The 70,525-nt window shown below is 50.0% G+C and overlaps 1 protein-coding gene across 2 annotated transcripts; it reads left to right on the top strand.

The window, feature by feature from the left end:
- The first annotated feature begins 16,471 nt into the window (after nucleotides 1-16,471).
- On the top strand, nucleotides 16,472-41,805 carry CEP43 (centrosomal protein 43). Of its 2 annotated transcripts, XM_047769749.1 has the most exons (13): nucleotides 16,472-16,626; nucleotides 17,289-17,342; nucleotides 19,376-19,430; nucleotides 19,904-19,992; nucleotides 20,433-20,570; nucleotides 23,358-23,438; nucleotides 25,829-25,888; nucleotides 31,432-31,655; nucleotides 33,372-33,484; nucleotides 35,002-35,070; nucleotides 37,907-37,946; nucleotides 38,934-39,030; nucleotides 40,602-41,805. In XM_047769749.1, the coding sequence occupies exons 1-13, from the start codon at nucleotides 16,525-16,527 to the stop codon at nucleotides 40,674-40,676; spliced, it is 1,197 nt and encodes a 398-aa protein (XP_047625705.1). In that variant the 5' UTR covers nucleotides 16,472-16,524; the 3' UTR covers nucleotides 40,677-41,805. The 2 variants fall into 2 exon arrangements, with proteins under 2 accessions (XP_047625705.1, XP_047625706.1); XM_047769750.1 differs by lacking the exon at nucleotides 25,829-25,888.
- Nucleotides 41,806-70,525: the final 28,720 nt, after the last annotated feature.

Below are 70,525 nucleotides of genomic sequence, written 5' to 3'. Positions count from 1 at the left end.
ATTCTCATGAGAGGCAGAGCTCCTCCGTGGGGGAGTCGAGGGCGGAGCCACGGAGGCTTCTTCCTCCTGTACCCTCACATTCCTAGAGAATATGTAAGAAGTCTTACCTAAAATGTGGCAAAAATGCAAAAAGATGATTCCCGTTCTTCCCGTGTCATCCAGGGCATCACCTCCCAGGCCCCCCAGGAAGCTTTACTCTGCAATTGCAACAGCAGTTCTCCAACATTTTGGTCTCAGAAGCCCTTAGACCCTTCAGAATTACTGAGGGCTCCAAGGAACTTTGGTAAATATGTGCTCTATTTAACAATATTTACCTTACTTGCAATTAAAACTGAGGACATGTAAAACATCTACGAATTAATTTATAACCAATGGCAAGCCCGTTACATACCAACATAAATAATATTTTTAATAAAAATTACCACCTTATTATATGAAACAAAGACATCTGAGTGAGAGGAGAGACATTGTTTTTTTACATTTTTGCACATCTCCTTAACATCTGGCTTAATGGAAGAAAACTTGAATTCCCATATTCTCAAGTGGCTTGGTGCAAGTACATCCAGGCCCACACAGATATATAGTCAGAAACAGGAGGTGTATTTTAATAGCCTTTTATAAACTGGACAGAAACTCTCAAATATGAAAGGTTAGCTTCAGTGTGGAATCGGAAACTATTTTTGCATTCTGCTACCTTGGAATCCAAGGAACTTGGAAGGCATCTTTTGTGCATGTGTGGTAGGCAAAATAATGTCCCCAAAACATCCCTGTCCTGCTTCCCTGAACCTGGGAGACATGGCAAAAGGGACATTTGCTGATGTGATTGTGAGCGACATTGAGAGGGAGACGGAATGACAGAACACAGACGGAGATGCCACAGAAAAGGACTCAACCCAACGCTGCTGACTTCAAAGATGAGAGAAGAAGAGTCCGTCACGGCTCAGCAGGTTAAGACTCCAACTAACATTCATGAGGAGGCAGGTTCGATCCCTGGCCTCGCTCAGTGGGTTAAGGATCCAGCATTGCCATGAGCTGTGGTGTAGGACACAGATAGGGCTCAGATCTGGCATTGCTGTGGCTGTGGTGTAGGCCGGCAGCTGCAGCTCTGATTCGATCCCTAGCCTGGGAACCTCCTTTGCCACAGGTGTGGCCATAATAAGAAACCAAAAAACCCCCCAAAACAAACAAAAAATAAAGATGGAAGAAGAGTCCCTGAACCCAGGAATGTGAGGCCTTAAGAAACTGGAAAGACAAGGAAGCAGATGCTGCAGGAAGATCCCACAGCACATAGATGTCAGAGCCTCCTGCACCAGTCATTTGTGTGCTTCAAAGCCTCTCCAAGAAGGTAAAACTCAAAAGACTCTGGCCAAGATACAAATGATCAGACCTGTGGCTGAAACTCAGTCTCTGTCTGCTGTTGTGGAACGGAAATGTGGAGACAGTTTTGGGTGAAGGAGAAAAAGAGCTTTGCCAGGGAGATGGGGCCACAGCAGGCTCATGCCTGAAAGACTGCGCCCCTGCGGAAAGGTTAGGAGGTGGTTTTGTAGTTTGGGGAGTGGAAATAGAGTCGTAGATAAGGATCAGGGTAGAGGCAGGCCTGCCTTGTCTTTCAAAGCTGGTGTTCCTGGTCCCAGGACTGAGTCAGGGGCCCTCCTCCTTCTGGGAATGAAGACGCTTCGCCAGGTAGTTCTTAGATTCCTTGGGGGTTTTTGTTGCAGACAGGCTCAAAGATATTGTTACGTATATTCCTTGAGGAGGAACCAGGACCTGCCCCCAGGCGCACTATTGTCTCTGCACCCCCTCCCTTCCCTGAGGAGCAACTACACTTTGGAACTTCGGGAAGGTCACGGAGGCTGAGAGTTATCCCCCAAAAACAAGAAATGGAGGACACAAAAAAGCTCGTGTCCCCAGGGGCCCCACAGGGCCCTGCTGGGTCACAGACCCTTGCACCCCTTCTGTCCCACTGCAGTTGTTGAGTTCTCAAGCCCCTCCTGAGCAACCTGGCCTGCTCCTTCCTGCCCCCCTACTAGGAGAGGTATGTGGCCGACTCCTAACCCGCCCCATGCAGCCCCCAAGCAACCAGCAAGTGCATCGCAAGACCTCTCCTCTCTCCTTTGTCCCTGGGCTGTGAGAACAGATCCTGATTATCGGGAGGGCATCCTGCTGCACCAGCAGGGTTTCTGGTCTCACTCAACTCTTCTCTTTACCTCACTATGCTCGAAATTCTTTTTCCAAACTGTGTGCATGGACGGACCACAGTAATTTGGAGAATAATGGCCCACTGGGTTAAGCGTGATTTTCGTAATACTGACATGACCCATTACACAATATCAAAGAGTCATCTTCATTAATCTCACCCTGACTTTGTCAGGAAACTCTTTAAAGATTAGGAAGCTTTCCAGTCCTCAAACCAGCTATCCCAAATTTCCCTTGAAAAACTGATTTTATCACTGGCAAACAAATATTGTCAGCTATTTTCCTTGAAGTGACAGACCAACTTCACTCACTTTTGAAAAGTGTCTTCTAAGTGCTGAAGTCTGAACAACCAGCTTATCTGTGGTTGTTCTTGCAGATAGAAATGGGGCTCCAGCTGGATTAACTGAAGTGAACAAAGGAAGGATAAAACAGGCCCTGAGGTCTCAGGCTCCCGCTCCAGGGCCATCTTCCGCCTTTCCTTCTAAGGTCCCTTGGCCTTCACTACACCCTCCACCCTCCAAACTTTCTCTTTTCTCACTCCTTTTTCCTCTGAATCTTGCCAAAACTCAGCCTCTGTCCACCAGTGCCAAAAAGAAGTGAAGAGACAGAGTTTTGGGTGAAGGAGAAAAAAATAGTTTTATTGCTTTGCTAGGCAAAGGGGGCCATAGCAGACTAATGCCCTAAAGACTCTGCCCTCCCTTGAGAGAGATGAGGAGGTGGTTTCATAGTTTGGGAGTAGAAAACAGAGCCCCAGACAAGGATCAGTGTAGAAGCCAGCTTTCATTCTTCTTTACTTGGTGTTTAGTGGCCCCAAGACTGTTCCTTGTGGTACTCCTCTCTGGCTTTCATTTATTTTAGCTCTGCAGAAGAACCCAAAGATTTTTTTTTTCTTTCTTTTGCCCATTTAGGGCTGCACCTGGGGCATATGGAGGTTCCCAGGCTAGGGGTCTAATCAGAGCGGTAGCTGCCAGCCTATGCCAGAGCCATAGCAATGCAGGATCTGAGCCATGTCTGCAACCTACACCACAGCTCACGGCAACGCCGGATCCTTAACCTACCGAGCAAGGCCAGGGATCGAACCCGCAACCTCATGGTTCCTAGTTGGATTCGTTAACCACTGCGCCACGATGGGAACTCCCCAGGTAGCTTTTAATTCTGTTTATTAACAGGCCAAACCGGGACCTTTGCCTTCTTGTACTTTTACCAAACACAAATCCGTGTGCCTGATGCATCGTGAAGCCAAACAATACTGAAACGTTGGCATGTGGAGCAGGGAAGGGTTTACAGCTTGGCCAAGCAAGGAGAAGGGGTGGTTCGTGCCCCTCAAAGTCCCAAGCCCCCCAAGGCTTTCAGCAAAGCCCTTTTAAGGGCACCTTGAGGGAGGGCATGGTTAGTTGTGGCAGACCTCCTGGTGTCTGGTCCTTTGTTCTGGTGGCTGCCCACGTAGGTTAGGTCATGGTCAAGTCATGATGTCCTCGTCACTCTCTCTTCAGGTCAAGTCACAGCAGGATATCCTGTGCATTTCAAGCTGCTGGTGACATGCTGCTACAGAAGGTACAGCGCATGAGTAAGCACAGGCAGCAGAGCACAAAGGTTAAAGTAAGGTCAAAGAAAAGGAAGAGATCTAGGAGCCCACGGTGGCTCGGTGGGTTAAGACCCCAACACAGTGTCTGTGAGAATCTGGGTTTGATCCCTGACCTTGCTCATTGGGTTAAGGATCTGGCGTTGCTGTGGCTGTGGCATGGGCTTGCAGCTCCGCTTCGACCCCTAGCCTGGGAAATTCCGTATGTCGCAGGTGCAGCCACAAAAAGAAAAAATTTTTTAAAAAGGAACAGGTCTAATACGGAGTCAGATTTCGGAGTCAGATTTGTTCTTCCTTATTACAGCGAAAGGGACCAGCATGGAACTCAAAGCTATGTTCCCTCCAGATTTAGCTGACTTGGCAAGTCCGCTCTCTCACACTCTAGAGGAGTCACCTTCAAGGAAGACCACTGCAGAACGATTTCTTTTTTTGGCCAAAGCCACAGCATGTGGGAGTTCCTGGGCCAGGGCTCAAACCTGAGCCAAGAAGCGACCCAAGCCACTGCAGTGACACCACCAGACCCTTAACCTGCTGGGCCACAAGGGAACTCCAGGAGTGCCAAAATTCTTAATCTTCAACTCCAGCAAACGAAGTCTCCTAAATGACCCTCCCCACCCTGCCCAGTCTCCACTATTCTTGCAAAGACCCAGGCATTGGACAAGAGATGCTTACAAGTTGAAGTGCCTTTGGCACACTAATCAGTCTTTCCAGCATCCTCCTACCTCCCTCCGTGTAACTGCAGGGCTCTTCCCATTTCTCCTGCTTAACTGGCTTGGAGAAAAATCTCTCCAGATAAGTGGTGAACCTTTTCCAGCCTAACAGATGCTGGAGCTGCAGCGTCCGTGCTCAGTCCTACTGCTATAAAACAGCCCCTGCCTTGGAGACGCATAGTGGGAACTCTAATAAACCCCACATGATTCCGTCTCCGAACCTGTTCCCTTCTGTTTAGGCCCTTTGAGAAATACTCACCTTTTTCTTTGTGGTTTTTTTCACCCACCCCCCTTTACTGGGCTGAGGCTCCTTAGAGAAGTATCAGGCTACAATTTCTCTCTCCTCAAATGGGGAAATAATCCTAGAATCTGCCAGGAGTTGGCGGAGTAACCTGCCATGTGAATTAAATGACCCTTTGACCTCTCTTATTTCCTCTGCCTCTCATGGTACCAGAGGTGATTCTGTAACACTGACCACGGCCCCTAGTCGATCAGCAGCCATCTGCTAAGGGGCAAAATCTCTAACTGGCAAAACTGACAGCACACTTCCCACCAAGGTTCGAACACACCCCTCAATCTCTCTCCCCCAAATGAATCAATACCCTTAAGAGGCCCTTCGCGGCACACAGCCCTCCCAGAAGATTACAAGCCTCGAGATCTCCTTATCCTTTGTACGAGGCCCCTGCCACACGCCCTCGCTGCCCGTGAGAAAGCCTCAGGGCCAAGGGTGGAAGTGTGTCCCTCGACACCCCGCTATTTCTAGCCCTGGCCTGTTAACACCCATTCCCAGTAGCAGCAAATTATTTACTCTAGTTGGTTGTGCAGTGCATTCTCTGGTTTCCAGTTGATGAAGCTGGTTCACACCTTTTTGTCTTCAGTCGGGAAGGAGAGTAATTAACATGAACAATAATGCCTCAGGGTTTTACTCAGAGTCCTTCTTATTTCTCATGAATCCTTCAGCTGCGCTGCAAGACAGGAGTTCCCCAGGGCTCCACTGTCTTCCCATAGGCCGATGATTTTCTCTTTTAAGCTCTTTTGAAAGCCTCCTCACAAAAAGACAGCATCCACCTGCTAAAGCTTTTAGCCTTAATCACATCTATTCGCTAGCTGTATGTCAGAGTCGCTTCGTGTCTCTCTGCAAAAGGATGAAGACTTGAATTTTGGACTAGAAGACACCAAAACTAATAGAAACACAGCAATGCTGAAAATATCTTGTGACCGTTCAACTATATCCAGTAACTTTTGGACATTGACAACAAGAACAGAATAGAAGCAATGTATATTGAATCAGCTTCACACTGTGAACACTTCCTGTATGGTGCAATAAGCTGTGTCAGAGCTAAATGGCTCAGTTCTAAAAACAGCAATTGAACAAATTAGAAACTATTAAATTGGGGGGGTGAAAAGACTCAATCATTTCCACAAAATGTTCTCTGACAACTGACTTATGAATATGTACAATCTTGCCTTAGAATGTTTTAATTTTGCTCAATGCCACTAACTACAGAGGTGGATCACTAAACAGGACACACCTGTCCCTCCACGTTTTTAGCACACTTTTTGGTTAAATTTCAAGAAGTTACAATTGCATAGTTTACAAGTACGAATAGCTGGACGTAATGTCCGTCTTCATGAGAGGCTGTGCGCGTGCATGTACATTATTCTACATTTTTGTACATTACCCACAATAATGTCTTTTGACAGCACCCAAATTCGTCTGTCCATATCTGCTTCTAAATTTAGGAGGCAATTCTTTCAAAAGAGCAGCCTTATAGAAGCTTTTAAAACCCTAATTATGATCTGAGAAATTCAGCTTTGAATTACTTAAATTACATAAAATTAATGCAGAGATCTCAAATTTTCTGTCTGTTGGTCAAGGCAACTATCCTAAAAGCCACTGAAATGTCTAAGCAAAGTGGAATAGAAATAGAAATGAAGGCTATAAAAATGATATGGATAAAAAATTCACAGGTTTATCATTCATCACCCAGTTTTTCTTTCAGAACATGCCTGTGAGATACATACCGGTGTGTATAACACACGTGCACACACATAGAGGTACATGCACCACCGTGTGTGTGCATGTGTGTTGCTTGAAAAATATCTTTTCCTTTTTTAAAAATTTTAACGATTTTTTTGCCCATTGTGGTTGGTTTACAGTGTTCTGTCAACTTTCTCCTGTACAGCCAGGTGACCCAGTCACACATGAAAAATAGCTTTTCTAAACATCATGACACTGCAGTCATTTCACTTACCTATTCATTCAACAAATTTATCTCCTATTTTGGGGAAACAAATACAAAAAGAAAATGGACTCGTCCCTAAAAGGGTCCCTGATTTACTAAGAGACCAACATTTGTAAATCATTTATGATTAATAAGTAATTGTAGAAATGTAGTGTTATAATAAAAGTATAGATTAAGTGCTACGTGGATGCAGAAAAAGAAATGGCTGAGTTGCCTATGACACACAGAAGGCTTCTTAGAGCAGACGGCATCTGAGCTGAACCTTAAAGGATGAGGAGTTGTTTTAGGTAGGCGACAAAAGGAAGCATGTTCTAGGAAGAGGGAGCAGAGAACACTGAAAGATCACCCTGTGTTCAGGGCACGTGAATAATAGCTCAGCATGGTGGAGAGCAGAATTCATTCAGGGAGTGAGGAGAAATTAGGATGAGTGGAGCTGTTGCTCTGAAACAAATAGACTGCCAGATATTTCACCAGCAAAGATGGGTTTAGTTGAGATCAGCAGAGAATTACATTTCAGGATCTGCAACCTTGGCAAGCCACATGCAAGCCCCCACACAGCAAGGGAGGAACGCTTTTATGGAGAGGAAAAGGAAGGTGGGAGGCTCCAGTAAACAAAGAGCCCATGGCGTTTCATTGGCCGAGTCCTTGCAGGGACGAAGAGGAGTCTTTCTCTCCCTGTTGGACTCTGCTATCATCATCACAGGGCATGAGAGCGCCTCCTTCTGGTTCTGATTTCCCAACTCTATTTAAATGAAGTTTCTGTTTATTAATTTGCTACATTTCCCCCTTTTGATCAAGATATTTCTCTGAAAGCATCAGTGATTGAGAGTCAGGTTTTCTAGTTTCAGTGGGTATTTGCTGCTTCCACAGATACTTACCTTCCTCATTGTACCTATGGGATTTGTTTTTGTTGTTTTTGCTTTTTTGGTGGGGGGGGGGGCTTAAAGACAGTCTCTGCAGTCATCCAATAATGGAGGATAAAGATTTGATTTAAGGCCTTATTGAATCATCTTCCCAAGGTCTCTTTCCTTCTATGCAGCAAGAAATAAGTGTTTTGTGTGTGTGTGTGTGAGTGTGCTTTTTAGGGCTGCACCTGCAGCACATGGAAGTTCCCAGGCTAGGGGTCAAATCGGAGCTACAGCTACTGGCCTACACCACAGCAACACCAGATGCAAGCCACATCTGTGATCTACACCACAGTGGGGCAACACTAGATCCTTAACCCACCGATTGAGGCCAAGGATCAAACCCATATCCTCATGAATACAAATTGGGTTCTTAACACGCTGAGCCACCAGAGGGAACTCTGAGAAGTAAAAGAGTATTAATTTACCTTATATGAAGATGTAAGAAGTTTTTCCTATGAGGCAAGTTGTATTCCATGATTCTATTTCTTCTTATTTTTTAAACAAATTTTTATTATAGTTGACTTACAATGTTGTTATTCCTTATATAATGTTTTCTTTTCATAGAGTTAGGAATTCAGCAGTCTTTTATCATTTCTTCCTAGGCTCTCCAAAATAATTACGTTAAAAAACAAAACTAATTGCTATTTCCAAATGGCCAGGCATATCAGTATATAGGGAGTTATTATTATTATTCTAGACTCTCTTTGGGATCATCATTCTATTTCAGCTGAAACAGGTTTCTTTTTTTTTTCTTTTTAGGACTGCACCTGTGACATATGGAGGTTCCCGGGCTAGGGGTCGAATCGGAGCTACAGCTGCTGACCTACGCCACAGCCACAGCAACACAGAATCTGAGCCTCATCTGTGACCTACACCACAGCTCTCTGCAATGCTGGATCCTTCCTTGACCCACAGTGAGGCCAGGGATTGAATCTGCATCCTCACGGATCCTAATCAGGTTCGTTAACAGCTGATCCATGAAGGGAAAGGTTTCTTTCTTTTTTTTTGGTCTTTTTTTTTTTGCTATTTCTTGGGCCGCTCCCAAGGCATATGGAGATTCCCAGGCTAGGGGTCCAACTGGAGCTGTAGCCACCGGCCTACGCCAGAGCCACAGCAACATGGGATCCGAGCCGCGTCTGCAACCTACACCACAGCTCACGGCAACGCTGGATCGTTAACCCACTGAGCAAGGGCAGGGACCGAACCCGCAACCTCATGGTTCCTAGTCGGATTCGTTCACCACTGCGCCACGACGGGAACTCCCTGGAATAGGTTTCTTCCTAACACTTATATACACCTGGCCTCTTCAGACTTCACATCACAGCCAGAAACAATTCTTTACTTTTAAGGATCTGCGTGACTAGATTAATCCCACCCAGATGATCTAGGATAATCTCCCTGTTTTGAGATCCTTAATTTAACCACACCTGCAAAGTCTCTTTTGCTGTGTAAGAAAACATGCACACAGGTTCTGGGGATTAGTATGTGGATATCTTTGAGTACCCATTATTATGGCCCCAATAATATCCTTTAATATCTTCCTACTTCTTTCCTTTATTTCTCTTAACACATAATCAGAGCTACGGCTGCCTGTCTACGCCACAGCCACAGGAACACTGGACGCAAGCTGCCTCTGTGACCTACAGTTTTGTTAATTTGTTCTTGGATTACTTTGACACATACAACTTTAAATCCTTTCCTGAGTTTTTCACCTCCTGAGCTTTTCTAAATCTGACATATATTGCTTTCCATATCTTATGTTACTTTTTATGTCTGCTTTAAACCTAAAACAATAAAACAGCTGGTTATTTTTTACCAGCAAAACAGATTTATCCAAGAGAACCACATAATCACCTTTTGGCACAGGCGACGATGGTGAACCACAGACATGTGCAGTAGAAGAAAGGAGAGAAAATGCTTTTCTAGAGGAAAAGGGGAAGTTGGGAGGCTGTAAGAAACAAAAAGTCCCTTCTAGGAAATTAGTACTTAGATGTATAGTGGCTTTTCATTGGCTGAGTTGTGACAGTCAAAAAACCTTTCTTCCTCCTGCTGGTGATACTCAAACAGCAATCCCTGAGGGAGATGCAAGGAACAGCTCTTCCTGTTGGGCTCTGCCCTGATCTTGAGAGGCACGTCTATGAGAGCGCCCCCTTCTGGCCTCCCCATTCTATTTTGGTGAGGTTTCCCTTTAATTTAATTTTCGCCCTGATTTATTTTAATATCTTAGATTACAGTTCTCATCTATTTTGAAGGCATGACTTTCTGGCTTCTCTAGAGCCTGTGATCCCAGAGAGTAAGGCAGGAGACAGTGCTCTCCTTGGGAACCAGCCTCCCAAGGCAAACTTCACCATTTCCCCAACGCCTCACTGGTTGCACCGTGCTCCCGGTTCAGCGTGGGTGGGGACCACACTGGATGCAAGTGCCACTGAGAGAGAAGACATCTCCACTATGTCATCTCATAGAATGCTTATTAGGTACAAGAGGAAAACAATAATTTTACAATGGAGAAACCTGACCAACGGCCTTAACCAAGCATCCCGGTCAGTTCAGGCTGCTGGAACAAAGTCCTATAGATTGGGTGGCTTGTGAACAACGGACACTGACTTTCTCACAGCTCAGGTGGCTGGACATCCAAGATGAGGGTGGCTGCATGGTCAGGACCTGGGGAGGACCCTCTTCAGGGGGTGCCAACTGCAGACTTCTCCCTGTGTCCCCGCAGGGGGTCAAGAGAGCTGGAGAGCTCAGCTAGGACTCTTACAAAGATCCCATCACAAGGGCACCACCTCTCGGCCTAATCACCTGCCAAAGGCCCACCTCCTACAACCATCACACTGGACGTGAGGATTGCAACCTATGAATTTTGTGGGAAAGACAAATATTCAGACCGCTGCATCAAGTGAGCGGAATTTGCACCTCCAATATTGGAACAAACCGACACCTGTGCACTTTGAAGAGCTGAGGACCTGTCACTCATGTGTATTCCTGCCCAAATGGCATGATCTAAATCTAACCCTGGGAGTTCCCGTCCTGGCTCAGTGGTTAATGAATCCGACTAGGAACGATGAGGTTGCGGGTTCGATCCCTGGCCTCGCTCAGTGAGTTAAGGATCCGGCGTTGCCGTGAGCTGTGGTGTAGGTTGCAGACGCGGCTCGGATCCTGAATTGCTGTGGCTCTGGCGTAGGTCAGCGGCTGCAGCTCTGGTTAGACCCCTAGCCTGGGAACTTCCATATGAAAAGACAATAAATAAATAAATAAATAAATAAATAAATAAATAAATTTAATCCTGAAAAGGCTCAGAGGGACCCTAGCTCAAGGACACCCGACAAACGCCTCCCGGGTACTCTGGTTGTCCTGGTGCGCGCTGCCCCCTGCTGGCTCTGCATGTGCCTTCGGGAAGCAGAATGAACTCTCCCGTGCCCTGCTCGCCTTCAATCACTTTTTTCAATTTCTTTCATGCTATTTGACTGACTTAAGCTACATTATAGAAACACCAGCAGGAGCATCACCACAAAATATGGTGCAAACCAAGTAGACTTGGATGGTTCACCTTAGCTGCTGTGTGACGGTGGGGAAGCCACCTAACTTTTCTGAGCATTAGTTGTCTTATCTGTAAAATGGAGTTTAAAAAAAAAAACAACACAAAAACTAGCTCAGAGTATCACGAAGAAAATGTGGTGAGGCTCTATAGAAAGAACATTAATAATATTAAGTTAATAATACTTAATAGATTGATATATTAATGACAGTATAACATTACTATTATAGTAATTATTGTATACTGATAATAGTTAATATTCTTGCACTGTGTTTCAGACATTCACTATTATCTAACAATCCTTCTGACTACACATATCCACACACACACAGACACTTTTGCCCGTTTACAATGTGGGAAATTGAGGCACAAAGACATTAAGGAACTTGATACAATCAACGCAGCTAGTAAGAGGATTTGAACTCATGTAAGGCAGCGCAAATGTCCAAACGTTTTAGGAGTTCCCGCTGTGATGCAGTGGGTGAAGAATCTGACTGCAGCAGCTCTGGTCACTGTGGGGGCTCGGGTTCAATCCCCGACCTGGCGAAGTTGAGTAAAGGATCAGGCGTTGCTGCCGCTGTGGCTTAGGTCGCAGCTGGGGCTTGGATTCAATCCCTGGCCAGGGGACCCTCCATATGCTGTGGGAATGGCCATTAAAAAAACAAAAAGTCCACCCTTTAAGCCACTAACCTGTTATCAGCAAATCCTTGCTTAAATAATGAAGTTAACTTCAGCGTGTGAGGACGATTCCAACGGGGGAAGCAGAGACTTCTCCTTCCCGGCACATCAGTGTCTCTTGCACAATCTCTCAGGTCACGAAGGCCTTATCCATCCTCCGCCTGTCTCAACTATCCCGCTCCTTCCGAGACCTTGGGAGAGAGAGCTTTAAAACATTCCCGTGTGCAGCTGGAAAGAGTATCCCCACGACTCAAGACACATCTTCAGTTTTTTAACTTTAAAGAAACAGGGACTGTCCATGCCAGGAATATGCAAGTGGAAGGTCAGAGGTCACTTCCCGGGAGTTCCCGGTGTGGCTCAGCCGGCTGAGAACCCGACGCCGTCTCTCTGAGCATATGGGCTTGATCCCTGGTGTCGCTCAAGTGGCTTAAGATGTGGCATTGCTGCAAGCTGTGGTGTAGGTCGCAGACTCGGCTTGAATCCTGTGTTGTGGCTGTGGTGTAGACTGGCAGCTGCAGCTCTGATTCGAGCCCTGGCCGGGGAAATTCCATATGCTGTAGGTGTGGGCTTAAAGAAGAAAAAAAGCACTTCCACTATTCCAGCCTCCTGACTTTATCGTCAGAATCTAGTTAAAGGGTTTGTTTCTGTACATGTTCACATCTCTCAGTCCACCTTCTTCTCTGCACACTCACGGGTGCAGCTTCCCTTAAATAAAACGCGGAGGCTAAAGCAGTAAATACAGGAACAAGCTAAACGTGAGCATGGAGCTGCGGCCACATCCAAGGGCATCTTTTTCACTGCTTCGTTTTAAATGCTTTTAACCTTTAATCTGTCAATTTTGGTGAGACAGGAAAATTAATAAATAGCACTCTTACCTCCCACGTCAAACGATAATGCATTTCCTGTTTCTCCCACCTTTATTTGAGGCTTATTTGGGGTATTCTTTAAATTGACTAGTATGCGTCCTTCATTTAATAGAATAAGCTTTTCATATTAAACATCTCATGTGTACTAATGTATGAAGAGCGACACCTTCAGCCTTAAGGTGCTCGAGGAAGTGAATGCTTTTGGACAGAGCTTCCACTTTATTATTTTTATGATAGGAAAAACACATATTTCAGGGCAAACTACTCGCTGAGAGGAAGGAGGTACATTAACCTTCCTGAAAGAGCAGTAATTGAAAGCGTGCCTTAGTTTTTTCTTTTTCCTTTGTCTTTTGCCCCGTCTAGGGCCGCACCCATGGCACATGGAGGTTCCCAGGCTAGGGGTCTGATCGGAGCTGTTGCCACCGGCCTACGCCACAGCCACAGCAATGCCAGATCCGAGCCTTGCCTGCGACCAACACCGCAGCTCATGGCAACGCTGGATCCTCAACCCACTGAGCAAGGCCAGGGAACAAACCCCAACCTCAGGGTTAACTAGTCGGATTTGTTTCTGCTGCGCCACGACGGGAACCCCTGAAAGGGTACCTTAGTGACTTAGAAATGAGGCGGAGAGCCGTAGTTGAGCTGAAAGAGGAACTCTAGGTGCAGATCTAGAAAAGGCTACAGATTTCTGCTCTGTGACTGACTGCCCCCGAGTTCCCTTGGCCCTCAGCCCTGAGATCAGATCCCCGCGTGTGTTATTTTAAATCACAAGACTCTGTGTAAGAGGTAAATCCTCACAGCTGAGGAGACGGGGGCTCAGAAAAGTCAGTGGCCTGAGAATGAATAAATACTGTAATTCCTCAGTCTCAGGAAACCCACCCAAGGCGAATGTGGTGGTAAATGTTTCACGACTGGCTCTCTGTTTTTTGTTTTTTTAAAGCCCTAATTTATAGTAATTGGCCATCTCCTAGCATTTCCTCCCGCAGTCGACTTCAAGCTACCAATGGGATAGCATGGAATGTGATAGCTGGTGGTCATATGCTCCCTGCAGCATTTTATATCATTAAAAGAAAGGGGGAGAGTTCCCGCTGTGGCACAGCAGGTTAAGGATCTGGCATTGTCTCTTCAGCAGCTCGGTCACTGCTGAGGATGTGTGTTTGATCGCTGGCCCAGCGCAGTGGGTTAAGGAGCTGGCATTGCTGCTGCTGTGGTGTAAGTCACAGCTGCAGCTTGGATTCGGTCCCTGGCCCGGAAACTTCCATATGCTCTGGTGCGGCCATAAAACACCACCACCAACACCCACAAAAAACAAAAGAACTCCACAGTCTTCACAATTACCTCGGCCCCATCTCCCGCAGTGCTAGAGAGACGGCACAAGCCCGTGACAACCCCCCCCACGAGTGCCCCTCCCGCTTGGCTACAATCACAAAGCCGTGGCGCCATTCCATTCCGGGTTACTGCCCCCTGCCCACTGCCTAGGGTGGGTCCCTGCTGCCACCTGGCTGGTGAGTGACCCGGTTCCAGAACTCCACGCCTGGGTCGGCTTCATAGATCCAATCTGGGGCGACTGCCTCAGTCTGTGTGTTGCAGACGCACAGCCCAAGGTAAGGGCTGGAATGCAGCTTACTGGGGAGGGGATTCTGGAAAATGCCAGCCGGGGAAAGTGACCACGCCGGGAGGGGAACTAATGAAGACTGGGTTCCCAAGCAGGTTCCTCTTTAACTGGCGCTCAAACCAGAAGCACTAAAAGCTAGTGGAGAACACACCTTGGACGCACGTCCTGTCCCAGGGGTTCCCACGCATCGTTGCAGGTGCTCTGGGGAGATACACATTCCGGGGCACTTCAGGTCCTCCCCAAACGCAGGCAGAGCGGCCCTGGTGGTCGGAAAACGCCATGGCAGGCAAATCATCTCGGGTGCCGACAGCTGCAGGCTGGCCCAGTTGCAGCAATGGTTCTGTTTGAAGGGCATGGGGGCTCTGCTGACAGAGCTGTTACAGAGGGTCTCCTAATATTGTGAATGCTGCTGATTGCTTTTCAATCAACTACAACGTTTGCAAGGTGCAATTATACTTGCAGAGGAGATTTTCACAGTATAAAGATAGAACCCTAACAACATGGGGGAGTGAGAGAATGTAAGTACACCAGTTTCCTCATCGCTCATTGCGGGGAGCCAGCAGGTAAGAGGTACTTCTATAAGTAATGATTCAGGTAAAGTCACAAAACCTTCCCCCATTGGAACTAAAAGTAGTGTAATTTTTAAAATTAGGAGTTGAAAGAGAAAATATATTCTTACCCTTTGAAAAGATACTGTTCGTGGTTGACGGCTCAGGATGTACATCATTTACAGTTATAGTGAAAAGAACCAGAAGACCTCAAGAGAAAATTGTAGTTGGGTCTACAACACGCAGGTGATAGGTGAGTAGGGCGGACACAGAGACTTTTAATATTTCTCCCTTCTGTTTGGATTTTTTTTTTGTCTTTTTGTTGTTATTGTTGTTATTATTGTTGTTGTTGTTGTTGCTATTTCTTGGGCCGCTCCCGCGGCATATGGAGGTTCCCAGGCTAGGGGTCGAATCAGAGCTGTAGCCACCGGCCTACGCCAGAGCCACAGCAACGCGGGATCCGAGCCGCGTCTGCAACCTACACCACAGCTCACAGCAACGCCGGATCGTCAACCCACTGAGCAAGGGCAGGGACCGAACCCGCAACCGCATGGTTCCTAGTCGGATTCGTTAACCACTGCGCCACGACGGGAACTCCCTGTTTGGGTTTTTAACCATTGGTATGAGTTACTTCCACAACAAACAAAACAAAGGCAAATGAGACATGGCCTAATTACAAAAAAAAAAACAACAAAAAATAAACTTTCAAACACCCTTTAATGGAATATTACCCGGAAGTTAAAAAGAATGAGGCTAAATCTATAAATATATACATCAAGAGACGTTATAGAAACTCAGTAAGCATAAGCTCCAAATTAGGAGAGTGGAAAAAGTACTTGCGTGTATGTAACGTATCTATGTATAAGGTTGTCTGGAAAGACCTATACCGATTTGAACAGATGCTGCCTGTGGAGGAGGAGATGGGCTGGTCAGGATACCTCGACTTTTGCTTTCTTACTTGACAAATAGCATTTGTATCTCACGAGAATCTGCAGACCACCCGTATTCCCTGAGAAAATGATTCCTTAAGACCCGCTACAGACCCACGGAGTGAGAGTCCCGGGGAATTCTATTTTTTCCTTTAAGGTAGTTGTGAAACCCCTCACCTTCCCCGTTATTGCAAAACTGTGCGAGCACACAGAGTGTGAAGAACAGCACAACGGCATACTGCATATACCCGTCACTGCGCCGCACCGTGTGGATGTGCCCTCTCGATGAGCGTGCACACCTGCACGTACACGCACGTAAGCACATGCCTCTCAGTAAGCGTGCACACCTGTACTCACACATTTCGGCCGCACCTTGGAAAGCAGTAGCAGACTCAGGACTTTGCCCCGGATTCCAGCACGCGCGTCCACAGCAGCAGCCTGCAGGCACACCTGAAACACTTCAAACACCTCTCTTTACCCTCGGCGGCCCGGCCCCGCGCGGCTCTCCAGAACCGCAGGTTCACCGCCCACGCCTCTGAAGCTTTCCACCCCCGAGAACCCGCCCACCTGGCGGTGTCCCGAGGCCCCGCCCCGACGGGGGCGGGCCGCGCGCCAGCGTCGGGGGCGTGGTTTCGGCTGCGTGCCTACGCGCCGTGCGGGCTGCGGCGTCGGCCGTTGGCGCGGCTTGGGCGGTTGTCTTGGAGAAGCAAGATGGCGGCGACGGCGGCCGCGGTGGTGGCGGAGGAGGACACCGAGCTGCGGGACCTGCTGGTGCAGACGCTGGAGAACAGCGGGGTCCTGAACCGCATCAAGGTAGGGCGGGAGACCGGGGCCCGGCGGAGGGGAGGCCGGCCGCGCTTGCGGGCCGCGGGGCCTTTGTGGACGGCGAGCATCACAAAGGGGCGCGGGGCGCGTCGGCAGTACCGCCGGGGCTGAGGTCCGAGCCCGCGGGCTCCCTCGGAGCGGTCCACGCGGGGTCAAGGGTCACTCCCGGGGAGCCTCATGGCCCGGCCACCCTTAGTCGGAGGAGGCCGACCCCGGCGTCCAGTCCCCGGCTGCCTCCCACCCCGTCCCCACCCGGCGTGCGGGGGTCCAGTCCCCGGCTGCCCCCCGCCCCCGGCGTCCGGGGGTCCAGACGCCCCATGCTCCCTGGTTCTTCCCCGCCTTTGGTCTCAGCTGTTGGGCGGGAGCGTGTCCACCTCCACCTGTAAATGGACTTACAGGGCGTAAACCAGAGAGGTGGGTGCTGAGAGACACCCAAGGGCAGGATGGTGGACTTGGGAACCACAGGTCCTTTTCTTCAAGGCGTCTCAGGACGCTTTCCGACGTGTCTGTGCACCTGCCTACTAAGCACTATCAACCTGCCCCTTTTCGTTTTGAGTTTTGAAATTGCCGCGTGTGCGCTTCTTGTTATGAAAATTGCCTTGAGATAATTTTTGTTCCTTTCCTCACCGCACCCCCCTCCCTTTTTAAAGGCCGAACTCCGAGCTGCTGTGTTTTTAGCACTAGAGGAGCAGGAAAAAGTAGAGGTATGAAATCGACAAATCGTGATGACTGTGTTCGTTTATGGTTAATTTCTAATTACCCAAAAACCATTCTAAATGCTGTGTATAGTGGGGCATAGCCAAGGATGATTTTGAACTTTAGTGTTGGGAGAGAGTCAAGATTATTCTCTTTTCGTGTATATTTTAGAGTTTGGGGGTAAAGAAAGTTAAGCCCGGTGCTAAATCTCATAGGTCCCTCTCCGCCGGGGACATCTGAAACACAGGTTAAAGCAGGAAGAAAAGGTTTCATTGTCAGCAAGTTTACCGCAGGATCCGTCAGAACCTTTAACCTGCCCATTGCCTGCGAATCCCCACCAGGTGGAGGGGGTAGGAGGCAGCTTTCCCCCAGATTATCTGGCCCCTGAGTTATTTTATTTTACTTATTTATTTATTTTTGTCTTTTTGCTTTTTCTAGGGCTGCTCCCGCTGCATATGGAGGTTCCCAGGCTAGGGGTCTAATTGGAGCTGTAGCTGCCGGCCTACGCCAGAGCTCACAGCAACGCAGGATCCTTAACCCACTGAGGGAGGCCAGGGATTGAACCCGAAACCACATGGTTCCTAGTCAGATTCATTAACCACTGCGCCACGACGGGAACTCCCTGAGTTATTTTAAAATCATGTCATTTTGGAAGTTCTCTTGTGGTGAAGTGGGCTCAGGATCCAGCATTGTCCCCGCAGTGGCTGAGGTCACTGCTTTGGCGTGGGTTTTATCCTTGGCCTGGGAACTTCCACATGCCTCAGGCACTGCCTCCTCCCCTCAAAATCTTGTAGTCTTTTCTTGGGTCACAGGTCCAGTCACTTCTCTGTTTACAGGTGTATTTAGTGTTTCTCTCTGTGGCAGGTCTACCACTGTCTGAGTAAAACCCCCGGCCTGTTGGCAACTGCGTAGTCAAGGCCTCGCTTTCCCCTGACAGCTCAGTGTCTTCTCCTCACTTTGGACTCAGTCACCTGCTCCCCTTTACCTTCCTGAAGGCCTGCAGTTCTTGCCTCTTCTGTCTTTGTCCTCGCTGAGCTGCCCTTGTTCTTAGCTGATCTGGACCCCGTGGTCCGGGTCTCAGGGGCCCTCACTGCCTTGCTCTTCGCCATGCTTGGTCTGAGGACAGTCTCAGGGGTCTCTGCGCTCAGCAGATGAGCTCCCTCCCCGTCTGGAGCGGCCGAGGCCCCGGGGGGGTGCTTCCCACCCTGGGAGGCCCTGGGCCTTCCCACCAGCCTCCCGCCTCAACTGCTTCCTGCCCTCTGACGGACGCACCTGTCCATCCCTCCCGAGGAAGATGGAAGCAGCAGGTGTGAACCCTTCCCACAGGCTGTCACTCCCCTCGGAGGAAGCGCCTCTGCACCCGGTTCCTCTCCTCCTCCTCCCTTCCTGTGCAGGAGGCCTCCCTCTCTCTGGGCTTGGCCTCCTGAGTGCTCCTGTCATGCCTCTGCCACCGCCTGTGACCCAGGCCTCCCCTTTTTGCCGGCTCTGCTCTTGGGCCTGGAAACAAGTTAACTGCTCGCTCCAGGAGGAAGCTGGTTCCGACTCCAGTTCGGCTTTTGGTACCTTTCTCGCTTTTTCCCTCATGGGCTCCTCTGGAGAGAGTGTCTGCCTTGTGTTCCAGGCACCAGGCGCCCTCTAATTCATTGACATTTTTTTTTTTTTTTCTTTTTAGGGCCACACCTGCAGCATGTGGAAGTCCCCAGGCTAGGGGTTGAGCTGGCGCCGCAGCTGCCAGCTGCGCCTCGGGGATGCTCCTCGGCTTGTTTCCGCTGTGCCACTGACTCTGTGACTCCTATGCCTCAGTGGTGTCTTTTGCTGCTGCCGGGAAGACGCGCCTGATGGAGTGTATCTTCATCCTTTCCTGCCTCAGGCCTCAGCACAAAATAGTTCCTGTCGTAATCAGTAGTTGCAGGATGGGTTTAACCGTAGGGGTAGTGTTTTACCTAATATCTTCACCAGAAAATTAAACTTTAATGTACATTTTTTAGTGGTTTTTAGGATAAACATATAACGCTTACAACGTTTCATTTTTTTTTAACAGAACAAAACTCCTTTAGTCAATGAGAGCCTGAAAAAGTTTTTAAATACAAAAGACGGTAAGATGTTTGTTGTTATTTTTGTCTCTGAATTTTCAAATCTTGCCTCCTTTTGGGAGAAATCAGGCACTCCAGATTGCCTTTCGAAGTCCGCGATGCTTCCAGGTTCTTATATTAAGTCGTATTTTATTGTACAACTGTTGAGTCGCCATTGCATATCAGTGTTACTGGAAATTGTTGGTTAGAGCCAATTTTACTGTGAAACTGATGTCATTATAAAAAGCGAAACCCTAATTCATTTCTGAAATGTCAGATTGTCGTACTAACGCTTCCAGACTGATGATCCTAATGGGAGAATCAGGAGACTGAAATTTTCATTACTTAATTGTATTATTCAAAGAGAAGAAATGTGTGATTTCAAGCGTTGAGAAGCTTCTCTTCTCCTTTTGCTTTAGTTCTTTTACGTCCCACTGTCAGCGGGGAGGCCTCAGGGCCCTCAAGACCCCCTCCCACCTCCCTTCTCCTCTTTGCAGGCCGGCTGGTGGCTAGTCTCGTGGCGGAATTTCTTCAGTTTTTTAACCTTGACTTTACCCTGGCTGTTTTTCAACCTGAAACCAGCACGGTGAGAATGATGCTTTTTCCATCTCTCTTTGAAACCGTCTTTGATGCAGATGAATCCATTGTAAGCGGAACAGTGACAAAATTTGATAACTTAGCATGTCTTTCATAAAGATTATTTTTGCAGTTGATTATCTGTTTCTCAAAACCCGCCTGCGCTGTCCGACAGCTGGCACCAGCATCCCTGCTTCAGGGGGCTTGACACAGGTGTCGTCGTCGCGGTCACCTGTCCTGACGCTAGTCGGCTTGTGATGCAGACTTTGAATGCAGGGACCCGTCAAGAAAACATGCACTTTGTAAAGATAGACATTTCCTTGCCGGGAACGCGGGCCTCTTTGGGTTTAGAGATGTCTTTAAGTTCGGAAGAGATTTTTCTTTGATCTGTGAAAATAATGTTGCTGTATTTTTTGCACTGACACTTCTCACATCTTATTTCTTTCACAGTTTCAGGGTCTCGAAGGTCGAGAGAATATAGCCCGGGATTTAGGTATTATTGAAGCAGAAGGTACTGTGGGCGGACCCTTACTGTTAGAGGTGATCAGACGCTGTCAGCAGAAAGAAAAAGGGCCAAGCAGTGGGGAAGTAAGTTCAGCCCTTTGCTACCTCTTTGCTCTTCAGTCGTTGCCTCTCTAGTGTGGCCGTGCAGGTCAGTGTGCACGTAGCGAGCTGGTTTAAGTAAGGAGAGGCTGTTCCTTAAAGACAGAACAGAATATACCCAGAGATTGTATAAATACACATTTTGATGAAAATTGGAGATGTGGTAGCCCTGAGTTGGCTGCTGCACCTGTTCTGGCGACTGACACGCAGCATGTGGGGGTCAGAGGCTGGGCTGCGAGGAACCAGCCCCAGCTCCTCCACTAGCCAGCCTTGGCCTTGGCCTCGATGCTGCCCGTCCCAGGTCCTCCTGTAGAGTGGGGATGGTGGCTTCCCGTGGGTGTCGTGAGGCTTACACACCTGAGTTAGTGCTTGTGAAATGCTGGGAACACTCAGTTGTTGGTCTTTATTTTTATTTCTATTTTTAAACCTAAAAGGCCTGAATTATAGACTTGTTAACAATGTTTTGAATTTAAAGACTTTTTAAAAACTAGGCTTAAAACTATAAGCTGTTGGTTTTGCATAGATTCTAAACATTTTCATACTTGAATTTTTGTTTTCAGGGCTGCAACCACAGTGTGTGGAAGTTCCCAGGCTAGGGGTCGAATCAGAACTACAACTGCCGACCTGCACCACAGCCACATTCATGCCAGATCTGAGCCGTTTCTGCAGTGTACACTGCTTCTCACGGCAGCGCTGGATCCTGTACCCACCGATCGAGGCCAGGGATCGAACCTGCATCCTCATGGATGCTAGTCCGGTTTGTTACTGCTGAGCCACGACAGGAACTCCATACGTTGGTTTTTTGATTAGCCTTTGTCTGTCTTATTCTTATCCCTTCTGTTTGGAAGTTTTGCTAACGAGTGGTCTGATTTTTATGTACAAAGATTAGCTTAGCATCAAAAGATACTGTTTGACAGACGTAGCAGCATCACGACTCTCCCAGAGCCCTGGTTACCTGTGTGCTTTTAGACAGGTTGACAGGTGGGAAGGTGGCACGTGACGGGCTGCCGTCTCTGCTCGGACTCTCCCGTCAGGGTTCATGTTCTGTCTGCATCTTTGAAAATCATTAAAGCATGAGCAAGTGCCTATGGCATCTAAGGCAGACCAAGGTGATTCTTGCGGTGGGAGGATGGGAGCAGGTCAGGTGTCCTGGGAGAGTTGCGCGCTCTTCATGAACTGCTCATGCGGGGACACGGACCTTTGAATGGTGGGTGACCATTGCAGAGGAAATAGTGCATGATACAGGATTAGCTCCACACCTTTGATGAGACGTAACTTTCAGCTGAAAGGGGCAGTGGTTGGTTCCGGGTTGCTGTTGTGTTGAGCTCCATCTGAATGTGAGTGGGGGAGGCACCAGCAGGGCCTTGGAGGACGTGGGCGTGGAGGCTGTGGGTCCTCCTCTCCGTCCCAGCGTCCCTAAGGATGCCAAACCGTTACGCTGGCCGTGTCACCTCTACGCCTGGCTGGTTTTCCTCTCGTGATATCTGGGTGTCTTATACGTATACACACATGAACAAGTAGGTTCAGGTTTAAAATAGAGGGTTCTCAGGTGTCCAGTTTGGCCCTTCTGTTATTTGTTAGCATTGACCACTTTGAGAAGAAATGTGATTTATAGTGAAATAAAAAATGAGAGGTGTCAGCGGCCTTTTGACTTTTGATGCTCGATAAGAAAACTGGCTGTGGATCTGTCCACTGAGGTCAGGCAGGGAAGCTTTCAGCAGAAGCGCTTTGTAAACTCCTTAAACCCAGGTTGCTGCGCCCACGTCTTTTCAGTCTCTGCCGTCACGATGGCTGAGTTAATTTTTAAAGTCAGCCCTTTGTCTGTTCGTCTTTAAAAATTGCAGTGAGGTTCCTCAGCTTTAAGATTCTGCACGACACGGCACCAACCTCTCTTTCTAGCCTTCGCCTCTCTTTGAATTGTGGAGCCTTCCTGTGTCAGAATGAGCTTACCCTTGAAAGTGGCCTTTGCTTGCTTGCTTTCTCCTTTTTTTTTTTTTAGGGCTACACCCAAGGCACATGGAAGTTCCCAGGCTAGGGGTCGAATCCAAGCTACAGCCGCCAGCCTACAGCACAGCCACAGCAACGCCGGATCCCCAACACACTCTGAGGCCAGGGATTGAACCTGCGTCTTCGTGGATGCTAGTCGGATTCGTTTCCATTGTGCCACATCGGGAACTCCCTCTCCTTTTTGTCATCTCTTCTCCACCTGAAATGGGACATTGTGTCCCCTGTCCAGCTGCGCAGTGTCACCATCCATGTTCTCTGGACTCTGACTGCAGGGGCGTTTTCTCTTGGTCCCCCACCCCCCCTGGCAGCCCTTGGAGTTGAGCACCTCAGCCCGCTTGGTTGGAAGAGGTAGCTGCTGTGACGAGAGAGGTGCTAGTTGCTTTTTTTTTTTTGGAGACAAAACGAAGTGGGGAGCGAGTCCAGCGAGGTGGGAAGAGGAGCTCTCTGACACTCAGAGGCCCCGTTGGCGTTGGCGTGGAGGGTCGGGGGAGGAGGGAGCGGGTTAGTCCTGCAAAGGAACCTGGGGCCCAGGCAGATGCGCCCGAGCGGCCCGGTCAGGGCGACTGAGTGACGTACTCAGCAGGTACTTAGCATCGGACGTCTGTTTGCTTTGTGGTTTTGGTAAAATTTGAGGAACATCTAATGAAAATATTTATAGGAGGAAATAAAGTAGTGGTTTTAAATGCTCACATTCTTTTGAGGTGGGTTTAGTGTGTTTGTGCTTTATTTTTAACTGTGTTTTAATTTGAACTGTAACCATTTCAGGGGGCTTTCCACCTGTCTGATGTGCATTCTCCACCGAAGTCCCCAGAGGGGAAGGCAGGTGCACACACCCCTCACAGCAAGGTGAGTCGGCCGCGAGGCCTCGGGCTCTGCTCTCTCCCGCGTTGTCACTGGTCGTGTTGTGGGAAGTGCTCCTCTTCCTTCGGTGACGTGTCCGGGTGAATCGCTTCCTTTGCTCGGTTGCTAGTGCTTTGAGTTTGTGTCATGGAAGGAGGTAGGCCGTTACCAGCCTCGGCGGAGATGTGGACTCATTTGGTCCTTTGAACATCTTGTCCTTTAATTCACAAGTCTACTCACTCTTCACTTGTAACTTCCTATAACCTGAGAGTATCAGATTCCAGCATAGAGAATTGTGTTGAATGTTGTAGACAGGTGCCCAGATTTGGCACGATTTTTTATACAGTGAGCTCTTTTGAGTATTTATAAGAAAATCTGTTCTCTGGTTCTGTGTGTGTGTGTGTGTGTGTGTTGTTAAAGTTAAGGCCTGATTTCAGGGATTTGGCCTAAAAATTGAGTGAACACTTGCGTTGAAAACCAAGGCCCCACCTGCAGGAATGGGTAGGACGGTGACGGTCAGGCAGGGGGTCCCCTCCTGCGCCTGGTTGAGACGCACCGCAATGGAACCAGCTTGCGCGGAAGGGCGGCCTCGGTCCAGTTGTGGTGCCTGCCTCCCTGACTTCACCCCGAGCAGCGCTGGGGAGTCCGCCCCAGAGTGGCTCCCGCCACTGGGGTCCTCCCAGATGCGTGTCGTGTCCCTTACCCAGGTGGGGCCTGTTCCGCTAGGGCCCCCTCGCTTTCGGGTGCCTGGGCCTGACCCCAGTGACGGGTTCCTGTGGTTGGTTGCTGGTTGTTTGGTTGCTCCTTTTCATTTTTTAAATGGAGAAGTCAGAGGAATGCTGTGCTTTATTTCTGGGCAGAGAAAGAGCCCGTCCTGCTGCTGGAAGTTGTTTCTTTTCCCTGAGATCTTCTCAGCCTTTCCTACGAAGGTTGGTCTGTCTGTGAAGGATTTTGCCCTGTGATGCTCCTTGGAGGCTGGAGCCACTGTGCAGAGAGAACGAGGTTGTGAGTGAATCTGAGATGCCCTGCAGAGTCAGTACCAGGAGTCAGCTTTGCCTGCTGGGAGGGTCCCTGGCTTTAGAGAGACTGGGGTTACTGCATATTCAGAGTGCCCTAGCCGTGCCTGTAGCACTAGGTAGTTGCAAGTTCTCTTCTTAGCAAATTACTGTTTTTGCTCTTGAGGGCCGCACCCTCGGCATATGGAAGTTCCGGGGCTAGGGGTTTAACTGGAGCTACAGCTGCCGGCCCACACCACAGCCACCGCAATGTAGGATCCAAGCCACACCTGGGACCTACGCCACAGCTCAGAGCAACGCCAGATCCCTGACCCACTGAGCGAAGCCAGGGATCGAGCCCGCATCCTCATGGATACTGGTCGGGTTCTTTTCCACTGAATTCACGGCAGGGACTCCTTTAGCAAACTATTTTTAAAACAAACTAGCTGTACTAATTTTCCACATATTGTGTATCTTCACAGTGAAATATTAATGTTTGTTTTACGTGTTCCTCTTCTGTTTACATAAAAAAAGTTTCAGTTCTATCATGAGAGTCTTCAGTTTTAAGTCAGGAAATGTTGCTGTAAATACGGGGAAGGATGGGGACTTTTCAGGTGGATTTGTCTCCAGGCGGCCCAAGGCTCGGGCCACCTTCCGATGGCTTTCGGCACAGCCCAGGCTCTGAGCCAGCATCACAGGCGCGGGCGCAGTGGGCACTTCCTGACAGCAAGGCTCATCTCGGGCTGGGGTGGGATCTGTTTTAAGATAAGGCATTCTTGGCGTTCCCTTGCGGGTCAGTGGATTAAGGATCTGGTGGTGTCACCGCTGTGGCTCGGGTCACTGCTGTGGTGTGGGTTCCTTCCCCGCCCCGGAGTTTCTGCCTGCCGCAGGCACAGCTAAAACAAAAAGGAAAAAGATACGGTGGCCTTCTGGCAATGAAAACCATTCCCCTGTGGTCCCACAGGGCCTGGCGTTGGCATTCCAGCACCTGCCCCGTCCTTTTCCTGCAGGCTTTCTCCTCTCTCCGAGGCACCTCATCAGTCGGCAGAGCACTCGGGGTTCCGGGGAGCGCTTAGAAGCCCGCTGTGTCCTCCCGAGGGAGGGGCGCTGAAGCCAGGGCCCTTCCCGAAGGAGCCGCTGGGAGCTCAGGGCGGCGCCCGCAGGCGGCCGCTGCCCTTACCCACGAGGGTCGGTCCGGGTCCGGGTACTTGAGCGGGAGCCCGTCGGCCGCAGGCGGAGGGCTGAGAACAGACGGAAACGTGGGGCTTCGGGGAGGGACACCCGGATGGGAGCCTCCACTCCTAAGACGCTCTGAGAGGAATGTTTCTTAGCTTGATATGCATTCGTTTGTTTGTAAAGATTTCTGTGTTTGGTAAAATGTCATTTTATTCTCATGCTCAGATACCAAGGTATAAAGGACAAGGTAAGAAGAAGACAAGCGGGCGGAAGTCTGGCGCCAAGGTAACTCGCGGGGCCGCCGCCGCCGCCTCTCCCGGCCGCCGGGCCCAGGCCCAGGCGCGCTGTTCTCGGGAAGGGTCGCTGTCGTGTGTCGACGGTCGGAACGTGCCAGAGTCAGGCAGACACGCGGGAAACAGGGATTTGATTGCAGTTCTTATCCGGGTGAAAATCACCCCGCTGCGTTAAAGCCAGGCACTCGGTCTTACCCTGAGAACTCCCCGTCTTGTGGCGGCAGCAGAAAAAGTTGAAAATGCTGTGTTTGCCCTTGAACGTCCGTATTCTCACATCACGCCCTCGACCTGAGGGGCCAGCATGTTAGACGCCTCTGGGATGAGTTCCGATAGGTGAATCGAAGGGCGGCCCCGCTTCCTTCTAGAGACTCTGTGTCGAGCAGCTCATCGGCCAGGGCGCGGTTGTGAGCCTTGGCCTCGCGCGGGCCCCCAGCGGGCTCAGGGGATGCGCTGGAGGGGAGCCGGCCGCAGGGCCGCCGCCTGCCTGTGCCCTTCCTCCCCAGAAGATCGCGGAATCTGACTGCGCCAGGAGATGAGCTGCTCAGGACATTGAAGCGTCAGAGACCTCAGAAGCCTTAGAGGTCATCGAGATAGTTCTCACGCTTCCTTAGGGTAAGGTCGAGTTATTCAGCATTCAGTTCTCGTTGAGCCTTGGCTTATGTGTCGATTTTTTCAAGTAAGTTGAGGACCTCCAAAATTAAAGGGTTTTGAAAAATCCTATTTGCTGAGTTAGTAGGCTGTAGATTGGTGGTTTCATGGGAAACTCCTGGTCTTAGCTCATGCTATTCTGTAGGCACTGCTACATGAGAAGATGTTTTAAGAGGTATTCTAGTGTGGGGGGACAGTCACAGAGTGAAAGCTTCGTGTTAAGTGCTGGGGGCAAGACACATTTAACATGGGACCTCACTTAGCAGGTTGTGGTCAAATTGGAGAGGTGAGACGTACCTTAAGAAAAATAATTTAGAATATCAACTGGCATGTTTTTTTAATAAATACTTTTAACCAGTTTCTTGGACTTTTTAAAAAGTATATTTCATAGTATTAGCATTTTAAAATCTTGTCAGTGTCATGAGTTTTAAAGAGGTTAGAACGTTTGAAAGAAGTCGACGCGTAGAACAAAAGTTCCACAAAACACCTTTCACTCTTTGTGCCCGAGCCAGCCTTGGGGGCCCAGCCTCTCGGTGGGCTGGGCCTCGTGTGCCCTGAAGAGTCTGCATAGGCCTGATTCTGGGGTGCGGGCTCTGAGTCTGGCCCCTTTTATTTCTTGCTGAATTCAGTGTGGTTCATTCTGAGCCACGGTTGTGACCTGTGCTGCAGTTGTGGCAGTATCGGATTCTTTAACTCATGGAGCTGGGCCCGGGATCCAACCTGCACCTCAGCAACCTGAGCTGCTGTAGTCAGGTTCTTAACCCAGTGCGCCACAGCAGGAAGTCCACTTCAAGTGACGTCTTAATAAATGACAGCTTCTTAGGGCCGCACCCTTGGCATGTGGAGATTCCCAGGCCAGGGGTCACATCGGAGCTACAGCCACAGCCACAGCCACAGCCAGAGCCACAGCAACGAGGGATCCAGGCTGCACCTGCGACCTACACCACAGCTCATGGCAATGCCGGATCCTTAACCCACTGAGCAAAGCCAGGGATCGAACCCGCATTCTCATGGATCGTGATTGGGTTCATTAACTGCTGAGACACGAAGGGAGCTCCAGTAAATGACATTTCTTAATTTGCTCCTGTTCTCGGAGTCTGGGAAAGCCTCGCTTTATGTTGGTGAGGGAGTGGTGGCGGTTACGTGGTGTGTATGTTTGGGAGGGTGTGTTGCTGCTTCGTTTGTGGTCCCCCAAGGATTTTCTAACTACAGAAACCATCCCCCAAAGAAGAGTCTTATCTTAGGGTTTTCTAGATAGACCAAGCATTATCATTCGGGGACCCCCCCCAGTGAGTGGGTATGTGGGGTGAACACGGTGCCCAGCTTGTGCCTGGCCAGCTGCTCCTGCTCACAGCGGACCCTGTGAGCTGCTGGCTGGAGAGCGTGAGAGCACAGCAGCTGGGTGGGGTGGTCTTTATGCCCATCTTGCTGCCACAGGGGTTCCCAGGGCATCTGGAGCGATCGCAGGGCATTTATACAGTGTGGGTTAGAGTTTCTCTAGAAAAACTGAGCTTTTAGCAGGAAGGGCTTATGTGTTTGTTTTGTGGTTTTCAAATTCCACAGTGTTCACTTTCTAGGTAAGTAAATTAAACTTTTAAATACATGTGTGTATTACAGTGGTAGTAAAATGACTGCTCAGAATAATTCATTCATAAGTCATGGATCAAAACCGGCCTTTGGCAGAGTGGGGGAGGGGAGCCGGGCTGAGGCTGGGCAGGAGGAGAACTCACACTGCAGATACGTTTGAGCACTTTTGCAAATGGGGATCTTTCTTTGCCTTTGATGATTCTCTGTTATGAACAGTGCAGATGAAGCCTTTAGTTTGGAAAAACAAAATTATATTTTCCGAGTTTTTAAGACATTCTAAAAATTTGGTTTTGAGCTAGGAAAATTAGTTATTTCTCTATGAAGCTAATTTTGTCACTCTAAAAATTATTGAAATCTTGGAAATGTAAGTATTCTAGTAGAAAATTAAATGTGCGCTAAAACTTTCTTAAAATTGCTGTAATTTTCCAAAAAGTTTATTTGTTTTGAGGTCCCTCCGTGGGAATTAACTGACAGCTTGTAGTGAGAAGGCAAGGATTTGTTAGGTTTTAGTTCTTGATTATAAATGCCTCTTAGTTCCTAGGGCTGCTCTAACAAAGCCCCACAGGTTTGGTGGCTCAGAATAGCAGCCGTTGCTCATCTCACGGTGGCGCTGGAGGCTGGAGGCTGAGATCGAGGCGTCACAGGGTCGGTTCCTTCCGAGTCTGAGGGAGCAGCTGTGCAGGCCCCTCCCGGCTTCCCTTGGCTCCTGGCAGCCCTAGGCCCTGTGGGGCTTGAGACCATCCCGCTGCCGTCACTCCCTGGCTTCTCCCTGCACTTCTGGCCTCTCTTATAAGGACACGAACTGAGGGAGGGGGGCCTGCCCGACTCCACTCTGTCCCCGTCCTGACTGGTTCCATCGGTTGCCAGCCTGTTTGTACGTAGGGCACGTTCTGAAGTACACAGTTTAACCCATGACAAGCTCCAGGGCCTCTGAGGTTCTCTAGGGAGTGAATTCTAAGGTGTTACCGTAGACTCTAGTTTGAACACTTCTTAATCTTGGCGATTTAGATTCACCCTGAATCCTCATCTGGTCACATCTGGGTGATAGACTCAAGTAGCTGAAGTTTATGTGTAGAAGATGTGTCTTAAGCCAGATAAAAGTTGGGTTTTGTTTTGTCGTGTTTTGTTTTTTTGCTTTTTAGGGCTGCACCTGTGGCCTGTGGAAGTTCCCAGGCTAGGTGTCCAATCAGAGCTGCAGCCGCTGGTCTACACCACAGCCACAGCAACGCCAGAGCTGAGCCACATCTGCGACCTACACCACAGCTCACGGCACTGCTGGATCCTTAACCCACTGAGCGGGGCCGAGGATCAAACCCGCAACCTCATGGTTCCTCGTCTGGATTTGTTTCCACTGCACCACGACAGGAACTCCCCAGATAAAAGTTGTTTAAGCAGACCCCAGGGTATTTAACATACATGTTGAGCGGATTTGTCATCACTCAAAAGCTTTGGACTTCTCCCTGAAAATCACTCTTCAAAGTTTTGCAGTACTTTCGTTTTTATCTATAGAATGTTTTGATAAATGTTTCTGCTCTGTTTTTTTTTTTTTAATAGTAAAAATTATTTGGAGTTAAGTTTAGTGAATTCATTAGTAACCTTTGGGTAACGGTCTCTTTGGTAAAAAAAAAAAAATGAGCCATACTTAATAAAGTAATGACATGTTCCTATGTGGCTTAGAAATTGAAGTCGAGAACACTTCCAAAGCTGATTGGGTGTTTTTAAGAGTTAAATTTTACTCTGTAGGTAATTAGCTATAATTTTATTTATTTATTTATTTGCCCCCTCCCCCCCCTTTTTTTCCTGCTTTTTAGGGCCACATCCAGGGCATATGGAGGTTCCCAGGCTAGGGGTTGAATTGGAGCTGCAGGTGCTGGCCTACACCACAGCCACAGCAATGCTCACTCCTTAACCCACTGAGCGAGGCCAGGGATCGAACCTGCATCCTCATGGGTGCCAGTCAGATTGTTTTCTGCTGAGCCACGACAGGAACTCCAGCCTTTTTTTGGAGGGGGAGGGGGGAGCCTTGCCTGTGGCAAGTGGAAGCTCCTGGGTCAGGGATGGAACCCGAGCCGATGCTGTGACAACACTGGCTCCTTAACCCACTGCACCACCAGGGAGCTCCCAGAGCATCAGCCTTTAGAGCTAATTTCTGTACTAAACCTTTGATACCAGACCCCTTAACTCTCTGGGGACCTTGGCAAGTGACTGAGATGGGACCATGTCTCCTTTTCTATTCCTGCAGAGAAGACCACCTTCCCACACGCCATAGGGTTATTTTGAGGATTAAAATGAGGTAACGCACGGGAAGCGTTTAAAATCTTTGCGTGAATGGCAGCTGCCTTTATTATTGCCATCGTGATGTTTTGGTTTTGTCATTATTTTTATTGTTGTTGCCATAGACTTGTCTGAAAGCAAAAAAAAGAAAAAAAAAAATCTGACCAAGGCTAGGATAAAATTAATTAGGTTGTGACGATTAGGGCTACTGAAAGCAAGAAAATACGGTGTGTGGTTTATATTTTATGCTAATATTACCAGGTCAAAGCCGTTGTCGGCAAAACCGGCAGTTTCCACCAAGCGCCAGTACAGTGGACAGCAAGGTGAAAGATGCCACCTTTCCCGGCTTTAATCCTTGGTTCATTCGTGTGAACTCATCTTCCTTCCCTCCTGTATGAGTCAGGCTCTCTGCTTACGAGTTGCAAACATATTGAGATAATTTATGAGGCAGTGACAGACATATATCTACATACATATGTGTATATATGTATTTTTTTTTTTGTCTTTTTAGGGCTGCACTCACGCATATGGAGGTTCCCAGGCTCGGGGTCCAATCAGAACTGCAGCCATCGGCCTACACCACAGCCACAGCAATGCGGGATCTGAGCCATGCCTGCAAGCTGCACCACAGCTCATGGCAATGTCAGATCCTTAACCCGCTGAGCGAGGCCAGGGGTTGAACCTGTGTCCTCATAGACACTAGTCAGATTCATACCCCCTGCGCCACGACGGGAACTCTGTCCTTTTCGGAGGGCGGGGAGAGTTGCTTATGGACGGGGTGGTTAGGAAAGGCGCCGCCACTCAGGGGGAGAGCAGGATCCTTGAGAGGCCTTCCTCCGTTTCCCCTCCCGAAGCAGCCGGATGGACTGGTAGGTCGGGGTCACCCCGCCCCTGGTGCAGGTGCAGGACCCCACGCGCGCGTGTACACACAAGATTTGTGTGCGTTTACGTGACTTTTTTATGTAAATTCTTTGATGCAAGTTTTATTTCACCAAGGAGCACCTTCCCTGTCTCTCTCTCTCGAAGGCCAGCACTGATGCTAGTCAGAGCGACGCCAGTGTGTCGTCCTCGGAGCCGAAGAGCAGGGGGAGTCTTCCCTTACTGGCGGCCGAAAGTAAAGTTGGGTCTTTGTTAAGCACCCAGAGTCTGGAGGGTAAAGACGGAGCTGGGCTTGGTCCAGGGGAGGAGGACGTGGAGGGAGATTCGTTCTTCGATGACCCCATCCCTAAACCAGAAAAGACGTACGGGTGGTGAGTAAACCGTTTTTGGATTATCAGGCTAGAGGCTTAAACGTGGAATTTCTAAATGTTTTGTTTTACGTTTAAGAGATAACGAGCTGCCAGTGGTTCTGTAATTATTGAATTCCTAAGTCTGATTTTGTGTCATTCAAAGCCTTTTATGTTGGAAAACAATTCTAGGCTTTGGAAAAGCTGGCTATTAATGATTTCAGCAGGTGGGTGTTTGCCAAGTGCCCGCCATGTGCCCAGCTCGGTGTCCGGTGCAGCAGTGATAAAACAGGCAGCATCTCGGCCTCTGGAAGCTCACATCTGGGCAGCGGTGTGTAAGAATCACCCGTGCTGTGTCGGGCAGATGGAGAATGGGGGGCGCAGGGCCGGCGGCAGCGGCGGTGGAGCTGACAAGGGCGAGAGTGAGCCAGGCCGGTCGCTGGGCCTCTGGAGCTGGCACAGAGGACACGGTGCTGGCAGAGCGGCGCGCTGGGTCAGGGCGCCACGAGGGGGCTGCTGTAGCATGGCTGTGGCTTCACTCTGAGCAGCGGAGTGACCGGATCCAAAGTGCACTGTGACGGCTTCACCTGGCCGCTGGTCCCTGGGCAGAAGCTGTTAGGATTGTGCAGGTGACAGGCTGGCAGCAGTGGTGAGAAGTCAGCGGGTGGAGCTGGAGGGTGTCTACGAAGGGGCTTTTGCTGAAACGCGTGAGAGAAGTGATGTCGGGGTGGCCCTGGTTCCCAGGCTGGACAAGCGCCTGTTCCCGAGGTGCAGCCTGGGCAGGGCAAGGCCGGGTGGCACAGGGGCCGAGTGACAGTCCCAAACTCCTGCTCCCCTGGCCAAGCGGGGAGGCCTGTCCGTGGGAAGGGGGTTGTTTTCAGGTGTGAGTCTGGGGGCCGAGGGAGCGGTCTGGGCTGAGAGGAACTTTAGGGGTCAGCAGTCGTAGCTAAAGTCGCTGCCCGGGAGCCTGGAAGAGGTCACCAGGGAGGGGACACTGCATCGGGCAGGACCCGGAGACCAGTGCTTGGAGGAGGGGGCCGGAGTGAGCGGCTGGGTGAAGTTCTGCTGGAAACCCGCCTTGGGTTTTTGCCCTGTGGGCCCTTGAGTCAGATGGCGGGGCGCTGGTGCAGGGGTGCGGGGTTCACGGAGGATGAGAGGAGGGTGCTAGTGACCAGACCTTCTGGTGAGGTTGTTGCGTGGGGTGCAGACGGATGGGAGGTGGCTGGAGGGCGGCTGTGGGGCTGGGAAGCCTTACACGTGGGGAAGATAAGTGTGTGTGTGTGTGTGTGTGTGTGTGTGTGTGTGTGGGTGTGTGTGTGTGTGTGTGTAGCAAACCCGGCTTTCCAGAGGGAGAGTGAAGCAAGTAGGAGAGGGGAAGGAATTCCTGGAGGGCCGGGTGGCGTTGGGCCCGCTCTGGCGGGGCTGAGGGCGCGCTAGGAAGGCCGGCTCGCCTGGGTCTCTGGGCCGTGGAAGGAGCTTCCGACAGCACCACGGACAGTGCAGCTGACGAGAGGGGCAGCCAGCGTGCTGGAGAGCGGGGGTGCCCTGCAGCATGACTTGGCAGGGACGCTTAAAGGCCTGCGTGGCCTGGCAGGTATGCTCCTGCCAGGTGCGGAGTCTGTGAAAGGCGAATTCTGTTTCCCAGCCACCCTCTTGGTACCTGGGAGGTCTGTTCAGGCCGCTCCTGTTTCAGAGGCAGACGTCGGAATTGCGTTTGACCGTGCGCTTGTTTCTTGGTAGGAGAAGTGAGCCTGGGAAGCAGGTAGGAAGCCTCGCCTCGCTCTCTGACGCGCCCCCTCTAAAAAGCGGACTCAGCCCCCTCGCTGGCGCGCCCTCGCTGAAGGGCTCCGAAGGTGAGTGTCCCTGGGCCCCTGGCCTCGCCCACTGAAGACGGGGACTTTGAACGCCGAGGAGGTTGTGTTTTTCTTTCATCAGTTAAGTAGGCTGTGATCAGTGTTTATTTTCTCGGAAAAATACATGTAAAATCACAAAAATAGCCTGTAGTTTTACTACTCCGTGATATTTTCTGTTAACATTTTATTTTAAAAATTTCTTTTGGGAGTTCCTGTCGTGGCACAGCAGAAACGAATCTAACTAGGAACCGTGAGGTTGCAGGTTTGATCCCTGGCCTCGCACAGTAGGTTAAGGATCTGGCGTTGCCATGAGCTGTGGTGTAGGTCACACAGGCGGCTCGGATCCTGCACTGCTGTGGCTCTGGTGTAGGCCGGCGGCTGCAGCTCCGATTAGACCCCTAGCCTGGGAACCTCCACATGCCTCGGGTGCGGCCCTAAAAAGACAGACAAAAGAAAAAAAAATTTCTTTTGAATATAGCCATATTCTCTGTGTAATTTTGTGCTCTGCTTTTCCTATGTCATGAAAATACTTTTTAGCTGTTTTATATAACAGATAAATTATAATTTTTAAACCGTTTTTCTTTTGTTGGACATTTAGAGTGACTTCTATAGGATATAAGTTCAATTAATTTTTAAAGCTGTGTTCGTAGATTCTGTAGAGACGCAGTAGTTATTCTAGGAGCGTTGAACCCGTTCTGCCCTCGGGCCTGGACCAGATGTCTTTTTATAGGAAGCGGCGGCAGGGTAGCTAGACACGGAGTAGCCCTGCTGCCGCACACAGATGGCGACACGCCCAGGGGCGCGTGCCGCACCGGCAGGCTCGGTGTCCCGAGTCCTGGTGCCCCTGGGGCTGATCTGGCAGAGCGTCCAGAGCATCCGCCTGCCTCTCTGAGAGGATCTTTGCTGGGAAACTGCAGTGGGGTTTTGCAGGATCTCGTGCCACTTCCCGACCTGGCATGACCCGCTGCCACCGCGGAGCAGGTGGTCTGTACGCTGGTCGTGCGTCTGCTCACACGGCCCACGCCAGCGTCGCCGCCATCCGTGAAGGGGTCCAGAAGGTCACGACAATGTCCCTGTCAACACTGACTGGGGAATGATGATCGCCAGAGGGCGCCGAGGAAACCAGTGGAACCAGTGAGGAGCTGAGCTTGGTGTACCCGCTCGAGAGAGGAGTGACTCTGAGAAGAATTAACTGGGGTCCAAGAGTTTGTACCCAGTGGCGCTTGTCACCGAAGGCTGATATCTGAGAGTTGGGTGAAAAATTACTTTGGTGGCCGGTGCCAGTATAGACATGGGGCTGAAAAAGGGATGAGTGTGTGTGGGGTGGGGGGGAGGCAGGGCCTCGCGCTGCGTGGTGTAAGCGTGTGCAGCGTGTCACCGTCACCGCTGGCCATCTCCTCTGGGTTTTCAGTTACTGTGTCTCACAGAGGAACTCTGCCGAAAAAGAGTTGGCATGGTTTAAAGACTGTTAGGTTCTAAAAGTCGGTTTAATGTGAATATTTTTTTCCTGTTCACAGGTAAAAGGGGAAACACAATTTTGAAAGATCTTAAATTGGTCGGTGATAAAATGGGATCGCTCGGATTAGGTAACTCAATTTCCCGTTTAAGTGTTGATTGCTTTAAGGTGATTCACTTTTTTAGAATATAAACTTAAATGAAGTGTCAGCCACCCCCTGCGAGCCCTTGTGAACAGCTCCATGAAGGGTCTGTGGGTTGGGGTCGCTGTGCACACGGGTGGAGGCAGCAGTGGCCACCGTGGATCCTGTCCTCTCGGCTTTAAGCCTGGTAGGAAGATGGGCGTTGAACAGGTGCCTTACAGGTTCGAGGAGTCTGCACTGTTGTGGAAACTGGTAGTAGGTTGACTTAATCCAGCCTCCAGGCTCGGGAAGCCTCTCCCAGGAGGTGGCGAGGGCTCTGCCGGGACGTGAGAGCCTGTGGTGGAGACAGCAGCGCGGGCAGAGGCCGAGGCACCTGTCTGGGTGCCAGCAGCTTGGGGTCTGATGGGGGAGGGGGACGCCTCGCAAGACCTGTGGGGGTGGGGTGAGCTCTGCCCTCCCGCCTGCGGGAGGAGGAGCCTCCGAGTGCAGGTCGCGTGGCTCTCGGGACCCTGACCCGGCAGCGGAGAACCCAGCGCCCTGCCTCACTGTCGGTTACTTGGGTGTCGTGTAAATAGAGTTGCGGTGGAAACGTAAACCGGAGGGCCCAAAGACACGTTTCTCAGAGCCTTAGAGCACAGTTCAGTTGGGGAGACACAAATACCATCCAGAGGCTGGCATGTTCACAGACAGGCACCTGTGGCGTGATTAAAGCGTCCGCAAATTGTGTCTGAAAAGGGACCAAGGAGGTATTTTAGGCTTTGGGGGCCACGTGTGGTCTCCCCCGAGTCATCGTAGTGTTTTACAGTCGCTGAGACATGTGGAAGCCATTCTCGGCTCTCAGGCTGTACAGAAGCGGGCCGTGGGCCAGATTTGGCCTGTGGGCCAGGCTTACATGTGTTACCAGGAAGTCAGAATCTCATGCTATGTTCCGGCTCGTTGCTCAGTGAGGATCTTTGTCTTTGAACTGGCCCGAAAGCTGGGGAAGGTGGGGGGATCGGTTAGTTGTCCCTGATCCAGACTGCAGCCCGGCCGTCCCTCCGTGCTCCATGTGCGCTCAGCCAGCCTGGAGTCAGGGCCGCCGGGCCTGGTCGTGGAGGCTGCGTCCCCTTTGGGAGCTGCCAGTCGCCCCTGCCGGGCTCTCTCGTGACGCCTGCAGCCCGGCCGCCTCTGGGGTGTGATCGGAAGGTTGCTGCCCCTCCTTGTCTCCGGGCTGCTGTCGCAGGCTCGGGTTCTCCCCTGCACCGGCCGCCCTGCGGCTCTGAGGCCGGACGCACTGTTGAGCAGTGGAGGAAGGTGATCTGAAGCTTGGCGCCGCTCCTGCTCCTTGTCGGGGGATCCTGGCTAGTCGAGCAGCGGTGGGCTGCGGCGGTAGCGGGCCTCACTCTGATTTGCTCTCCTCCCCGCCTGCGAGTCCACCTGTCCGTCTGTCTGATCCGTGGGACCCCTGCCCTCCCCCGCCCCCCGCCCTCTGCGCGGGCCTCACGGTGGCCCCCGTCCCTCCTCCTTGCCGTCCCTGGGCGCCGTCTTCCTGCAGGGCTTGGCAGTCTCTCCGGAAAATGGGAATCAGGTGCCGTGCCCCGTTCGGCCACTCCTGCCCCTGCCCTTAGGCTCAGGTCCTGATCACGACCTGCCAGGCCCTGCTCTGCGCTCCTGCTCTGTCCTGCGCCCAGACTTGTGGCCTTGCTTCCCCACCGCTTTTCAAACCAGGGCACGTGCTCCTTCTTGGAACACACTTTTCCCAGTGACACGCACATCTGGTGCCTTCTCTTGGCTTCAGCCTAGCTGTCACCTGCGTGCGTTCTTCCCGGCCACTCCAGCAGCGTCCGGCTGGCTTAGCTGCTGGTCTTCCCGCTGGAGGTGACCACGGGAAGTCGGGCCCTCGAGACGAGCCACGCCGCTTGCCTTGCTGCCACACCTCGGGGGACAGGTGGCCATTCACCCCGACAGCACATCAGCCATAGCCTTTGGTCTGCCTGTCCGTCTGGCCCCGGAGGACTCGGGGCACCCCTGCCACCCCTCCGCCCCCCGGTCTGTGCTCTCCCCGGTGGACGCACGGCCTTCCTGGTGTCCTCCACGCGCCCGCCCGGCACAGCTGACCGTCAAGATGGGCCTCTCGGCCTTGGCCGTGGGGCTGGCGACCCTGTTTCCGCAGCCGCTCCCGGAAGACTCGCAGGCGTGCGCTCGGTGGGAGCCATGGACGGTCCCTCCCCTGTGCCGCTGCCTTTTGTGAAGCTCGGTGTCGCGTGTTCCCATGTCTCAGCCCTTAGGTCTTCCCGGTTCACGGGACGCACGTGAACCAGCCAAGGGAGGACCCCGGGCCCCGTCCAGGCTCTGGAGCGATGGGACCCGGTTCTGTCGGAGTGGAGTCGCGCACGTTTGCTCTGCCCTGTCGTCTCTGCACACGTTGTGATCATTTAAAAATTTTATAACTATACTGAGTTGAAAAGCCTCATTTCAAAAAAGATAACAGTAGGGGCTTGGGGGTAACTTGCCTTGGCCGTATCCCAGTATGTCAAATACTTGCTCTGAATGTCAGACGGTGCTACCCACCGTCCGTCCGCACACAGTTCGGTGAGCTTTGGAGGCTGAGAAGAGGCTGAATCGTAACTGTGCGATAGAACATTTTGTTTCTTAGGAAGTCTGTTTTCATTTGCTTTCACAGTATGTGCGGTGAAAGCGTAATTTCTGATCTGAGATTTTTTAATGATGTGATATGATTCAGGAATATAGTTTTCGAAGGAAAGTGTGTTTAATTGTCAGTAAATCGTGAGGTTTATTTATAGAAGTATAACGCATATATATGTATCTTTTGAAAACTTTTCAGGGACCGGAGAAGAAGAGGACTATGCTGATGATTTTAACAGGTAAGAAAAATGGCGGGGAAGACGTATTTACATTTTAATTTCCAAACAGCAAGCTATGACAAAATCGCGTTGCTGATTTTATTTTAATGTCTTTGATTCTCTTGTTCACGTTGATTGAAAGTAAATGAAAAATAGTTAATCCAAAATTATACATTGGACTTTGAAGCCTGTTTTTGATTATCCATTAGAATGAGGACACTTTTATTCTGTTCAGGGAACGTGATAAAAATAAAAACGGAGTCACAGTGTGGAATTGACTCTGAAGCCCGCAGAAACAGTGAGGCCGCTGGATTGTCGGCTCTTGTCCTCCCCCTCAGGGTCTCTGTGTTAGGAGGTGTCTGTTCCAACAGTTGCCCTCTCACACGGTTTTTCTGATTCAAATGACACTGCTTAATATTTTGTGTCGGGTAACTATATGTGTAAAGGAAATATGGTCTGTGACTTGGCTGATGATTAATATGGAAGTCATATTTGTTGGAGCTATGATTAGAAATTTTAAATTAGAGTCTGAGAATTTTATATAATTGGCAGTTTTTCCTCCAGTTTTGGATTTTTCTTTGGCCGAGCCCACCGCGTGTGGAAGTTCCCAGGCCGGGAGTCGTCCCCACACCATAGTGGCAGCCGGAGCCGCAGCGGGGACAACGCCGCATCCTTGGCAAGCTGCGCCTCACGAGAACTCCTAGAATTTTATTTTAATTTTTAGCATATTGTACAGCGCTTTGAGAGGTGACAGTTTAAAGATCTGGGGTTGCTTCTTGCGCCATCGTGACCCTAGTCGCGTGATGAACCTTAGTTTCTCCTCTGTCGGTCGCCGGAGCCGCGCTGCTGCTCCTGCTAAGTTACTGTGAGGTCTCGTGAGATGAGATGTGTGTAATGCATGCTGTGCAGCACTTAATTCAAGAGTTCAAACAATTACCTAAAAGACACGAATGGTGTTCACTAAAGGAATGTGTATAGTCAGCAGTCTCCTTTTTTCCCCTGCCTTAGTACCAGCCATCGCTCAGAAAAAAGCGAGCTGAGCATCGGTGAGGAGATTGAGGAAGACCTCTCTGTGGACATCGACGATGGCAACACCAGTGATAAGGTACGGCGTGCGTCCCGCGGTGCCGCGGGGTGCTTTTCCACGGAGGGCCATGGGGTGCTTGTTGCCGTGAGCGGCTGGGCAGCTTCCCGCCTTTATACTAAGCAGGAGAAAACAGTTGAAAATGGGGCGCAGGTGATGGCAGAGTTTCCTGGTCCAGAGCTAAAAGGAGGTCTGTGACGGGCGTGTGAGGTGGTTTTCAGTCGCCTGCTCTGCCAGCTGAGTGCTCATGAAACGCCTGGGTACTGTTGCCGGGGCATCAGCTGCTTGGGTTGGGGGCCACTGCAGTCAGGACTGCAGTCAGAGTCCAGCGCCCCAGCCTGTGCCCTGCAGGCAGGGCTCCTGTCGAGGCACAGCGGTGTAGGAAGTTGGCGCAAGGATGCAGGGGTGAGCCCCAGGCGGGCGTGCAGTCAGGAGTCCTTTGTGGAATCCAGAGGCGGCCTCTGTGTTGGCAGGGAGAGGAACACTTAGAGCAGGTCAACGTGAGGCATCAGTGGCATCTGGGACGAGGTGGGGGGTGGTCTGCCTTCAGGCGTGGGTCTCCAGAGCCTGGAGGTGCACCTGCTTTCCAGGGTGAGGAGGGTCCCCTGTGCTGGTGACCGTCCGGGATTAATGTCCAGGATGGGGAGAAGGCCTTTGAGAGGCAGCATTTTATAACGCCTGGGCCTGCAGGCTGCTGCACGATGGGTTTACGTTTTTTTTTTTTGTCTTTTTGCCATTTCTTGGGCTGCTCTTGTGGCATATGGAGGTTCCCAGGCTAGGGGTCGAATCGGAGCTGTAGCTGCCAGCCTACGCCAGAGCCACAGCAACTCAGGATCCGAGCCGCGTCTGCGACCTACACCACAGTTCACGGCAACGCCGGATCGTTAACCCACTGAGCAAGGGCAGGGATCGAACCCGCAGCCTCATGGTTCCTAGTCGGATTCGTTAACCCCCGCACCACGACAGGAACTCCCGTGGTGGGTTCACATTTGTAAGTGGAGGTGAGCTTTGACCTTTGAGCCGCAGTTTCTTATTCTGAGATGGAGGTGTGACTGCCTCCCTCGGGGATGGTTTTGAAGGTGAAGCGACAGTATGTAAAGTACCTTCTCTGATTCCTGACACCACACCGAGTGGTATAATTTGTCTCTCTCTCGCCTTTCCACCTTCTGTCATCCGTACGAGGCCTAAAGCTGTTGCTTAAAGTTACCGAAAGCGGATTTCCCTTGTGGCACAGCGGGTTAGGTATCCAGCTCCAGCACTGTCACTGCAGAAGCTCCGGTTTCCACTTGGCGTGGGTTTGATCCCTGGCCCCAGAACTTCCACAGGCTGCAGATGTGGCCAGTAAAAGAAAAAGTTACCAGAGTAACTGCAGAAGGATTCTTTTAATCACCCGCTTTCTTGTCAGATGTCTTGTTAACGTGCAGTTGGACTGGGGGCTCAGCTTTTGGTCTCATCACTGACTGCAGAGCGGACAGGACTTGTGATCGGGAAGCAGTCGGTAGACACTTAAGCCCCGCAGAGTGTGTTAGACCTTAGTCGGCGCTGCCCTCCTCTCCTGACACGGATTCCCTTCCTTGTTTTCAACAATCCAGCTTGATGACCTGACGCAGGACCTGACTGTGTCCCAGCTCAGTGACGTCGCAGACTACCTGGAAGACGTTGCTTAGGCGCCACGGAAGGAAGTGTTGCCATCGGCCAAGGACAGAGGGGACCCCGACCAGTTCCTTTTTTTGTCCCAGACAATCACTCTGCTGGGACGTCTGCTCCCCGTTGGTGCCTTGTGTTTCAAAAGACTACAGATATTTTTAAAAAGTAACTTTTCATTTTACTAAACAAAATACTTCCTATTTGAGCCCATACGTGGAAGATTCCATACTCTTGATTTGGCCTAGTACACATTTCTCTGTGGAGATTGATTTTCTAGGCTCAGATTCCCTACAAGGCGCGAGCCCGTGAAAATGGCAGTGTTGCCGCGTACGGAAGGCACGGGTGCAGCCGAGGCCGCCCGCGGGTGTGCCTTGGTGCCAGCCGCCGGTCGGAGCGCTGGCAGTAGCTGGTCCTGCTGGCGTTTGCCAGGCGGCCTGGGAACGGTAGGCCCGAAGCCCATCGCTCTAAGTTACATTTGATAGGTCGACTTTCTTTCTCTTTCCTTCCATTGGGAAGGTTTGTTAGACCGTTCAGGTTTCATTAGCATATCTTGTGTGCTCCGCAGTTTTGCTTGTTTTGAAGAAATCCAGAGATGGTTGTGACTTTTGAGTCATGGAATTGTCCCTGACAGCCTTTGTGGTCACTGCCCTGTGTCCCTAGAAGAAGCTTTACTCACAGTTTTCTCGTCGCTATAGTTATAATTTATTATTTGTAAAGATGCCTTGAAACATATGAAATACCAAATGCATCTGAAACCATTGAGCAAGGCGTTTATTTCGGATCTATAAGTTGGTCATATTAACATCCACATTGGACTGTGCGGTAATAGTGGCCTGAGACCACCTCCGCTTTGAGGAGCCTTGCGCACTGTCCATGGTTTCATTGTAACCCTTTCAAGTGGAGCCAGTGGTAGGTTTTCAGGCGGACTTGTTTACATTCTGTCCATCGTGCTGCTGTTTCTGGAGGTTGCTGATATTGGTGACTCTGACGTGTCCGCCGTTAGAAGTGACACCTGCATGTTCATATTGATGTAAGTCAAGCTGTGATAAATTCGGTACTTTCAAATCTCATTTAAAGCTCTTTCTTAAGAGTCGCCTTTGTTAATAAAGGGAGCAAACTGGGCCTGACTCACTGGTCTCAGTAAGCGAAGAGTTTGTGGTTTGTATAATGCCCGTTTTTCGTTTCGTATTAATGTAAACGTTGCGACCGTATTTACCGGGCTCTAATGTGGATCGGGAAGTGACGACGTGAGGATTCAGGTTCCGCGACTTCAGCCTGAGCCACGAGCGCCAGGAGGACGCAGGACGCCATTCAGGCCAGGACAGCCCGGGAGCCGCTCCGTCGCCCCGGCCTCCACTGCGGGTTGTGACCTCGGTCAGGTCGGGCTGTTGCTGTGTCACGTGAGTACGAAGCGCGGCTCAAGTCCCCGGCGAGCTTGTTAGACGTGCATTTCCTCAGACGTCATCTCTGTAAAGACTCCCTTTCTGTGCAGGTCATAGTTCTGTGGTGCAATCTGCATCAAAGGTGTGATTTGGTCTTTGTATTATTTGGTGGGAGCTGGATTTCAGGAGAGTGATGGGAAATCCTTTCAGTGGAATGATTGTCAGAGGCGGCGTTTTAATTTCGTGGAAAGCCTTTGACGAGTAGCATCGGATAGTATTTTTCTTTGACCCATAGAATCCGACCTTTGGACAGTGTCTGGGAGGACGGGGGGAGAGTGCAAGTAGGAGATGCCTCTGGCAGCAGCTCTGCTGCACCTGCGTCCTACAGAAGTTCCCAGGCAGGGGAGCTGCAGCTGCGACCTAGCCACTGCAGAGATGGTGCCCTATCCTCAGCCCACTGCGCCACAGCGGGAGCTCCTGTCAGTGCTGCTGCTGATCACATCGTTTGAATGACGTAAAATGCAGCTGACAATGCTGTTTCCACATGTGTTCCTTGAGTAAGTAGGTTTTCAGTGTGATTGGTGTTTTCTTTCTGTTAAGAAATACATACTGAATTTTTTTTTTTTTTTTTTTTGCTTTTTAGTGTTGCTCCCGTGGCATTTGGAGGTTCCCAGGCTAGGGGTTGAATCTTGGTTGTAGCTGCTGGCCTACAGCACAGCCACAGCAGCACCAGATCTGAGCCACATCTGCAACCTACACCATAGCTCATGGCAACGCTGGATTCTTAACCCACTGAGTGAGGCTGGGGATCGAACTGCATCCTCATGGATGCTCGTCAGGTTTGTTAACCACTGAGCCACGACAGAAACTCCAAGGGGTCGAATCTCAAATCAGAGCCGTAGCTGCCAGCCCACACCACAGTCACAGACGACGCGAGATCCGAGCCCCGTCTGTGACCTACACCACAGCTCACGGCAGCACCAGATCCCTGAGCCACTGAGCGAGGCCAGGGATCAAAACCGAGTCCTCGGCATCCTCACGGACACTAGTCCGGTTCATTTCTATTGCACCGCAACGGGCACTCCCAAGAAATACGTATCGGAATATCAACCCAAGACACAACCTTTTTACGCCAAACTTGTGTCTTACATTGGAGTTTTGAGAGTGTCTCTCATGTGTTGATGAAAGTCTTGTTTCGCTGATGATGAGTAAAGTGAGTAAAAGCTCACGCCTTTTATCCTTTGTAGTCACGGTGACTTGGTACCAGTGGCGCCGCCGTGTCCTTGTCCTTGTCCCTCCCGCAGCCCCGCTCCCTGCCCCAGCGCCACTCCGGCCCCAGCCGCGGCAGCCCGCGTGCGCCTCCCAGCGGCCACAGCGGACCCTGCCCGGGGCGTCTTTGCCTCCGCGTCTGGATCGCCCTCCCCCAGGACCGAGTCAGGCTCTCTTGTTTCCGTCTCGTTCTCGGAGCCACCGCAGCAGGAAGCGGCTGTCGCCCGCCCCGTCAGCCTGAGTGTTTGCGTCATGCCATCGCTGTCGTTGTCCAGAGCGTAAGCTCCGCTCCAGCGGGCGCTCTTAACCCACACATGCCCTTGGTGTGTGTGGTGCGTGCTCAGCAAGGCCCGTGGCCGTGGCCGTGGCTCTTCAGGCACTGGCGAAGGGCTGGGGTGCCGCTGATGGCCGGGCCCTGTCCTCACTCTAAACCTGGAGCGGCCCCGGCTTCGGGTCTGAGCCGTGGGTTCACGGCCAGCGAAGGCCCTGGCTGCCCGCCGCCGCACGGCAGGTTGGAGCCGTGTGCTTGAAGGAAGCGTGTCTGGCACCAGAGAAGCAAGGCCCGAGCTGGCTGGGCAGGCCGGGAGGGCAGCGCTCACCTGGAGAGGGGCACACCCCGTGGGCGGGTGCCCCCCTCTTCCCTGGCAGGCCTTGGGCCGGCCGGGACCCGCACCTGTTCTCTGCCCTTGCACACCGGCCCGCCCCACCCTCCTGACAGTCTACACTGCCAGCCTCCACAGTATGAAGGGCGTATTTGGGGAACGATTGGCCACTGCTTCAGGACACGTCCCCTGACGGGGAAAGTGAACAGCGCGAGGCAGGCTGAGATGACCAGCAGCAGCTTGGCTTGGAGGAAACAAAACTCAGAGAACAAAATGACTGTAAAATGAGAACCGAATTGCGCCACTCGAGGTCAGAGGAGGTTTCTACCTAAAAAAGGCTGCTGAGAAAAGCGTGCAGAATCAAAATGATGTTCGATTAAAAAGTCGTTGGGCCAAGTCATTCCGGGAAGCGCTGACTGACTGGCTCTTAGTGACCTCGGAGCCCAAGAACCCCCTGTGCGGCTGGCAGGGGCCGGAGGGAGCCGTGCAGAGGACGAGCTGCAGCCCCGGTCCATCCACAGGCGTGAAGCGGAGGCAGCGACGAGCCGAGGCTCAGAGCCCTGAGTGCTGAGCTGGGTGAGTGGGAGCCAGGCCCACGGCCCGGTGGATCCTGGTGAAACTGGGCGCTTATTATTGTGAAAAAAGACTTCCAAGATCACTTTAAAGGAATGACACCGAAATTGCCTGCCCCAGATGCTAGAAGTAATAGAGCAGCAACTGCAGAATTGGAGGGAAGAGGAATTGTGAACACAGAATGGCTGCTCTGATCAAAAAGGGAGCCCTACTTCCCGCTGTGGCACAGCGGATTCCTGATCCGGCTTGTCTGTGGTCCGGCGCCGGGGATTAAGGGTCCAGCATTGCTGCAGCTGTGACATGGTGGCAGATGTGGCTCAGGTTCCATCCCCGGCCCTGGGAACTTCCCCGTGCTGCGGTGTGGCCGAACCCCCTCCCCCAACAGCATACGCCAAAACCCCCCAAAGGGAAGCCTTGTTGCCTGTAGGAGATGGATCCAAAGCTAGGGGAGAGAGGCCTGGCACCTCATGTGTCGTCATGCCTGCATTGTGTTTTGAGGGGCAGCCTGTGCTGCTTCCGGCAGCAGGAGAGGCCCGTGGAGCCCTCCCTACCTTCTAGAACATCCTGTGCTGTGCGTCAGAGCCTCTGCAGATCCCAGACACTGGGTGAAGCCAGGCCTGCTCCCCGAGGGCAGGGGGGAGGAGCAGGTGGAGGGTGGGGGCAAGGGCAGGGGCTCCCAGGCCGGCGTCCCGGTGTGTCCAGAGGAAAGGGGGAAAGGCCGGAGCCACCCCACAGAGGCGTCCATCTGGACGATGGCTTCTTCAAGGCTCATTTCTGATATTTTAACCTGAATCTGTTGGCAATTTATTCAATCTTCAGATCTGATGAGGAAGTTAATTTTTTCCCCTGTAAAGTTTTAATTTTGAAACATTTGTAGTTGCTAAAAAAGCGAATTTTGACATGTTTTATAAGTCACGAGACCACTAGAGATCTTAATCTTTTTTTTTTTGTCTTTTTGTCTTTTCTTGGGCCGCTTCCGTGGCATATGGAGGGTCCCAGGCTAGGGGTCGAATCGGAGCTGCAGCCACTGGCCTATACCACAGCTCACGGCAACGCTGGATCCTTAACCCACTGAGCAAGGGCAGGGATCGAACCCGCAACCTCATGGTTCCTAGTCGAATTCGTTAACCACTGTGCCACGATGGGAACTCCGTGATAGAAAAAAATCAAGTTCAAGTCTTGGTGTCGGATTGCTGCGCTGCAGCGGCTGCACTAAGTCTTGGTGGCAGGCACCCTGCAGCCCCGGACGCGCTGGTGCCCCGGTGGCCCCGCCTTCCTGACCCCTTCCCTGGTGACTCCTGGTCTCGCTCTCTCGAGGCCCAGGTTGGAGGAGGCACATATTTCCTGCGCTATCGTGTGCCAGGTGCTTGTCACCTGTCCCTTTCCTCCCTGCACACCCTGTTGTGGGAGAAATGTACCAACGTGCCACCTAATTACAGATGATTAGGGGGCTGGGTGCAAGGTGCTGCCCAGGTGGGGACAGGCACCAGTGACATCCTGGCCTCAGCACAGTCGGTGAGGGACGTGCAAGCCCCAGGTCTGTGCCATGTGTGTCAAGGGCGGGGCTGCCCACAGCCCTGTGTGGGGTCTGGAGAGGGACCACGGCCCAACCAGAAAGGTGACGTTTGAGACGACCTCAGACCTTTGGTACCCTGGAAGCTGGTGGGCTGATGGGGTCTGCCTGGGATCGCCGGGTCGAAGGGATGAGCAAAGGGCCCTCCTGAGAAGGGAAGTGTGGGGGCAGCAGGGGTGCAGGAGACACCGGAGCAGAGGGGCGACCACGCTCAGACCAGGAGACACAGGAGCGGAGGGACAGAGCACACACACAGACCGGGAGACACAGGAGCAGAGGGACCACCACACACAGACCAGGGTCCCGCACGCCTTCCCTCCTGGCCAGGTGCTGCTGGAAAGTGATTCGTGAATGTTCTCAGTTTGCTCGTCTGCACAAGGCGGGTAAAGCCTCCCGGCCTCACAGGACCGCCGCTGCCGTGCAAAGCAGACAACGCTTGTGGAGTGTGGCGGTGTCGTTGGCAAACAGCAAATCCTCAGTGAACAGCAACGGTTTTCACTAAGATGCTAAGAGTCACAGGACTTGGGGGAACTGCTGTTGAGGGAAGGGAGAAGAGAGCGTTGCTTGGGTGGTGACTCGGTTTCCGGTGCATTTCTGTTCCTCTTCCAAGGCCTGATTCGGAGGTCTCTTCCGGTCAAGACTTCCTCGTCCGCCGAGCTGCCTCGGGTGTGGTGCACTGTGCGGTCTGGAGTTTCTTGTGTCCCTGTCCCTGGTGTCCTGACTCGAGTCTCTAGCTGTGACTCCACCACCCTCAAAGGAGACTTGGCGTGGTTACGGGATGAAAGCTGCTGAAACTGTTGGAAGAATCACAGTGTATGCCCTAAGAATTTACATCCAATGTGATTTGGATACCCCGAAATTGCATTTTGTTCACAAGAGGATTATAGAATTAAGAGTAGCAACCCTCAGGAGTTGTGGCTCAGAGGTAATGAGCCCAACTAGTATCCATGAGGACACAGATTCAATCCCTGGCCTCGCTCCGTGGGTTAAGGATCTGGTGTCATGAGCTGTGGTGTAGGTCACAGATGCGGCTCGGATCTCGCGTTGCTGTGGCTGTGGTGTAGACTGGTGGCTACAGCTCCGATTCGACGCCTAGCCTGGGAATCTCCATGTGCTGTAGGTGTGGCCCTAAAAGGACAAAAAAAAAAAAAAAATGCTCCCAGTGTGGTCCAGACTGAGCTGTCAGGCGTCTTTGCGCTAAAGATGCGTGAGGAGACGTGGACAGTTACCCCGATGTGAAGAGCCAGTTGAAACCAAGTACTTTTTCAACACCGAAAGGAGTAGCTCGTGCGTTAAATTTTGCGTAGAAATAACGAGTAGACTTGTGGTACCTGCTGATGCCGTGGACGAAGAGGAGCGCCTCAGGCATACACACGGACCAGACACTTAGGTTTACTCTGACGTGCTACGAAGCATCAGTGACGACGCCGTGAGACTGCGTGGTGTGCCCTGATGGCAGAGGACGTCAGTGACAACCCGGGAAGGAGGACCATCGGGAGAGCACTTACGCCCCTAAGGTTAACTAGTCACGGAAAAACATTTGAAATGCCGTAAATCCCAAAAGCAGATGTGGAAAAAGAACCAGGACAAGGCTTCCATAGTTTGGCAGCTGTAAAACTGACATGCATGACGGTTCTGAGTCAGTTATAAATTCATCGACTGATGAAATTCGTATGTCAATGACTGAAACCATTTTGATCAGTCATTCTAGAATTCAATTATTTTTTACTCTTCATAGAAAGATACCTTAAAAAGCCATTCCGATGGGAAGATGGGTCTCAGAAACTGTTCCATTAAAGCAGTGCAGGAAAAATGCATCATAAAGAGACAGCCGGCATTTAATGGAAATATTCTATTTTCCTGTATTTTGTGGTGTCTGTGGGATTTGTCAGATTTTTATTTTTTAATTTTTTGACATTCTATCAAATTTTTTTTAACTGTTTGAGTTTGGGATTTGGTTTCCTTTTTTTTTCCTCATGGTTCCTGGTCGGATTCATTAACCACTGCGCCATGACGGGAACTCCTGGGATTTGGTTTCTATTCAGAGTATTTATGTTCATGGATAATTTTGAGTGAGTAATTTTGTCTCTCTTCTCTAACAGAGGGTGACCGCAGGAGTTCCCTTCATAGCTCAGTGGTTAACGGACCTGACTAGGATCCGTGAGGATGCTGGTTCGATCCCTGGCCTCGCCCAGTGGGTTAAGGATCTGGTGTTGCCGTGATCTGTGGTGTAGGTTCCAGACACGGCTCCAATCCGGCGTTGCTGTGGCTGTGGTGTAGGCAGGTGGCTACAGCTCTGACTGGACCCCTAGCCTGGGAGTTTCATATACTGGGGGTGCAGCCCTAAAAAGAAGGTAACCCCAAATGTTATTTAAAGTGCAGCCAAACGAGGTCCTGCCCCTGACAGTGTGCTGGGAGTATGAAGAAAAGAAAACAGTGGGGATGGAAAAACAGATTAAACCCCTTATCAGGTAGCATTGGTCACTGAAGATACATAGTCATCTGATGGAATTCTTGCTGTGGCTCAATGGGTTAAGAACCCAACTAGTATCCATGAGGATGTGGGTTCAATCCCTGACCTCACTCAGTGAGTTAAGGATCCTGCATTGCCACAGGCTGTGATGTAGGTTGCAGATGTGGCTTGGATCCCACGTTGCTGTGGCTGTGGTGCAGGGCTCAGCTGCAGCTCCAATTTGAACCCTAGTGTGGGAACTTCGGTATGCCACAGGTGTAGCCCTCAAAGAAAAATAAATACATCAATCAATCAATCAAATCATGTCCCTTTAAAAAAAAAGCAAGATACGTAGTTGTCTGAAATTTGAGCAGATTCTGTAGATCAAATAACTGAGAAATGCTGAAAGTTTCTTCATGAGACTGGGGTCCTGAGAACGTTCGAGGGGGGTCTCCGATGTCTGTCGTTACCGAACTCTCCCCAGATCTCAAGCCTGATTCATGTGGCGGGTGTGCTGCACGTGTTGCTGAAATGTCGGGGCCTCTGTCCACCGATGCCAAATAGAAACCCAGGGACAGAGCCGGAGGAAACAGCAAAAGTAGTTTTAATAGCCAGACCAAGAGGGGACACGGCAGGCTTGAGCCTCAAGGACGGCGCCCCCGTGAAAGGGGTGGCGAGGAGCCTTATACAGCATTTGAGGAGCCGGCGTGCTCAGCTCGGGGACCCTTTCCTGACTGGCGGGTGGTGGGGTCCCTGGGAGTCAGCGTCATCAGCCTTCTGGTTCCAGCCGGTCTGGGGTCCCCGTGCTTGGGGGCAGCACGCAGTGGCCGTCTTCCACCCGGTGGGGCTTCAGCACCCGCAGAACAGCTCCAAGGACAGGGCTCAGAATGTGACCTACAGTCTTTGAAGAACGGAAGGTCCCTGACGTTGTCGAATGGCTAATTATTATTATTATTGTTTTCCTTTTTCTCTGTATTTTCTCACTTCTCTGATTAAATTGATTCTTTGACTCAAGTGTTTTTATCGACAAAAGGCAGGCGGAGGACCTGAGTGGGGGGGTCCACTCTGGGAGACCTTCCAGGGTCCTGCTCAGTTACAGCCACGGGCAGTCATTCTCCACATCCCCACCCTCCAACCTTCCCCCAGCAACACCACTGTCTCTATGGAGTTGCCTCTTCTGGACATTTTTTTGTAAATGGAATTAGTTATACAATATGTGACATATATATGAGTGTGTGTGTGTGTGTGTGTGTGTGACTGGCTTCTTTCATTCAGCATAATGTTCTCAAGGTTTATCTGTGTCCACATAGGAGCTACGGCTGTGGGCCACAGCCACAGAAACACTGGATCTGAGCCATGTCTGTGACCTACACCACAGCTCCTGGCAATACCGGCTCTCAACCCACTGAGGGAGGCCAGGGATCGAACCTGCATCCTCATGGATGCTAGTCGGATTTTTTTCCATTGCACCACAACCATAGGGCTTACAGTGTACTTTTCAATTTATCAGAATCTTTTTAGGTTTATCCTAAATTACTTCCACTGAGATAGAGAAACATTTCTCTTGTACAGCTGTATTCCATCGTCTCTTGTTTCTGTGCTGCTCTTGTTATTACCTCTATGTGTGTTTCAAATCCAGGAATTATATTACTGCTCTAGATAATTTTATGTGTTTTAGGGAGCCCAAGACCGTAATGTGAGGGTGGCGGGGGAGGTGTGTGGAGAGGGAGAGGGGCGGCAGGAAAATCACATGAAAAGGCCACTGTGCATCCCCAGAGGATGGGGTACCCTGAGCTTATTTCTTGGGGGACCCTGAGCTTCGGCGTTACAGCTCTGCAGGGCGTGAGCCCCTACCCCGCATCTGTCAGTCAACCTTGTGTCCTGAGGACACCCTTCCCTGTGACCCGGCCACCTGTCCCAGGGGCGGCCTCTCAAAATGATGACTCAGAGAGCTCCCGTTTTTGCCCCACATTTTGTGTAAGTTGTCCTATATGGTGCCACTTACTGTGGTTTCTCACAGTTTGGATTACTCCACATGGATTTACGAAAAGTTTAGGAGTTCCTACTGTGGTGCAGTCGGTTAAGAATCCCTGCAGCAGCTCGGGGCCCTGAGGAGATGAGGGTTCGATCCCTGGCCCAGCACAGCGGCTCCAGGGATCCCGTGTGGCTGCAGCTGCGGCTTGGGTCACGGCTGTGGTTCCGCCTCAGTCCCTGGCCTTGGAACTTCCATGCTCCATAGGTGCTGCCATAAAAAAATAAAAAAATAAGGAGTTCCCTTCGTGGCTCAGCGGTTAATGAACCCGACTAAGATCCATGAGGACTAGGTTCAACCCCTGGCCTCGTTCGGTGGATTAAGGATCTGGCGTTGCTGTGAGCTGTGGTGTAAGTCCCAGATGTGGCTCGGATCCCTTGAGTTGCTGTGGCCCTGGTGTAGACCAGCAGCTGCAGCTCTGATTCGACCCCTAGCCTGGGAACTTCCATATGCTTCAGGCACGGCCCTAAAATAGCAAAAAATAAAAAAAAATTGAAAATAAAAGACAAATAAAATAACTAGAGTTTAGGCAACAAGCTTTCATGCCGTCTCTGCCCTTTGCAGAAACTGGGGAGCTGTGTGCAGGGATGAGGTCCTAGGGTGACCTGGTGGGTGTGCTGCAGAGCCTCAGAGCAGGGGCAGAGCTTAGGTAAGCAAATGAACAGCTGGAGACTTTTGAAGGTTGGCCCCTTGCTCGACACACCTCCGTACACACACTCCTGCAGAAAAATGAGTGTTAAGCCACGGACTTCCTAGTGAAGCTCTTGAAATGTAATTCTTTCGAAAATAGAAGCTTTGGTAATTTTCTTTGTAATCTGCAGCAGTGGACAAGGGGTTCATGTATCATCAAGGCAAATCACAGCCGATGAGCATTTAAATGGCTTCCTTCACCCAAAGGATTGTTTAATGTAATGCAGGCATTTTCTAGAAAGCTGCTGACCAAAATATTCTGAGCTTTAAGTGCCAAGCCAAAACAGGTGTCAGCATAGGTATCCAAATGAGCCTCTGGAAAAAAAAAATTGGTTTTTACCCATGAAAATATGTGGTTTAGGTGAAATAGCAAATATACAAAATACAGAAGCAAATGCTCATGGAAATTGGAAGTGGTTTTGTTTGAACGACAGTCTCTAGGTCAGAGTCAAGCTCACGGGTTCTGGACCGCCTTCCTGCCCTCTCTTGGCGCAGCCCCTTCTGGGGACTCTGCCTCTCATAAGTCAGCCGAGGTGCTGGACTCTCAGCTCTGTGTTTCCCCCTGGGCTGTGGGTGCCCCAGGCTCTCGGGCTGCCCCTGGGGCTGAGGCGGGAGCTCTGGGAAGCCACTTTTCCCTAAAACATATAATCAAGTTGTAAAATTTTACAAAGGACAATTTTCGCATGTTTGTTTTGCTTTTGAGGGCCACACCTGTGGTATATGGAGGTTCCCAGGCTAGGGGTCGAATCAGAGCGACAGCTGCTAGCCACAACCACAGCCACGTGGGATCCGAGCTGCGTCTGCGACCTACACCACAGCTCATGGCAATACCGGCTCTCAACCCACTGAGCAAGGCCAGGGATCGAACCCACATCCTCATGGGTACAAGCCAGGCTTGTTACTGCTGAGCCACAGCGGAAACTTCCTGCAGAGAACAACTTTGCTTTAGCAACTGCTGTGGGGGAAGCTACTGGACGGCGCCCCTCCCCCAGGCATGCAGAGCTGCTGGCCCCAGTTGAGGCTGTGGTCAGCGTGCTGCCTGGAAGGGGTGACCACTGGCAAAGGACAGCAGCACTTTGTAAAGAAAACCCATGGGGCTTTGCAGTGATCGGCCAGCGTGTCCCGAGAACCGAGCATGTGTGTACTGCTGCCTCATACTCCAGTCTTGCTCAGAGTGACTGGGCATAGATACCAACGCTAATGTGTTCAAAGCGACCCTCCCTCCGAAGAAGCCCACCGGCCCAGAATGCCTGCAGGTTTCTCTATTCATATTTAGGTTTTAAATACCATCGGCTGCATGCTCTGCCTCAGAGCAGCAGCAGGTTAAACTAGGTCACTTACCCACTGTGCATTTTCAGGTCTTACCATTAGAGCAGGAGGTGCAGTTTATCTGCAGCTCTGTTTCTTTGAAAAAGAAAGCAAAATTGCTCTGGGCTTATTAAAAATATTTGGCAACAGATCGCCTAAGAAGCAGCAGAGAACTTAAATTTTTTTTCCCTACTGGGAAGATAGAGGACTCAGAAAAATCAGGAAATCGTGTTTAAAACCCTTATCCGTTTATAAAACTTTATAAGTCTGTAAAGTGGCTGACTTTATAAACAAAAGACGTGGTACACATGTGCAGTGGAATATTGCTCAGCTGTAAAAAATGAAATAATGCCATTGGTAGTAACATAGCAACATGGGTAGGCCTAGAAATTATCATACTAAATGAAAGGAGTCAGAGAAAGACAAGTATTATATGATATTGCTTATATGTAGACTCTAATTAAAAGAGCTAAAAGAAACCTATTTCCAAAAACAGACTCAAAGACTTTGAAACCAAACTCACGGTTATGAAAGGGGAAATGTTGGGGGGAGGGATGAGTGAGGAATTTGGGATTAACACATACGCCTACTGCGTGCAAAATGGGTATTCGACAAGGAGCTGCCGAATAGCACGGGAATCCTCTGTTCAATACTGGGTAAGAATCTGAGAAGGAACAGGAATACATGCGTCTGTATAACTGATTCATCTTGCTGCACACTTGAAACACTGTACTCCAATAAAAGTTAAAAAAAAAAACAAACCAAGACAGAAAGAAAGAAAGATCCAGTTGATTCATTATGGCCAAGCAAGGATGGAGAAGAGCAGAAGAGACCAACAAGAGGGAAGGTGAAGGAGGTCCCGTCGTGGCGAAGCAGAAACGAACCCGACTAGGAACCATGAGGTTGCAGGTTCGATCCCTGGCCCCGCTCAGTGGGTTCGGGATCCAGCCTTGCCGTGAGCTCCGGTGTACGTCGCAGACGCGGCTCGGATCCCGCGTTGCAGTGGCTGTAGTGTAGGCTGGCAGCTGTAGTCCCGATTCGATCCCTAGCCTGGGAACCTCCATATGTCGCAGGTTTGGCCCTTAAAAGACAAAAGACAAAAAAAGAGGGAATGTGCAAAAGAACGGCGTCAGAAGAAGGTGTGAAGAGGAGAGGGACGCGCCGGCCGCTGGGACACTGGTGCGCACACGTCGGTGTGAGCACGTGGGATCAGTGGCTTCCGCAGGGAAAGAAGGAGGTGAGGCTGTGTTTGTGCTCATTGCACAGCTGGGCCTCGGCCTCTGGGTGTCAGGGGACATCATGTGACAGACACCCGCGGCTCTTGCTGCCCTGGGACTTCCTTGTCAGCAGTGACCCGCCCTACTTTATAAACCAAAGAAAAACCCAAAGTTCTGTCACTTCTCGCTGTGATTGACTTTTCTGGATCCAGGAGCCATGGGAGCTTCCTGGGAAGACACATTTTCAATGTGACACGGACGAAATCATCTCCTCAATTACTTGCTTCCGTAATTCAGTAATTCCTATAAAACCTGGCATTTCCCCAGTCCGGTTCTGAGACGGCTAGACTACAAAAGGCTGGGGTGGATGTCTACACCCATTTCAGGTTGTTCTGATAGGTGATGTCTACTCCTTAACCTAAGTAATTCTCCCTCCCGTGCTCTCTCTCTTTTTTTGGCTGTGCCCATGGCATGCAGTAGTTCCTGGCCAGGGATCGAACCCAAGCCACAGCAGTGACAACCGCTTATCAACCACTAGGCCATGAGGGAATGCCTAAGGAATTCTCAAAAATGAGTTGATTAAGAAAAACTCCAGAAGTTCCCCTTGTGGTTCATCAGAAATGAATATGACTAGTATCCATGAGGACAAAAGTTCCATCCCTGGCCTCGCTCAGTGGATTAAGAATCTGGCGTTGCCATGAGCTGTGGTATGTATGGTTTGCAGACGCGGCTCAGATCCTGCGTTACTGTGGCCACGGCTGTGGCCGGCAGTTGTAGCTCCGATTCAACCCCTAGCCTGGGAATCTCCATATGCTGCAAGTGTGGCCCTGAAAAGACAAAAAAAAAAAAAAGAGAGAGAGAGAAACTTCAGAATTCTCTGAAGTCTATCTGTGTGTTGAGAAGGGAGGAGTGAAATCTACAGTCCTGTGAAATATTCCAAATGGTTCACTAGCGTTTAAATCCTGTCTGTGAGATTGAATACAGAGCCAAAGAGGCAAACTCTTTCCAAAAATATACATTTTTTTTCATAGAGACGTACTCCTTCGTTGTGTGGGCTTTAAGAAGCATTAGAAATATAGGCCACCTTAGAATGCATACCTGAATAGGAAACTTTGCAGAATTTAATCTTGCTATTTCTCTCCGGAGTAGCTGAATTTTCCACTGCGGTTTGGCCTCTGTGGTTTTAGAAATAATTTATATGCTAAGCGTGTGTTCTGTTATGTAATAGCAACTGCACTGTGGGTGTCCTTGTCCGTGGACTTTATTCAGTCTCACTGATAGGAGGTAAAACTCTGCTTAGCAGGATGACTCTGAGGCCGAGTGCTCTCATTAATGACACTTTACCTTCAAATAAAAGATTTGGAAACTTTAACACTGGAAACATTTAAGATGCAAACTCTTTAATGTTCAGACTAAGGCTTCAAGTGAGCCACTGTAACAATGCTTCTTGAATTGAATGAAAAGATAGACAGCCAAGAAAGCCATCGAGAAGAACTAAATGGAAATTAGAACTGAAAATTTCAAAAAAGGAAGTAACTCAGAGGAAGGGTTCAAGAGCAGAACAAGGATTAAAAACAGATCTACAACATTATCTGGTTTGAACAAGAGCGAAAAGACACTGAAAAGTCAAAAAAAAAAAAAAGATGAAAAACCCCCCAAAAAACCAGAGCCAAGGGACTTTGGGATATTATGAAAAGGGCTAACGTCTGCATCCCCGGAGCACCAGAAAGAGATGAGAAACAGCACACAGGAAAAGTAGCTGAAGAAATAATGGCTAAACACTTACCGAATCTGGCAAAGCACAGAAACCTGCAGATTCAAGAACCTTGGCAAGCGAGCACCAAATAGGATACCTCCCCCACTCAAAATCCATATTCCAGACACATTACAATCACACGACTGAAAATTGGACACCAAAGTCCTGCGAGCAGTCAAACAATGTGTTTACTTGTACAGGAAAAAACATTCAAGTGAAGGCACGTTTTCATGAGCAACTTTGCTACGTCCAGTGACAGGGTCCTGCAGGAATAAAGGTGAAATAAAGACATCCTCAGATGAAGGGAAAACAGAGAATCCACTGGTAGGACAACTCCTACCCTGAAAGAGTTGCTACTGGAAGTTTTTTTTTGAGACAAAAGAGACCTGATACCAGAGGGAAATGTGAGAAACCAGGAGTAAAGGAAGTGTCACAAATGGTAGTTATGACAGTAAATGTAACAGACCAGTCATCTCTTGACTTTGTGCCAATGTCTATGACTTAAAACAAAAAGTAAAGTCCATTGGGGTTTGCAATGTATGTAATGTGTGCGTGTGTTTATATATATGAAATACATGGAGTTCCCGTCGTGGCGCAGTGGTTAGCGAATCCGACTAGGAACCATGAGGTTGCGGGTTCGGTCCCTGCCCTTGCTCAGTGGGTTAACGATCCGGCGTTGCCGTGAGCTGTGGTGTAGGTCGCAGACGCGGCTCGGATCCCGCGTTGCTGTGGCTCTGGCGTAGGCCGGCGGCTACGGCGCCAATCTGACCCCTAGCCTGGGAGCCTCCATATGCCGCAGGAGCGGCCCAAGAAATGGTAAAAAGACAAACAAACATATATATATATATGTATATATATAATAATACAAAGGCCAGAGATAAAGGGCATTAGCTTTCCTCACACAACCTGTTGAACTACTAAAAAACAACAACAAAATTGATCACTTAAGTTAGATTGACCAAGAAAAAGAGAATATTCAAATCACTAAAATCAGAAATGTAAGAAGGGACATTACTTCTGAACTTATAGAAATAAAAAGATAGGGAGTTCCCGTCGTGGCTCAGTGGAAACGAATCTGACTGGCACCCCTGAGGACGCAGTTTTGATCACTGGCCGCCATCAGCAGGTTAAGGATCCAGCATTGCTGTGAGCTCTGGTGTAGGTCGCAGACATGGCTCAGATCCGGTGTTGCTGTGGCTGTGGTGTAGACCAGAGGCTGCAGATCCAATTGGATCCCTAGTCTGGGAACCTCCATATGCCGCCCATGTGGCTCTAAAAAGACCAAAAAAAAAAAAAAGATTGTAAATGAATATTATGAACAATTATATATCAATAGATTAGGTAACTTCGATAAAATGGGAAATTTCCTAGAAAGACATAGACTCAAAAAACTGACCCAAGAATAGAAAAATCTGAATAGACCTATAACAAAGGAAGAGATTGAACTTATTTATTTATTTATTTATTTTCCATTTCATGGCCATGCCTATGGCCTATGGAAGTCCCAAGCTAGAGGTTGAATCAGAGCTGTAGCTGCAGGCCTGCACCACAGCCACAGCCACACCGGATCTGAACCACATCTGAGACCTACACCACGGTATTCTGCAACACCAGATCCTTAGTCCACTGAGCGAGGCCAGGGATCGAACCTGCATCCTCACAGACACTGTGTCAGGTTCTTAACCCATGGAACCACAGTGGAAACTCCGTGATTGAATTATTAATTTATAAAACTATCCCAAAGAAAATTCCAGTCCCACGTGGCTTCACCACTGAATTCTACCAAGTATTTTTGAAAAATTAATACCAATTCATCACAAACCCTTCCAAAAAAGAAAAAAGGTAGGAACACTTTCCAACTCATCTTATGAGGCCAGTTATCCTGATATCAAAACCAAAGATTTCACAATGAATGAAAGAACTATGAACCAACATCGCTGTTGAATATGAATGCAAAAATCCTCAACAAAATATTAGCAAATCAGGAGTTCCCTTTGTGGCTCAGTGGTTAACAAGCCCAACTAGGAACCATGAGGATGCAGGTTTGATCCCTGGCCTTGCTCAGTGGGTTAAGGATCTGGGGTAGCTCACAGATGTGGCTTGGCTCTAATGTTGCTGTGGCTGTGGTGCAGGCCAGCAGCTGTAGCTCTGATTCGACCCTAGCCTGAGAACTTCCATGTGCCTCGATTGTGGCCCTAAAAGGCAAGAACATTTAGCAAATCAAATCCAACAGCATATAAAGTCATTTACCTATGATGGCAAGGTAGAATATATCAAACATGCAGAATGGGTTCAACATTTAAAAACCAATTAGTGTAAAAAAAATCATATCAGGAGCTCCTGTCGTGGCTCAGTGGTTAATGAACCTGACTAGCAACCATGATCAACCAGGTTTGATCCCTGGCCTTACTCAGTGGGTTGGGGATCTGGCGTTGCTGTGAGCTGTGGTAGGTCAAAGACGCAGCTCGGATCTGGCATTGCCATGGCTGTGGCCTAGGCCAGTGGCTGCAGCTCCAATTTGACCCCTAGCCTGGGAATCTCCATATGCAGCAGGTGCGGCCCTAAAAAGACAAAAGACAAAAGACAAAAAAAAATTAAATCAATAGAATAAATACAAAAATCACATTATTATTTTAAATGATGAACAAAGCATTTGGCAAAAACTCAACATCATCCTTTCATGATAAAAACATTCAACAAACTAGGAACAGAAGGGAACTTCTTTGTTTTTTTCTTGTCTTTTTTTTGGCATTTCTTGGGCCGCTCCCTCGGCATGTGGAGGTTCCCAGGCTAGGGGTCTAATTGGAGCTGTAGCCACCAGCCTACGCCAGAGCCACAGCAACGCAGGATCTGAGCCGCATCTGCAACCTACACCACAGCTCACGGCAACGCCGGATCGTTAACCCACTTAGCAAGGCCAGGGACCGAACCCGCAACCTCATGGTTCCTAGTCGGATTCGTTAACCACTGCGCCACGATGGGAACTCCAGAAGGGAACTTCTTCAACCCAATAAAACGTACCTGTGAAAAACCCACTGCTAATATCACCATCATGGTATAAGAATGAATACTTTCCTCCTAAAATTCAGAAATACTATAAGGAAGACTTCTCTGCATGCCTAGCCACCATGGAACTAGAGGTTCAGCCAGGGCAATTAGGCAAGAAAAAGGAATCAGAGCATCTTGATTGGAAAGGAAGAAGAAAAACTACATTTTCAGACACCATGATCTTGTATGTAGAAACGTCCAGGTATCCACTACAAATCTATTGTAACCAACAAGCTCGGCAAGGTTGCAAGATAACAAAACGAATATGCAAAATCAACTGTATTTTTATACACTTAAAATGGACACCCAGGAAATGAAATTAATAAAACAATTCCATTTACAATAGCACCACAAAGTGTGAAACACTTAAGAATAAGTTTAACAAAAATGCGAAACAGGAGTTCATCTTGGCACAGCAGAAACGAATCTGACTAGGAACCACGAGGTTGTAGGTTCGATCCCTGGCCTTGCTCAGGGGGTTAAGGATCCAACATTGTCGTGAGCTGTGGTGTAGGTTGCAGACACGGCTTGGATTCTGCGTTGCTATGGCTGTGGTGCAGGCTGGCAGCTGTAGCTCCGATTCCACCCCTATAGCCTGGGAACCTCCATATGCCACCAGTGCGGCCCTAAAAAGCAAAAAAGGAAGAAAGGAAAAAGAAAGAAATGCAAAACATACTCTGAAACTACAAAACATGTTGAAAGAAATGAAAGAAGGTCTAAATGAAAGGAAACACATCTCACGTTCATGGGTCAGAAGACTTACCATTGTTAAGTCAGTAGCCTCCAGATTATTCTGCAGATTTAACACAATGCCTTTCACAGTTCTGGACACTCTTTGTAGAAATTGACAAGCTAATTCTAATTAGCTTTTTAGAAAACTTTTAGAGAAACATGGAGTTTTAATTTCCATTTTAGGAAAAAAATAATGATTTTAATTCTAGAAAAAACAGAATCAACAAGTTGTTTATTTCCGTGTGCCCCTTCCCTGAAGACGAATAGGGTATAATGCATGTTGCGTATGTGAAGGAGGCCGTTCACCATATGTACATGCTCATAAAATTCCTGTGAAAATTTCCTTCGTTTCTAGAAATATGCTGGCTTGCTATTTTTCTGCGAGGAAAAAAAGATCGACTTGCTTCCCCCCTTTTGCTGTAAATGCAGTGAGAAGGGTATTCAGTGTCCCTCTAAATGTTTGCCCAAAGGGAGAAGAGAACCACGCCTATTTGCATGGCAACATTGGGCCAGCAATCTGCACAGCGGGGCTTGTTTAAGGGGATCAAAATACACGCCCCTGGGAAGGAGCGACTGGACAGTGGCTGCAGGGTCTGGCCACGGCAGAGAGCTCCCGGTACCCACCCCGCCACGTGAGCTCCCGCCCAAGGCTGGGGTGCGGGGAGCGAAGTGGTTTGGGTTGGTTGGGCTCCTGAGACTCCGAGAAGGTCCCATTTTGAAAGCGGGGCTGGAGACAAAGCCGACGACGCCGGGCACTGGCCACTGTCGGGTCTCAGAGGGACAGAGAGGCAGCAGGACCATCGGTGGGACTGTTTTTCTCCATGTCTTGAAACTTGCCTCACTGCCACTAAGTCCATCCATGTCAGGCTTTGCCCAGAGTAAGGGGGCAGCTGTAATATGTTCTTAAAACTCCAAGTCAGTTCCTGAATGGTAGGGAAACTCCATGACCCCCCTCTTTCTTTCTTTTGATTTTTTAGGGCCACACCTGCAGAGTATGGAAGTTCCCAGGCTAGGGATCGAATCAGAGCTGCAGCTGTCGCCCTACACCACAGCCACAGCAACGTGGGATCCGACCTGCATCTGCGACCTACACCACAGCTCATGGCAACGCCGGATCCTTAACCTACTGAGCGAGGCCAGGGATCGAACCTGCATCCTCATAGATACTTGTCAGGGTCTTAATCCACTGAGCCACAACGGGAACTCCTCAATCTCATCTCTCCTCTTTTTTTTTTTTTAACCTGGCGATTTACCTGTAGTGCTTGTATCTGCTAGGATAATCGAAGCATGTATTGGAGAAATCACAGTTAATACATCTCTTAACATAAAATTTGGGGTAGTTTTTGTCTAAACTAAAATAATAATTTCTTGATTCTTCGTTCAAAGTAACCGTGACGGAACTCAAATTGATTCTTTAGTTTCTGACAGTTTGTTCCCCAGGCGAGTGCCCGTGTGTCCAGAAAGAATGGGGCAATAGAATCAGTGGGGAAAATGGCCACCAGTGAAATTGCCTTTTTCTCTCTAAAATGAAGTTTCATCAGTTTATCAAAATGGCAGTTAAATTCTGTTTTCTCCTTGAAAGCCCCTGAACGCTGTGGAGTCTGGCCTGAGAGGGAGATGGCGTCACGACACGGGTGGGCCTCCTTCAGCCCCTTCCAGGGTTCCTCTGTGGCTGGAGCCTTACAGTGCATCTGTCTAGGCACTGGATCTTTCTAGCGACCCCTGAGGATTTGCCTTTCCTGTAATCCAGGCCTGGAACCCCTCGCATTGTCACGTGGGAGAAGAGCAGGGACCACATGAAAGGCAGATTTTGAACGGAAATCTAACTCTGATATGCCAGGTTACTTCCTCCTGCTCCAGGCCTCAGGGTGGGCATCCGTCAAATGGAGCAACACCTCATTGCATGAAGGCGGTCAATACTGAGCAAGAAGCACCCAGCACACAGGAGGCTGTGGGGCCGCCAGCATCTCCGGATAGCACGTCTTCCAGATGCAGGATGAGGTGGTCCGTTTACCAAGAGCATGAGGGGGGCCTGGCGTCCGAGCCTGGTTTCACTGCCTCCTGGCCACGCAGCCGTGGGCGGGGCGGGGGGGTCTCCTCTCTGCTCATTTGTGGTATCTCCTCCCTGTAGGTGTGAGGGAGGAACAGCGATCCGTGCACTTCGGCCTCTTGGCACGTGGCTGGTACAGAGGGGGCTCCCGGCACGGTGCCCAGAATTAAAAATGCAACCTTGGGGACACCCCGTAGGAAGTGGAGCCCACTCTTTTCAAAGGGCAAGAAAGGGCTAAAATAGCCCCCCTTTTAGACCTGCTGAAACACGGGTCTTTTCTTTTCTTTTTTTTTTTGGTATAAAGCATTTAATTTATTGATCTTTTGGGGGCATTTCATGCATCACCAGTGTATTATAGCTGAGCCACGAATCTTGTAGCTTCATCAGCATTAACTGGTTCATTCTCAGGACACTGCTGAGGAACTAGCTGCGTCTGCAGAGATTCAAGGGAACGGCCTTTAGAGAAACGTGCAAGTCCCTTTCGTATGTCTGTAAAAGCTTTATTCCCTCGGTAACTTTCTCTTATTCACACTCTTTCTCGTCTTAAGATTAGTGGTGACTGGTTTTGCTTTATTTTTAACCTTAAATCTTTTCTGGTTGGCTCCGTGGAATACCCTCCTGGATTTCTGCCCTCTTCGTTTGTCCTTGACCTTTGTCTCTGGTGACCTTGTGCAGCTGCTCAAGCTCTAGGTGACACCATCTGCCTGTGCAGGACCCTGACACACGCCCTTGAAGAAGGGTTCTAAGAAGACAGTTTTAGACCCTTTCTCTTTAGGGAGGTCTTTATTTACCTTCCAAGTTTTCCAAACCTGTCATTTATGATAAAGGAGCTGTGTCACCCAGGGTAGGCGAGATTCTGCTGTGGTAACGGCCTAATTTCTCGCCCAGATCCGTGTCCTTCCAGGCCTGCCCCACCCCGCCTCGGGTCAGGGAGGCGCTACGCAGACCCCAGAACTTAAGGGGCTTGCCTGGAACTGTGACACGTCTCCTCCGGTCTTGGTGTGTTAACCCAAAGCGAGTTGTGTAGCGACAGCAAGTGGGTGCAGAATTGGAGTGTAAGGCAGGTGTTCGAGAGCCCCAGCTCCTCCTCGCCCACGAAAGCACCCTGCCAGCCTGGTGATCCCAGAAGAAACTTCCAAATAAGACCCACCGTCTCATAGTTGAATTTAAAGTGATTTTTTAGGAATAGCTTTTCCTGGGAACTAATGATCTGATAAAGACGGATTTGGGACCTGTGCACTTGGAGGTTGGAACTGTGATTTTATCTAAAATGGAAACCTGAATATCCAAAAGGGGGAAAAAAAATCAAAAAACAAAAACAGGAGTTCCCTGGTGGCCTAGAGATTAAGGATCTGGCGGTGCCAATGCTGTGGCATCGATTGCTCCTGTAGTGTGGGTGCGATCCCTGGTGCAGGAACTTCTGCCGGCCGTGGGCGAGGCCAAAAAAGAAAGATAGAAACCCCTGAATATCCTCGCTCCTAATAGAAGTTAAGTGTTTAATAGATAATATTTGCACTGAGATGCTAACGGCAAAACCTCTGAAGAAAATACAGCAGATTCCCATGGACCACATGCCCATTTATAGCATCAGCACAAACTTTTGTGTGTGTGTGTGTGTGTGTGTGTGTGTGTGTGACAACTTTCATTCCAACAGATCTGTTGTTAAACAAGACCCATGAGTTCTATGTTACGTTGGGGAATTGGTCTTTCTTAGGTCTCCCTTTAAGCATGTCACGTGACCCCGTGTGCACGTGGTCAAATAAGTGGTAACTTGAGAAGCCTCCACCCATAGCAGCAGAGGCCTCGTTGGCTTTAGAATAACTGTCCACGGATTGCATGTCACTTCATATGGAGGGACACACAGCGGAGACACTGGAGCAATGGGAGTGACAAGGATACATCCTGTCGCTGGCTGGGTGGGCTCCAGGCTTTTCGAGAAGGATCAGAAACACACAGGCCAGTTGTGGGGTAGTGGTGTTGCAACTGTGACTTGGATTCAATCCCTGGCCCGGGAACTTCTATATGATGTGGGTGCAGCCAAGAAAAAAGAAAGAAAGGAAAAGAAGTGTGTAGACAAAAGAAACTGAAGTTTGTAAACAAGAGACTTGCAGCAAGTCCCCCAAGGGAATGGGGGCCTCAGGGTGGAGCAGGCTCACCGTGACCCCTGGGGGAACCACACACCTCAGATGCTGAGCCGTGTGTCTGCCCCTGAGTGGGTGCCTGGGAACCGCTCCCATGGAACCGCCTCAGTGCTTTTGCTGTGTGCTCGTTCCGTCCTGGAAACCTGGGGAAGTCCCCGCTGTCACCGCGAGGCCCTTACAAAAGCTGGGTTTCAGGTCCTCAAGCTGAGACATCCTTTCTCGTTATGCACCCCTGCACCCCCGGAGCGTGGTCAGTGGTGAGAGCGGGAGGGCTGCGGCCCCTCTGGGGGTGCTTGGGGGGTCCCAGGTCAGGGCCTGGTCTGTGTCCAGAACTTTGCTGCCCAGCGAGCAGGCCCTGCATCCCAGCCCAGAGCTTGGGCCCCACCCGGAGTGACGGTGCCCGTATGTGTGAATTCACGAGATTTCAGGGATTCATGTGCTCGTTAAAAGGTAGAGCAGCCCTAGACTTTCGGAATTAGAAGCGACGGTTTTCTGGTTCCCAGATGGGCAGCTGCGCAACTAATCAGCAAAGGTGGCTTCACATGCCCTGAATTTTATTTTATTTTTTATTTATTTATTTTTAAAATATCTTAGAAATTTGTGCCTTTCTTTCTTTCTTTTCTTTTTTTGTCTTTTTGCCTTTTCTAGGGCCGCTCCCGCGGCATATGGAGGTTCCCAGGCTAGGGGTCTAATCAGAGCTGTAGCCACTGGCCTACACCAGAGCCACAGCAACACGGGATCCGAGCTGCGTCTGCGACCTACACCACAGCTCATGGCAACGCTGGATCCTTAACCCACTGAGCAAGGGCAGGGATCGAACCTGCAACCTCATGGTTCCTAGTCAGATTTGTTAACTACTGCGCCACAATGGGAACTCCCAGAAATTTGTGCCTTTCTAAAAAAAAATTAAAAAAAAAATTTTATGGCTGCACCTGCAGTACATGGAAGTTTCTGGGCTGGGGACTGAACCTGTGCCTCCACAGTGACCCCAGCGGCTGAAGTTCAATTCAATTCTTTTTTTTTTTTTTTTTGGTCTTTTTGCTATTTCTTGGGCCGCTCCCGCGGCATATGGAGATTCCCAGGCTAGGGGTCCAATCGGAGCTGTAGCCGCCAGCCTACGCCAGAGCCACAGCAACGCAGGATCCGAGCCGATCTGAGCCGCGTCTGCAACCTACACCACAGTTCACGGCAACGCCGGATCGTTAACCCACTGAGCAAGGGCAGGGATCAAACCCGCAACCTCATGGTTCCTAGTCGGATTCGTTAACCACTGCGCCATGACAGGAACTCCTGAAGTTCAATTCTTAACCCACTGCACCACAACAGGAACTCCCAAGTCCTGAATTTCAAGTGTCTGGTTAGGAGGGGACCACCTTCCGTGTCTTTTCACACTTTGTTCTCTAAAGACCATGGTCGGAGCTCTTCCTGGAACAGAGGTGACACACAGCTTGGCCCCAAGGACAGCCACGTGGGGCTGCCTCCCCACTGCTGCTTCCGCCTGCCCTCAGGCCCCCCTTGCCGGCCAGGCTGACTCCTCCTAAAGCTGCGGTCAGCACAGCAGCCAAGCCAGCCGAGGACAGGGCCCATAGGCAACGCTTCCAGCCCTGGGACGCTGCCCCTCTTTTAACTGTCTGCTCACGGCACTACTTTGTTTTGATTTTTGCATCTTATGCAACCTGTTTTTTTTTTGTTTTTTTTTTTTTTCTTTTTTGGCCTCCTGGCTATGCTGCAGCTACGGCAACACCAGATCCTTAACCCACGGTGGCGGGCCAGGGATGGAACCTGTGTCCCATCACTCCAGAGAGGCAGTCCATCCTGTTGTGCCACAGTGGGAACTCCAAACGCTTTTCAAACTTAATTTTAAAATTACAGTTGCTGTGCAGTAATATATGTTACAGGTATACCGTAGTGATTCACAACAGTAAAGGTTACACTCCATTTAGAGTTGTTACAAAATAGTGGCTATATTCCCATGTCGTGCAGTACATCCTTGTAGCTAATTTTACACGAAATAGTCTGTACCTCTCCCTCCCTGCTGGACTGGTAACCATGAGTTTCTTCTATGTGTCTGGGAGTCTGCTCCTTTTTATTACATTCGCGTCTTGGTTGTAGTTTGTAGACTCCACCTATAAATTATACACTATTTGTCTTTTTCTGTGTGACTGCTTCACGTAGCATCGTGCCCCCCAAGCCCACCCACGTTGCTGCAAATGGCAACGTGTCACCCTTTTTTTTTTTTTAACTGCTGAGTAGTATTCCATTGCGTATGTTTACACCACACCTCCTTTCTTTGATTGGCAGCTTCCACGGCTTTCTGTCCCGTCTTTGGCCTTGAACTTGAGGGTCAGCCCCTGGTTTCATCTTCTGCCCTGCCTGGGCTGTGGCCTGTGCTCACTCTCGACAGGTGTCTCCAAGTGCCTTCCAGCTCTGCTAAGCTTTGACCCTCGTGCATCACCTGCTCAGCTAGGCTGGGGCCCTTCTGGATTCTACCTAGACCCCAGGATGAGGGAAACCGGACACTTGCTTAAATTGTGAGCTCCTTATGAGGAGGGGCTGAGTTTGTTTCTCGCAGCCCACAGAAGCGCACAAGTGCTCAGTGTTCAGCGCCAGCTGCTAGAGCTCCATCACAGGAAGCCCCACGAGAGACTCGCTCCCACCCCAACAACAAGGAAACTCCAGGTCATCTGTAAAACCCCAGCATTTCTTAAGCCCTTCAAAGAGCTTTGGGTGCAAGACAGCTTTGTGGGCTGGATTCCAAAGAGAGGAGAGCCCCTTTGAGGAGAGGTGAGGTGTGTGAGCCCTGCCAGATGTGGCCAAGGAAGGAGAGTGGGGCCACCATGCCATGGAGAATATAGGGGCCACCATGCCATGGAGGAGAGAGTGCCTGCTCATAAAGAATCCTTAAAGGCAGGATACAGGCTGGGACAGCAGTTTCAAGGAGTGGGGCCTGGGACACAGGGCAGGGCATGCTTACTGCAGGCTCTTTCCACAGCCTCCCCAGGTGCTCACAGGAGTGACAGGGGACAGGACCCTGCAGAGCCCCTCCGTGCACAGTCCTCCACGAGGACTTTTATGGCTCCTGGGAGACAGAAACAAAACTCTGTCCTGTCTCCATTACCCTTTTCTGCCGGTAAAGAAAAGCCACAGGCTCCTGAGAGAAGAGCTGGTAAACTTCTTGTTCCAGGATAAACAACGATCCATTGCACTGGGGGTAAAAGGAAACTTTCTACCACCTAAGTCCAACCCCAAACACAACGCAAAGGGGGGCTTCCATGGGAGGGAGGGGCAGGAATGCCCTGAAAACCTATGTTAAGACCCAGATGCATAGGGCTTTACCTAAAACTCAGGACAATAGAAAATCCCTCCTTGAACCACCAGGAGCTGAGCATGAAGAAGCAGGAGCAGGAGAGGGAACCTTGGTCTGGTAGAGGCAGCCAGGAAGGGCTGAGACTATAAGGTGGAGCAGGGACACTAGGAAAAACCCACCAGCACTGTACCCACCTAGGATAAGGAAGAGCCTAGAGGGTTTTGAAGCCAGTTATGCACTGAAATTTTTTTTTTTTTGTCTTTTTGCCATTTCTTGGGCCGCTCCCATGACATATACAGATTCCCAGGCTAGGGGTCAAATTGGAGCTGTAGCCACCGGCCTACACCACAGCCATAGCAATGCAGGATCCGAGCCGTGTCTGCAACCTACACCACAGCTCACAGCAACACCGGATCCCCAACCCCCTGAGCGAGGCCAGGGATCGAACCTGTAACCTCATGGTTCCTAGTCGGATTTGTTAACCACTGAGCCACGATGGGAACTCCTGTGCTGAAATTAATAGTTGAAAATTAAAAAAATCTCAGATTCAGTTCAACTCCTCACTATACAGGCAATTTTCTCATCCCAGAACTGCATATAAAATAATTTTTTATAAGCATAAAACTACTTACTTTGAAAAAAAACTACTTAACCTTGTTTCTACTGTTTCTATATGCATGATTTTCAGCAACCAATCCAAAGTTGAAAGCGTAGAAAGCAGAAAAAAACAAACCAAACCAAATCATTGCCAACAGATAAAATAATCAACAGAAGCAGAACTAGAGATGACCCAGCTGTTGGAAGTCTAAGATAGGGACTTTAAAATAAATCTATGATAAATAGGTTAAATGATCTATAGGAAAAGGTATACAGCATGCATGAACTTTAAGAACTTTATTAAAGCTTTTTTTTTCCCTGTGGAAAGTTAGAATTGTTTTTATCAAGAATCTATGTGGGGCTTGATTTACCCTTCATCCGTAGGCTAGAACATGGATTGTGGAATTTGGTAGAAAAATAAACCCTGCTTTTGATTTAAAAAAAAAGGAAAAAAGAAATTTTAACAGAGAGAAACTATAATAAACAAATAAGAATGCTAGAAATTAAAAATATTACAAAACAAAATTCTTTTGGTAGGCTTATTAGTAGTCTAAGCTCAGCTGAAGAAAGATTAAAGAACTTGGAGATAGGTCAACAGAAGTGATAAAAAGTGATACACAAAAAGAATAAAAACTATAAAAAAGAGAAACAAAACCCATAGCAGGAACTTCAAGAGCTCTGGAACAACATCAAGTAATCTAACACATGCAATTTGATTCCCAGAACAAAAGAGAAAGAATAGAGCAGAATAATATTTAAAGAGATAATGGCTAAGAATTTTCCAAAAATAGCACAAGACAACAAAGTCTAGGTCCATGAAGCTCAGAGAATCCTAAGAGTATAAATACAAAAATAAACGAACTCCCAAACCAAAGAAAAAAACCCACCTAGACATATAATGACTAAACTCTTGAAAACCAGTCCAGTGGTGAAGTCAGAAGGCTTAGGAATAATTGAGTGTCCTTGATAAATTTAAGGACCTTCCCATCCAGGAACTTGGGCGTCACAGGATTCTGGGCTGAGGGTGGTCAGCCTCAGCCACCTCTGTGTGGTTTAGAACAGGAGCCCCTGGAGTTCCTATTGTGGTGCATGGAAACGAATCTGACTAGCATCCATAAGGACGCAGGTTCGATCCCTGGCCTCACTCAGTGGGTTAAGGATCCGGCATTGCCGTGAGCTGTGGTGTAGGTTGCAGACGCAGCTTGGATCCAGTGTTGCTGTGGCTCTGGCATAGGCTGGCGGCTACAGCTCCGATTCGACCCCTAGCCTGGGAACCTCCAGATGCCGTGGGAATGGCCCTAGAAAAGGCAAAAAGACAAAAAAAAAAAAAAAGACTAGGAGCCCCTGGGTCATGGTGAGATCCCACTGCCCCCCTTTTATCCAGACAGAGGCCGCAGATCAGCTGGATCTCTTTAGGGGTTCAAATTGGCCCCAGCTTGTATGGGCAGTGTGTTCCATGGGGCCAGGGGTGTGTAGACACGGTGGCCAAGAGGGCCCGAGTTGGCCACGGCCTTGGTCTGGAGGTGAGGATGAGAGCAGAGTAGCCATCAGCGTTGGACCGAATCACCAAGGATGAGGACCCACCAGTGAGGGAGAAACGGGAGGAGGGGGAGAAACGGGAGGAGGGGAGAACTCGAATAGGAGCAGCTGTGTGTCAGGCCTGGGCTCCTTGGACCGTGTTCTGTGGGCAGGACAGGGTGGGAGGACCCGAGACAGAAGCTGGCATTGGCTTTGTCTCCTTCCTTCCAAATCCAGGGGAAGGGTTTGCTTTTTCCCCCTTCAGGAGGGGAAGTTTTAATTGTGGCCAAATAATCAAAATAATAGAAATTTTGGTGTCTCCTTAGTGAGCCTTTGTGTCGTCCAGGTGGCAGGAAGAGGCGCAGCCCCCGCCTCTTGCGGCTGCTTTGTTTTTCCCTTTTTCTTGCCCTCCATATGCCCACTTCCTCCATCTGGGGGGTTCCTGTATGTCAAACCCCGACGGGCACAGGGTTGTCTCTGCAACCCTCATACCTGAGTGAGTAACTTTCCTACAGACCTTCTGCAGCTTCCCCAAAGGCATTACGGGTCTTGTGGGCTCAGCGCGGAGAGTCTGGAGCTGTGGTTGGGATGTGGAGTGGGAACCTTCCCTGGGCTTCTGACAAGATGGACGAACATCAGTAGGATCCCTGCCCCCCCCCCCCCCCCGGGGCGACTCAGACGTCAGCTCCCTCTTCCTGCGCCTCCCAGCGCCTCTTCTTCTTCTTTTCCTTTTTCAGCCGCACCCACAGCTTACGGAAGTTCCCAGGCTGGGGATTGAACCTGTAACGCCACAGAGACCAGCCGGATTACCGACTCACTGCCGCACAGGGGGAACTCCTTGGCTCTTCCTTCTGTGACATCCACTACCTGCCAAGTGCTTCCCTGTGAGGTGGCCACATCCCCGAGCCCCGGGGATGTCACACACAGAGGCCCTGGAGACATTAAGAACTGACCAGATCAGCCAGTTAATAAGCAGTGGAGCCAAGTCTCAGGTGCCCACTGAACCGCCAGGTGGGTTAAGCTGAATTATATCCAGACCCTACTCCAGTGACCCCCACCCCCACCCCCACCCTCCAGTGTCCCATGTGGGTCATTTACTTTCACATCCTAGGCTTGTGCCCTCTGCTAGTGGAACCAAGGGGAAGCTCCCACTCCAAGGGAAACCCAGTGTGGGATTCCGTTCATCTCCCAGAGTCGTGTTTGTCCCTGGCCAGTCCTGTGCATTCCATCATCTGACCAGATGTTTGCAGCATCTCTGTGCCTCTGGCGAGGTGGTGCTCGAGGGCGCCAGGGCCCGGGAGAAGCTGGAAAGGAAGTTGCCCAGCCTCGCCAAGCTTCACGGAAGGGTCCCACATAAAGGCTGCCTACTTTTATTTCTCTTTTAAGTTAAAACCTCTTCCCCTTTTGAGATGACAAATCGCAAAGTCGGCCTGCCCTAGATTGCGGTGACTTCCTATCTAATCATTGGCGAGAGACGGATCAAGATCAGCTCTAAAGATCGCTGCAAAAACGAGATAAGCTTTTAAAACCCCACACCCATCACTCCTTGGCTCATTCATTCATTCAGCAAGTGTCTGGAGCCGCTGCCGTTGGTAAGGCCCTTCCTGGTGAAAGGGCGCACA

Source organism: Phacochoerus africanus, chromosome 2 (assembly GCF_016906955.1).
Source record: "Phacochoerus africanus isolate WHEZ1 chromosome 2, ROS_Pafr_v1, whole genome shotgun sequence".
Classification (NCBI taxonomy): Eukaryota; Metazoa; Chordata; class Mammalia; order Artiodactyla; family Suidae; genus Phacochoerus; species Phacochoerus africanus.
The sequence above is the reverse complement of the archived record's forward strand: the minus strand, read 5'-3'. Positions and strand labels throughout refer to the sequence as shown.

What these genes read in the sequence shown, in the direction of transcription:
- CEP43 (XM_047769749.1), top strand. Translation starts at nt 16,525, where the DNA reads ATGGCGGCGACGGCGGCCGCGGTGGTGGCGGAGGAGGACACCGAGCTG. An exon ending in CCAGAAAAGACGTACGGGTG is followed by an intron (nt 31,656 to 33,371) that starts GTGAGTAAACCG and finishes GTTTCTTGGTAG; the next exon opens with GAGAAGTGAGCCTGGGAAGC. An exon ending in TATGCTGATGATTTTAACAG is followed by an intron (nt 37,947 to 38,933) that starts GTAAGAAAAATG and finishes CCCCTGCCTTAG; the next exon opens with TACCAGCCATCGCTCAGAAA.